The sequence below is a fragment of the Rhinoderma darwinii genome, chromosome 2 (genome assembly GCF_050947455.1).
Source record: "Rhinoderma darwinii isolate aRhiDar2 chromosome 2, aRhiDar2.hap1, whole genome shotgun sequence".
NCBI lineage: Eukaryota > Metazoa > Chordata > Amphibia > Anura > Rhinodermatidae > Rhinoderma > Rhinoderma darwinii.
In genome coordinates this window covers 370,017,568-370,089,656 of record NC_134688.1, presented here as the reverse complement: position 1 = coordinate 370,089,656, position 72,089 = coordinate 370,017,568, and the positions used below count along the sequence as shown (strand labels likewise).

General features: G+C 42.5%; 1 protein-coding gene across 1 annotated transcript; it reads left to right on the top strand.

Moving 5' to 3' along the window:
- Positions 1-36,229: 36,229 nt before the first annotated feature.
- ADORA3 (adenosine A3 receptor) lies at positions 36,230-50,042 on the top strand. Its single transcript, XM_075850735.1, has 2 exons — positions 36,230-36,774; positions 49,283-50,042. The coding sequence occupies exons 1-2, from the start codon at positions 36,425-36,427 to the stop codon at positions 49,914-49,916; spliced, it is 984 nt and encodes a 327-aa protein (XP_075706850.1). The 5' UTR covers positions 36,230-36,424; the 3' UTR covers positions 49,917-50,042.
- Positions 50,043-72,089: the final 22,047 nt, after the last annotated feature.

Below are 72,089 nucleotides of genomic sequence, written 5' to 3'. Positions count from 1 at the left end.
ATACACTTCTACCTCCGGTAGTTGTATGTTCTGCAGTCGCTGGGACTGTTAATCTGGCCGGGCTGCACTTTTCACAGGTACCTTTGCTGTTTTACCTATGTCACGCCGTGCGCACATCATGCCGGCTGCTACAAACCTAGTGGTGGCATTATTGTATCCAGGGACAAGCCAATTTACTGACACCTGGCTGCACATATCCTTGTTGTCAGGTCTGTCTTCTCTCGCTCTCTCAATTGGCTTACCCGATGATCCAATAAAGTTCCTACTACCAATGGGCCCATAATTGTGGGCGATGCCAAAAGCGTACCTAGAGTCAGTGTAAATGTCGGCCGTCTTACCTTCTGCCAGGTTACAAGCCTCAGCGAGCACCTCCAGCTCCGCTCCTTGAGATGAACAAGAAGGTGAGAGTGGTTTCTGGATGATTTACCTGGTGCTTCGTATCCCGGCTTGTACATACTGTATAATAAAATATCTCTTTATTACAAATTTACATTAAAAACCCATGTCACATATAGATAGAACATCTCAAAGGGGTGGCGTCTTCATTCTCTAAAATAAAACCAAATGTTATACACTTCTCCACACTCATCTGATAATCCAGAATACCTTGAGAATCTCACTTTTATCAGGTTCTGCAAATACTTGATTAATAAAAAAAAAACAAATAAAAAGAAAACATTCCTAAAAACTTTACATCAAATTAACAATGTCCAGACAATTTTTGTTTTGCCTTCCCCCTCATCTTAATCCATAAAGACTCGTGTGAGTGACGTCACCTCTGCCTCCTGTGTAAATTTGCTGGAGGGGGATGGTCTCTTACACAACCATCTACACAAACCTCAAAATGTAGGTTACTCTCATACACATTTAATCTGGATTACTCATTGGGGTCTCTTACACATTTTAGATCTCCTGAAACCAAATTAATTAACTCAAAACAAACCAAAATTGTACCTGATCAGTTCCTTCACCCTTCCCCCCTTTGTGGACTCTGCGAAAGTAATGTAGCAGAGTTCAAAACTACATCTCAACATAACAAAGTCTGGCACTCTATCTGTGCGGCACTAGTTTAACCCCCTGTAATGTGCAACAGCCTGAAACAAAAATGACTTTTTCCTGACGAAAATACATTTGATCTTTACAATGACATAACTCATGTGTGAAATCAAAAGCAAAACAATTGTAGTTTGTTATTCAATAAAACAGAAAATATTATATCTGATAACATTAATTACTGCAAACCAATAAACTGTATATATATATATATAGGGAACGGTGGGGGCACATACATTTTCAAAACCCCGTGTCTCACAGTATCTGTAGTTTAATACATCTGAATTAACATCAAAACACATGAAATCTGATCATATCAGAACACATAAATATCGTAACTTTTATCAACAACAGCGCATGCGCAAAAGAGAAGAAATTTATTTCGGTTTGTACACATTACTGATATATATATATATATCTCAGCAGTGCATATTGAAATCCCTTTGTCTCATCAGCCCTGCGGACTGCACCCAGTCAGCCCCCCCTCCTCCTCCTCCTCCTCCTCCTCCCAAACACAGCACACTTTAGAGGGGAGGGAGGGGGGGGGGGGGTCACAAACTCACAGCTTCTCACAATCTTAACACTTTCAATGCCGGCAAAACAACATACGTATCTGCAATCATTCATCACACCATTGTATAGGAATTATCTACGTTAATGTTTAACCATACAATCTGTCGGCCACCATCTCTATATTATGATGACGTGTTGCTTCATCTGTGAACTAGACTGGAACTTCTGTAAATAGAAAAAAAACACTACAAATGACAAAATTAACAAGGTGATTATTTCATACTGATTTGGTTGGGCCGGGCGTGGCCACATCAGGGGCAGGGGGGGGGCAGCCTCTCCCATTGGAAACACAGTGCGCAGCTGTGAAGGGGGGGTGGTTTCCCACCCACAATGAGGACACACTCAACATGAGGTACGGACGCCATTACCGGGCGTTGGCTGGTCCTGTTTTCTAATACATATAACATACAATACCTTTCTTATTCCTAACTTCCATTCACTTCACCAAATCATGAATAGGATCGGGTGATCCTGATGATTTGAATATGGACCGTAAACCATCCATTCTAACAGTCTATATTATACACGTAATTTATATAACAATTTTCGATCTGCAACTCTTGGTCTGGCAGGAAATAATATAATTTCACAGTCTCCAACGCTAAGTCTCGCCGAAATAGTATAAACTCTAGTCTGCAATGTATTTATCATTACATCTCGCTAGAATTATAAAAAATCTTTAATTAGACTCTCAAAAATATTCAATTAGACTCTCTGGCCTCGCTGGAAATATTAAAAATTCCACAGTCTGCAGCTCTCTGGTCATGTTATATAACTTTATTTATTTAGACTCTCTGGCCTCGCTGGAAATATTAAAAATTCCACAGTCTGCAGCTCTCTGGTCGTGTTATATAACTTTATTTATTTAGACTCTCTGGCCTCGCTGGAAATATTAAAAATTCCACAGTCTGCAGCTCTCTGGTCGTGTTATATAACTTTATCCAGTCCCTAATTACCCAGAGGATGGTTAGTCGGGCGCGACTAGGGTCTCACAGGTTTCCAACCTCACAGCGGAAAATATCACCTCTGTCGCCTGAGATAATCCAGGAAATCAACAAAAGGGTTCTACAGATCGCTACAAGACTGCCCACTAACACAGATAAGACGAAGATTTATAAAATCAATTCGCTTACCGTGTTATTGCGGAGGTGATCAAATTCCTTCAGTGGGCAACTTTGAGTCCTCTGTTTCACCCTGTGATTGTCGACTGTCCGGATTTTGATTTTTCCTCGAGTGAGGTCCCGGGTTTCGGCACCAAATGTCAGGTCCGCATTTCACACCGAATAACCACCTCTGTAAATTGAAAGCTGAAGGCATGCCTGGAGAGAAGTACACCACACAAATGTCTGAGGTACAGCTTCAATGTCAGCCAGGAGGGACTGAACTTTATTCAGAACAAAGAAACACACACAGAGAAGACACATGCCCCTCCCTATAGATGTGTGACTTGCTTGAATTCCATTGGCTCTTCTGCTGTAACTTTTGCTATACATTCTTCTGCACACTCCTCTTTGCATTCCAGGGGGCGGTGTCTTCCATAGGTGTGTCCGACATGAACAAAGAACTTGTTATATATATCAGTATATTACACAAAGAACTGAAATGTATATACATATATGTGAGGATAATATTTTTCAGACAATATACATGGTAATGATCCCTGACAATACGTGAATAGGTTTTAGGCTAATTTCTCCACATTCAACAACCAGGATTATAATAAAATAAGATTTTGTTACAGTGGTGAGTGCCGTGGTTTTTCAAGATTGAAATATACAAACAGTTTTTGTGCTATTTTCACCACAGAGCACTGCCTGGGCGTTTGCGCTGTACAGTCTTGGATGTATAATTTCACCACTAATGATCCATGGCAGGCAGTGTCAGTCTATCTTCTGCTTATACAGTTCTGTTAACCTGCAATGTTGATTAAGAGGAGGGCAAAAATGAAGCAAAATACAATTTTCCTCATCTTAGGGCAAAAAAAATTCCCAGCCCCAATGTCTCCCAGTAAACTATGAACATGATCCGCAATATGTTGAACTCGATTGCCAGGAAGCCAACACACTGTCCTATGATCACAGTCTTTGTGACAGTTTGCCCTATCTGTTCTCCTAATATTTGAATACTACCAGCACTTATCTGGCCTGCCCTGTACACTTATTCCCCTCTTTGCTGGAGCAAACATTCCCCTGGCAGTCAGCTAAAATGTCTTGCTGCAGCAGTGCTACCCCTGAACTGACATCCACTTATTTGACAACTTGGCAAACTTGTTGGAGTGTGCTGGACCAGTACTAGCCTCCTGACACTCTTCACTCTACCCTGCCTTCTGACTGTCACCCATCTAGCTTCCTAATGTGCCTGCTAAGTGAGCAGCAAACTCCTTTGCATGTTATCAATAAATATCAGTTTTGCAATTTGCTAATTTAGAGCCAAGATCTGGACTTCCTAATGAGCAACGTCCATGCATTTTGCACAGCACTATGCACCCTCAAACGGCTGTTCAAGTACTGCATACATTGTACAAGGTATTGTCAATCATGTCACACGTTGTTACTAATGGGGACATCACAAATACAGAAGCTTTAAAGCAAGGTAATTTATACAGGTGAAAGCAGACAAAAAGTGAATAGATACCAATAAACTCCTACTAAATTCCTAAATCTAAAGTCACTTCATCACTAGTCACACAAGAAATTTTCCCATCAGGGACATTTATGACATAACCACAGGATAATCCTCAGAAAAAGCGTGGTTGAACAGCAGCACACGTCTCCCAAATTTCAATCAAGGCTTGAAAAAGGCCCTCCACTTGTCACGGGTCGAAACGTTGCCATTTTTTACTGGATGTTTGACCAATAAAAGAACATATTGATTGAAATTTGAGAGAAGCGTGCTGCTGTTCAACCGCGCTTTTTCTGGGGATTACATTACGTCAGACTGGGTTTGTCTGATCTTACAGCGTGACACCGCTCCTGATATTGGGATTTGTGCTGCTTCAAATATTTAATTTTTTGGATAACCACAGGATAAGTCACAAATGTCAGATAGGTTCTATCTCTAGAACGGGGCCCCCTAAACGCGTTCTACTGCTCTGTGTTGCATTTGAAGTGTGTGATTTCTGACCACGAAGAAGAAATCAGAGTAGCTCGCATGCTACGCTGCCTCCGTAACTGCCGTTCACTAGTATGGAACTTATGGAAACTATTTTCTTTTTCCTGATCGGAAATCACATGCTTCAGCCGCAACACAGAGTGGGCGAATGGGGTTTAGGGGGCACTGTTCTACAGATAGGTGCGGGTCACAGAGGTGGGACCAGCATCTATCTGACATTTATGACATATCCAGTGGATATGTCATAAATGTCCCTGATGGGAAAACTCCTTGTGTGATTTGGGATGAAGTGACTTTAGATTCAAGGGGTTTAGTAGGAGATTATTGATATCTATTCACTTTTTGTCTCCTTTCACATATGTCATAAATGTCCCTGATTGAAAAGGCACTTCAACCTCTTCGCGCACCACGATGTACTATTGCGTAGTGGTGGGGGGAAGTGATGTTCAGAGCGGGCTCACCCGCTTTTCCCGCTCCGTACGCAGCGGGTGTCAGCTGTGTTTTATAGCTGACACCCGGGACTAACAGCCAGGAACAGCGATCGCGCTGTTCCTGGCTGTTTAACCCTTAGATGCTGTAATCAACACGATCGCAGCATCTAAGATCTTACAAACAGGGGGGCGCCTCCCTCTGACAGCTCATCGGGCCCCCTGCAAAGCGATCGGGGGGTTCCAATGTTTATCATAGCAGCCCAGGGGCCTAATGAAGGCCACCAGAGCTGCCTTTCTTCATCTCCTGTTAAGCCGTGTCTTTGGCACGGCTTAACAGCAGCCTGTAAAAATTACAATATATTGCAATACATTAGTATTGCAGTGTATTGTACCAGTGTATTGCAGTGTATTGTATTGTAATGATCGCTGATTCAAGTCCCCTAGGGGGGACTAATGAAATGTGTAAAAAAAAGTTCACTAAAGTTTTTAGTAGTGTAAAAACAAATAATTTAAAATTCAAATAACCCCCCTTTTCACATTTTCCCTCTGAAGTAATGTAAAAAATCTACAAAATTGGTATCGCTGCATCCGTAGAAGTCCAAACTGTTACATTATAGCATTATTTATTGCATACAGTGTATGCTGTAAAAATAAAAAAATAAAAAAATATAAACCTCCAGAATCGCTGTTTTTTGGTCACTTCATATGTCACAAAAAATGCCATAAAAAGTGATCAAAAAGTTTCATGTAGACCAAAATGGTACCAATAGATACTACAGCTCACCCTGCAAAAGAATAAGCCCTCGTACCGCACAATCGACAGAAAAATAAAAAAGTTATGGCTCTCAGAATATGGCGACAAAACACAAATTTAGTTTCTTCCTTGTAAGTAATAAAACATAAAAAAAACTTTATAAATTTGGTATCGCCGTAATCATATTGACTGGTTGAATAAAGTTAACATGCCATTTTTACCGTATGGTGAAAACCGTAGAAACGAAACCCCTCAAAATATTGAGGAATTTCTGTTTTTTTCCTATTCCACCCCACAAATAAATTTTTTCCAGTTTCCCAATACATTGTATGGTACAACAAATGGTACCATTAAAAACTACAACTCGTCCCGAAAAAAACAAGCCCTCATTTGGCTATATTGACAGAAAAATAAAAAAGTTATGGCTTTTGGAAGATGGGGAGGAAAAAATGAGAACGTAAATCCAAAAAATGTCTGGGTCCTGAAAGGGTTAAGACAAAACACCCTTTAGTTGAAAACACCCTTGCAAGCTCCCACTCTCGCTTTCTCAGTTTGTTTTTTAATAAAAAAATTTCCACTTATCTGCAGAAAATGCTACAAGTGATTCCTCAGGTCCCTTGTCTGCTTTTATTTCAGGAACTTACAGATGAAAATGTGTCATATGCTACCTTAAGATTTGTCAAAACATAACCAACATTGGTTGCCCAAACAGAGCCACGGATGGCAGCAATCTCGTGAGTTCCGATTCTGTGACCTCCAGCTAGCTACCCAATTTGACTTAATAGCTGCAGCAAGTACTGATGGCCCGAAAGAAAAGAATAGGAGCGCCAATGCACCTGACTAATATCTTGTGAGCCCATTACTTTCTCCTCTCCCAGAGCTTCTGCAACAATCTTCGGCCCCCGCTTCATATGATTACTCTCACTTTCACAAGCCAGGTCAAAGAAGTATTTATAAAATGCTCCATACAATGCTTTGATTCCCAGGGGCACTAAGCTTTGTGCCAAAACATCTACTAGTAAACACATGGCCACTTTGAGCCTCAGTCCTGCTAATCATGTCGACGATTTTATATTTCAAAATTCTTCTTACGTTAAATATATACAAGTTTTTTTTAACAATGGAGTCTAAAGGCAATGAATGGCTGATGGATGGCATTCATCGGAGGCATCAGTCAGAGGTATACTTTTTTTTTACATGTTTTGTTTTGTAATATGTCGGGTTTAGATACAAGTTAAGGAAGGACACATGTGGAAGGAATTATGTTATACCTGTCCTACACCACTAGAAAACTGTTTACAAGATAAGGTTTCCTAGCAAGGGTGAAACAAGCTCTCATGGAGCCCAAGGCGGTGGTCTCAGAACTCATCCCACCCCCCTTGTTCACTCAAATTTCGCATAATAACTGTTGGATGGAAAGCTATTCATTTAATTGTCCAGATATACACTTTTCCACACCATTTCCTATCGTTTTAATTTATGCAGGGCAATACTGATTGGTAAACAATTTAAAGGTAGAACATTCTTTTTTTTTGCCCCTTCCCAAGTGGCGCCCTAGGCAACCACCTTCTCCCCCTACCCCTCTTCCAGCCCCTGTTTCCTAGCAAGCTCCTTGCAAATGGCTCTACTCACATACTGCTGAATCCAAAGGATGGACCCAATCTCCTGTGCAAATAGCATTCCACAGAACCCCCTCAGAGACTCTAACTGGAGAAAGGGTTCTCAAGCTCCCTGACTATGTAAAGATACAAGTCAATTTGTCTCTACACTGTTGGAGGTCACATATTCCTTCAGGCTGACTGTTCTTCCCATTGTTTTTCTTAACTGCAATGGTAAAATTTGTGAAATTACTTTGGACCCTCTATGTGGTTGAACTGACCACTCGTACTATCTTGCCATCTGTCTCATACTTTTTAAAGAGGACATGTCACTAGGTCATATTAATTGAACTGGTTTACTGACCTGACTAGTGCTGATTCCAGCGCTGGTTTTTCTCTTGGACCCCCCCACCCCCGTTCCAGGGATATGGCACACTGTTGTGTTCAGTCCCTGTATGCTAACTTGCCGTAGTTAGCCATCAGGGTGCTCAAGCTGCCTTGTGCTGATTGGTCAGCATCAGAGGCAGGGAATCTAGCTCCACCGCATTGGCTAACTACAGCAAATTAGCATGTAGCCAATAGAACAGCGGGCCATATCTCTGGAACAGGGGTCCAGGAAAATAAAATGAGTGTAAACGAGTACCGATCAACATGATAGCTCATTGATCGGCGCTCATTTGCTCATTTTAGAAGGAGCTATTATGAGTAATGTTGGGGAACGAGCGCTCGATTGATCGCTCATCCACATGCATTTCCATCATGCCAGCAGCACGTCTTCCTGTTTACACAGGGAGGTATGCTGCCGACAATGATAATATTTTGTGTAGCATAAACAAGACGATCATCCAATGATTGAGCATTTGCTCGTTCAACGGCTGATCGTTACCCTGTTTACACACAGAAATTATTGGGAACAAAGGTTCATATGAATGCTCGTTTGCCCGATCATTGGACGGTGTAAAAGGGCCTTTAGTATTTGCCTCCCAACCCAGAATTATCCTGATCATCCTTAGGAATCCATTTGGTCTCCCCTACAAACTTTCTGTAGTGTGTAAATGGAAATCTTGGCAAAAACTTGCACTAGAGGAACAGGTGCTCTTAGCTCACTTCTTATCAGTTGTCAGTAATTTAATTAGACTAGTGGGTTGTATAGTTGTTTGCATAACAGAACACATTAACCTTCTCCAATAAAAATTATGGCTCCTGGCTTCGTCAGTTTGCACCACAAATGGAAAGCACTCACACGGTACTTTTAAGGCTGCATTACCGCCATCATGGCATGTGTAATATATTGTTTTCTTCTTTGTACTTTATTTGATGACAGATGTACTGTATTTTTGTTAGGATGAGATCCACTGAGGACATCCATTTTTACTTCTCATTTAATGACTGTAATCGACAGTTTGACTTTTTACTATCAATAAAATTTATTTTCATGGGATAAAAATTTATTTACCGGCTTTTTTTAATAACTTTATTCAACTTTATATAACAGTTTTTGTCCCACTAGGAGACTTTCAGTGATGCATTGGAATAATCATGTATTCAAATGCATTATTGCCTGAAAGTGAAAATCTGACAGGCACGATTTAGGCTATGCCTAATGTATGGCTTTATAGGCACTCATATTTGACCTGGGGTTTATCAATAGGCCCAAGTCTGCCATATATAACTGTCGGCCTCCTGCAATCACATCCATGGGGAACACAATTGGATGTGAAACGGAGCCGCCTCCTGTTTCTTCCATGCATTAAGCTGGCCATATACATTAGATGATTGCCAGCCAAACCCCCTGATTTAGGGTTAATGGCATTTAATGAAGAGCAGGCAGTATGTAAAGGATCTGCCAGACACAGCTTCTTTGTCAACGCCCGTGGGCAATCACTCTGCACCTGCTCCTATGTCTGTGAGACTGACTCCATCTTCCACCACTCAGGATGGCAGGCTTAGGAGTGGGAGAGCCTATCACAGCCTGGCCAGACGGAGCTAGTTCCCGCCCACTGTCTATTTATACCTGCCTTTCCTGTTCCTCCTTTGCCTGTGATTCTTCTATGCTTGTTTCCTGGCTTGCTGCTGCTGCTTGTACTACTCATCCTCTGCTTGTTATTGACCTTGGCTTTCTGACCACTCTCCTGCTCAGCGTTTTGTACCTCGCTCTCTCCTGGTTTGACTCGGCTCGTTCACTACTCTTGTTGCTCACGGTGTCTCCATGGGCAGCTGCCCCATTTCCCTAGCTTCTGTGTACCCTTGTCTGTTTTGTCTGTCTTGCACTTACTGAGCGTAGGGACCGTCGCCCAGTTGTACCCCGTCGCTTAGGACGGGTCGTTGCAAGTAGGCAGGGACTGAGTGGCGGGTAGATTAGGGCTCACCAGTCTGTCTCCCTACCCTGTCATTACATAATCACAGGCCCATATACCTAGTCTACCCTGGTCCCTGACACTTCGATGGACCCCCTTGAGACCCTGGCTCAGCAGATGCAGGGCCTCTCCCTACAGATCCAGGCCCTGGCTCAGAGGGACAATCTGCGTGATGCTTCCCTGGTAGTGCCCCCCACCTCACCTCTTGAACCCCACCTCAAGTTGCCTGACCGGTTCTCAGGGGACCGGAAGACTTTTTTCTCCTTTCGGGAGAGTTGTAGGCTCTATGTTCGCTTAAAGCCCCACTCCTCAGGTTCTGAGAGCCAGCGGGTGGGTATAATTATGTCCCGGCTCCAGGACGGGCCCCAAGAATGGGCCTTCTCCTTGGCTCCTGACGCCCCTGAACTTTCCTCCGTTGATCTTTTCTTTTCTGCTCTCGGGCTCATTTATGACGAGACTGACAAGACTGCCTTTGCCGAGAGTCAGCTGGTGACCTTACGTCAGGGTAAGAGACCTGTAGAGGAATATTGTTCTGACTTTAGGAAGTGGTGTGTAGCTTCTCGGTGGAATGACCCTGCCTTGAGGTGCCAGTTTAGATTGGGTCTGTCGAACACCCTGAGAGACCTGCTAGTTAGTTATCCCTCTTCTGACTCCCTAGATCAGGTTAAGGCTTTAGCGGTACGACTTGACCGACGTCTCAGGGAACGACGACTTGAAAGTTTTTGTGCTTTCTCCTCTGACTCATGATGGCTCCCAAGGTTCCGTTGCTTCATTCTTCCACGGAAAACTCGGATGAACCTATGCAACTCGGGGCCTCCGTGTCCCCCCAACAACGTAGAGAGTTCCGCAAGAAGAATGGTCTCTGCTTCTACTGTGGGGATGACAAGCATCAAGTGAACAACTGTCCTGGGCATAAGAATAAGCAGCCGGAAGAACTTCCGCGCCTAAGCGAACATCGGGGAGGTCACTTGGGCGCACAGGTATTTCCCGTAAAGATGAAACCTAATAAAATCTTGCTTCCCTTTCAGGTCTCTTTTGGTGGTAGGTCTGCTACCGGCAGTGCCTTCGTGGATTCAGGGTCTTCTGCTAATATTATGTCTGTGGAATTTGCTATGTCTCTAGCTATGCCATTGATTGATTTGCCTAAACCTGTCCCGGTAGTGGGTATCGACTCCACTCCTCTTGCTAATGGTTATTTTACACAGCATACCCCTGTTTTTGAACTCCTTGTTGGCTCCATGCATTTGGAGCAGTGCTCTGTACTGGTGATGCAGGGATTATCGTCCGATTTGGTTTTAGGCCTTCCCTGGTTGCAGTTGCATAGTCCCACGTTTAACTGGAATACTGGGGGATCTTACCAAATGCGGTAATGAATGCATGACGTCATGTTTTTCTGTTAATTCTATTTCTCTCCCTGAGGAGGTGAACACTCTACCTGAGTTTGTTCAGGACTTCGCTGATGTTTTCTCTAAAGAGGCCTCCGAAGTGTTACCTCCTCATAGAGAATACGATTGCGCAATCGATTTGGTACCAGGAGCTAAGCTCCCTAAGGGTAGGATATTCAATCTCTCTTGTCCCGAACGTGAAGCCATGAGAGAGCATATCCAGGAATGCATGGCCAAGGGTTACATTCGCCCCTCTACTTCTCCGGTAGGTGCTGGCTTCTTCTTCGTAGGGAAGAAGGATGGTGGTCTTAGGCCGTGCATCGACTACCGGAACTTGAATAAGGTCACTGTAAGGAACCAGTACCCCCTTCCTTTGATTCCTGATCCCTTCAATCAGGTTCAGGGGGCCCAATGGTTCTCTAAGTTTGATCTACGGGGGGCGTATAACCTTATCCGCATCAAAGAGGGGGATGAGTGGAAGACTGCATTTAACATGCCCGAAGGTCATTTCGAATACCTCGTAATGCCCTTTGGGTTGTGTAATGCTCCCGCGGTCATCCAGAATTTCATAAATGAGATTTTAAGAGACTATCTGGGGGTATTTCTTGTAGTGTACCTTGATGACATACTTGTGTTTTCCAAGGACTGGTCCTCCCACATTGAGCATGTCAGGAAGGTGCTCCAGGTCCTTCGGGAAAACAAACTCTTTGCTAAGACCGAAAAATGTGTGTTTGGGGTGCAAGAGATACCATTTTTGGGTCAAATCCTCACTCCTCATGAATTCCGCATGGACTCCGCCAAGGTCCAGGCTGTGGCGGAATGGGTCCAACCTGCCTCCCTGAAGGCGTTACAGTGCTTCCTGGGATTCGCTAATTATTACAGGAGATTTATTGCTAACTTCTCGGTCATCGCTAAGCCTCTTACGGATCTCACTCGCAAAGGTGCTGATCTCCTCCACTGGCCTCCTGAGGCTGTCCAGGCTTTTGAGGTCCTTAAGAAGTGCTTTATCTCTGCCCCAGTGCTGGTTCAGCCCAACTAAATGGAGCCATTCATCGTGGAGGTTGACGCCTCTGAGGTGGGAGTGGGTGCTGTCTTGTCGCAGGGTACCAGGTCCCTCACCCATCTCCGTCCCTGTGCCTACTTCTCCAGGAAGTTCTCGCCCACTGAGAGTAACTATGACATTGGCAACCGCGAACTCTTAGCCATTAAATGGGCATTTGAAGAGTGGTGCCACTTCCTGGAGGGGGCTAGGCACCAGGTAACGGTCCTTACTGACCACAAGAATCTGGTCTTCCTAGAATCTGCCCGGAGGCTAAACCCGAGACAAGCTCGATGGGCGTTGTTTTTTACTAGATTCAACTTTTTGGTCACCTATAGGGCTGGGTCTAAAAATATTAAAGCTGATGCACTGTCGCGTAGCTTCATGGCCAGCCCTCCTTCGGAGGAAGATCCTGCTTGTGTTTTGCCCCCAGGTATAATCATTTCCTCTGTTGATTCTGACTTCGTCTCCGAAATTGCGGCTGATCAATGTTCAGCTCCCGGGAACCTTCCTGAGAACATGCTGTTTGTTCCCCTGCAATTCCGGTTAAGGGTACTCAGGGAAAATCATGACTCTGCACTATCTGGCCATCCAGGCATCCTGGCTACTAAGCACCTCATTGCCAGAAACTATTGGTGGCCTGGGTTGCCTAAAGACGTTAAGGCCTACGTCGCCGCTTGTGAAATTTGTGCTAGGTCCAAGACTCCCAGGTCCCGACCAGCGGGCTTACTATGTTCTTTGCCCATTCCCTAGAGACCTTGGACCCATATCTCCATGGATTTTATCACCGATCTGCCTCCATCTCAAGGCAAGTCGGTGGTGTGGGTTGTAGTAGACCGCTTTAGTAAGATGTGCCACTTTGTGCCCCTCAAGAAACTACTCAATGCTAAGACGTTAGCTACTTGTTTGTCAAACACATCCTGTGTCTCCATGGGGTTCCTGTCAATATTGTTTCTGACAGAGGGGTACAATTTGTTTCATTGTTTTGGAGAGCCTTCTGTAAAAAGTTGGAGATTGATCTGTCCTTCTCCTCGGCCTTCCATCCTGAAACTAATGGCCAAACCGAGAGGACTAATCAGTCTCTAGAACAATATTTAAGGTGTTTTATCTCTGACTGTCAATATGATTGGGTCTCCTTCATTTCCCTCGCCAAATTTTCCCTTAATAACTGGGTCAGTAACTCGTCAGGGGTCTCCCCCTTTTTCTATAATTTTGGGTTTGATCCACGGTTCTCTTCTGTTTCACCTGGTGGTTCCAACAATCCCGAGGTAGATGTCGTTCATCGGGAACTGTGCACAGTCTGGGCCCAGGTTCAGAAGAACCTAGAGACGTCCCAGAGCATACAAAAGACTCAGGCAGATAGAAGACGTTCTGCTAACCCCTTGTTTCTGGTCGGGGATCTGGTGTGGCTGTCTTCTAAAAATTTGCGCCTTAAAGTCCCGTCCCAAAAATTTGCTCCCCGGTATATAGGGCCGTACAAGGTCATTGAGGTCCTTAACCATGTCTCCTTCCGACTGGAGTTACCCCCGTCTTTTCGAATACACGACGTGTTTCATGCCTCCCTCCTTAAATGCTGCTCCCTGTCCGTGGTTACCTCGAGGATACCTCCGGTCCCTGTTCTCACCCCTGAAGGGGTAGAATTCGAGGTGGCCAAGATTGTGGACAGCAGGATGGTCCAAGGCTCGCTCCAGTACCTGGTCCATTGGGGAGGATACGGGCCTGAGGAGAGGACTTGGGTACCCGCCCGAGATGTTCACGCTGGGGTATTGCTCAGAAGGTTCCATCTTCGGTTCCTCAATAAGCCAGGTCCACCTAGAAAGGGTCCAGTGGCCTCTCATAAAAGGGGTGTGCTGTAAAGGATCTGCCAGACACAGCTTCTGTGTCAACGCCCGTTGTTAATCAGTCTGCACCTGCTCCTAGGTCTGATAGAGTGACTCGATCTGCTACCACTCAGGCTGGTAGGCTGAGGAGTGGGAGAACCTATCACAGCCTGGCCAGACGGTTCTAGCTCCCGCCCTCGGTCTATTTATACCTTCATTTCCTGCTTGTCCACTGCCTGTGATTCTTTCCTGTTTCCTGGCTCTGCTGCTCCTGCTATTATTATTGACCTTGCTTCATTTTGACCCTGGCTTTAATGACTACGCTCCTGCTCTGCGTTTGGTACCTCGTACACTCCTTGTTTGACTCGGCTCGTTCACTACTCTTGTTGCTCATGGTGTTGCCGTGGGCAACTGCCCCATTTCCCTTAGCTTCTGTGTACCCTTGTCTGTCGTACACTTATTGAGCGTAGGGACCGTCGCCCAGTTGTACGCCGTTGCCTAGGACGGGCCGTGCAACTAGGCAGGGACTGAGTGGCGGGTAGATTAGGGATCACCTGTCTGTCTCCCTACCCCGTCATTACAGTATAGCCCTGAGACCCTGTGGACATGGGCACTCTAAGACAGACTTCACCTTCTCTGGATCCATCTTGAGTCCATGATCGGAGACCATGTAGCCCAGAAAGGGCAACGATTTCCTCTTGAACATGCACTACTCAAGTTTTTTTTTTTATACTATAATTTTTCATTGCTGTTGATTTATACAACGAAATATTCCATGCTACATAACAAAATAAAATAAGAAAATGTTCGAGTTAACCCCTTCCCGACATTGTCATATGGATACATCATGAAAAGCTAGTGTTTCCCCCATTTTGCCGTATCCATGCGACAAATGGATGACACGGGCTCAGAAGCTGAGTCTGTGTCATCATCCCCGGGTGTCAGCTCAATGTTACAGCTGACACCCTGGGGTAATGGCAGGGAATTAAGTTATTTTCGATCCTCGCCATTAACCCCTTAAATGCAGTGGTCAAAAGCGATCGCTGCATTTAAGTGGATTGCAGCTCAGCGGCACCCCAGCAATGAAATTGCCCGGGTGCCGGTGGCTGCAATGGCAACCGGAGGTCTAATAGTGGCTTCCTAATCTGCCTAGTATGGAAGCCATTCAGGCCCCGCCCAGAGGTCTGGCCTAAAAAGCCTCCATAGTCGCCTACAAGATGGCTCAGAAGCTGAGCCGGCATAATCAGCGGTAGATGTCATCTGTATGTCAGAGCTGACATCCACCTGTAATGGCAGGAACCAGAGCTAGCTCCGATCCCTGTCATTAACCCCTTAGATACAGGAATCGCAAGCTATCCTGCATTTTAGAGGTTGGTAGCAGATCGGCAACCCTGCAATTCGATTGCAGGGCAGCCGACTGCTGCTTTGGCAACAGAAGGCCTAACAATGACCTCCTGGTCTGCCATTACGGAAGCCGATAATGCTCCGTCCGGAGGCGGAGACTAATCGGCTTGCTGTCAGTGAACGACTGACAGATCTAATAAATTGCACTACATAGGTAGTGCAATGTATTAGAAAAAAAACTGACATTTGGACATTCAAGTTCCCTAGTAAAAAAAAAAAAAAGGGAAAATAAAGAAAGGGAAAAAATAAAAGTTGTAAAAATCAAATCAAAATTTCAAGTAATAAAATAAAACACAATTGCCCTTTTCCCCCTATCAGTCCTTTATTATTGAAAAAAATAAATAAACCGTACACATTTGGTATCGCAACAACCGTAACTGCCTGAACCATAAAAATATTATGTTATTTACTCGACGCGATGAATGGCGTAAAAAAAAAAAACAAACGCAATAAACTATGCCAAAATTTCTGTTTCTTGGACACTTTGTCCTACAAAAATTGGAATAAAAAGTGATAAAAAGGCGCATTTGTATCTAAAAATGGTACCTATATAAACTATAGCTCGTCTCACAAAAAAACAAGCCCTCATACAGCTCCGTTGACGAAAAAATTAAAACGTTATGGTTCTCACAACATGGCGACAGAAAAATATAATCTTTTTACAAAAGTCATTTTATTGTGCAAAAAGTTGTAAAACATAAAAAAGTGCTATAAATTTGGAATCGCAAGAATCGCACTGACCCGGAGATTAAAGATAACATGTAATTTATAAATGCGTGGTGAACACTGTATAGAAAAAAATAGAAAACTGAATTGCTGTTTTTTGGTCACCTTGCCTCCAAAAAACAGGATAAAAAGTGATCAAAAAGTCGCATGTACACCAAAATGGTACCAATAATAACTACAGCTCATCCTGCAAAAAAACTGTCCTCATACCACTACGTCTATGAAAAAATAAAATTAGTTAAGGCTCCAATAATCAGGAAAGAAAAATATGCAGTTGTGCAGATCAGAGGGGAACATTTCTTCTGTTTCAAGAGGCAATTTATCAAGGCCCTAAAATTAGGGAACCAGGAAGGGTAGGGCCCAAACATATCTGCTGGTAGCGAGGGCGCCCATATTGTACCAGGTCAACACTTTCCCAGAAAAATTCCCCAAACTGCAAATGTGCAGAGTGTGGACCAAAAGGGGAATAAGAAAGGACATCATTTATCAGTGTATCCGTATGGCAAAATAGTAAAAGGTGCTTATTAACACATCCCAGTAAAAAAGTGCAACGTTTAGACTCCGCAGGAGTCTTTGTCAAGCATAAATTTCTTGTGAACAAATGTGGGTTATATATACAAGTCCCTATACATCATTGTTACCAATAATATGGAAGCATTCCAAACACTCCCTTAAAACACATGTGAACGTGCTATTACATAATAAGAATCAAAGTAGTGAAAAAACATGTTGTATATTACTTACATGCTGTTGGATGATGCTGCTCAACCTCGTAGTGCCCCTCGGTCTCGGCGTCCCGGATGTGTTACTGCGCATTCGTCAGCACACACCGGAAGTCACTGTTCTGTTATAAGAACGTGGCGGCCATTTTACTTCTGCCCGAAGCCCTAACAACAGTGCCGCGATTGCACAGCAGAGGAAGATCAATAGACGGTAACCCAGCAACCATGTATGAATGTCTCTGAACTCAAGATCGTTCGCCGTATCTGGCAGCTAGTTTTAAAGTGGCAATTGGACCTCAGTGTACTTGCTATGTTTGTTTAATAGCTAATTATGTGTCATGAAGCATGTAATTCTAATCACTAATGACTATACCCATAAAACATAGTGGATGCACATATTGTACTATTATATCCGAGCTCGTGTCTAGCCAGGGTATAAACAATCTAACGTGATATAATTTTCAACCACTAGGTGGTAATCATTTCTCATTGACAGGAGGTCAAGAAATAAAATCAACCTCATGTCAATGTGTCAAGATAACTCATGTACCTATAGATTAGCCACTAAATGGTGATATACCTCCCATATAATGTATGGAGGATAGTCATAAGAAGATGACCTAAGAACCTTTTTAGATACATAGAAGAACATATAAAACCTACTTCTTCACAAAAACTGCCAATGACACAATATAATGTCCAATCTGTTAGTTATTAATTCTTAATAGTGCAATCTGTCGCCAAATTAGACCGTATCAGCATTGCTGTAGCATTAGGTGTGGGCCGTAGTCTACTTCATGATTGGTGGGTCAATACGAAGTGGCACTCCGACATCCCCAGCATGTGTGAATTTGGATTGAAAAAATGTACAATAATCAGTGAACATAAATACACATTAAAAACAAAAAACATAGGCAAACAGAATAGAATCTAGATGAAAGTACCGATTGCATACTCCAAATTTAAACCCTTCCGTTGTAGACTGTCTAATTGGTACCCTAAAAAAAATTGGTCTTGAAATATAGGCATATGATTAGCAACACCAGTCGGGATACATTACGTATCAGGAAAGATATAGAGACTGATTTGGATAGAATACCTTTTGTCTCTAATTTCAGCCCCATGAGTGGTCTATTCGCACAGGCTATTAGAAACTATCACGTTAGATTATTTATACTCTGGCTAGACACGAGCTCGGATATAATAGTACAATATGTGCATCCACTATGCTTTATGGGTATAGTCATTAGTGATTAGAATTACATGCTTTATGCCACATAATTAACTATTAAACAAACATAGCAAGTACACTGAGGTCCAATTGCCACTAAAAATAGCTGCCAGTAAGTAGAATGGCCGCCACGTTCTTATGACAGAACAGTGACTTCCGGTGTGTGCTGACACATGCGCAGTAACACATCCGGGACGTTGAGACTGAGGGGCACTACCAGGTTGAGCAGCGACATCCAACAGCATGTAAGTAATATATAACATGTTTTTTTCACTAATTTGATTCTTATTATGTAATAGCACGTTCACATGTGTTTTAAGGGAGTGTTTGTAATGCTTCCATATGATTGGTAACAATGATGTATAGGGACTTGTACATATAACCCACATTTGTTCACAAGTAATGTATGCTTGACAAAGACTCCTACGGAGTCGAAACGTACCACTTTATTACTGGGATGTGTTAATAAACACCTTTTACTATTTTGCCATACGGATGCTGTCCACAAGTTGTTTGGTACCAATCAAATGTCCGGTAGGGATCCCTGGACTAGGAATTTGCATCCTGCTGAAATTGAATGGATACAGTCTGATCAAGTGAGTGCTGTGGATATGTATTTTGCAATTTACCATTTATCAGTGTGACACTAGCCTGTGCAGAAAGGATTGCTTCACAGCGTAACACACATCTATGGATTATTTCATTGTTTTTTGTTTTTTTTTAATCAATAAATTTTTATCAAACATTTCATAAACGTTCTTGACTAAACATAGAATTATACGGTTGGATACAATGTCAGACAACAATACAAATATTAGATGTAAGTGAAAAAAAAGCTGAGAGTGCTCATATCTTGTACAATGAGTTATATGGCACCAATATTATAATAAATGATGGTGATTTGTACAATCCAAGTTCCGATTATATGTTACCGATGTACCTTCCAGTATATATCAGCATGAAAAACGTCAAGAGAACCATTAAACACATTAATCTCTGATATTTCTTGGACTAATGAGAAATTTAGTGATGCTAATGAACTATGAAATGACCGATTAAAAAGGAACAGAATTATGAGCACTACAAAGCCAATGGCCCCACATCGTCATGAACTTAGGGAAAATGTGATCTTTGTATGCGAACATTTTCTCGTGACAGCACGTAGTAGTGACATGAGCTATAATTTCTTGTAGGGGAGGTATTGTTGAACTCTTCCAATTCCTGGTAACAGCCAATTTAGTTGCTGTAAAAATATGCGCCGTTATGCTCCTAAACTTATACGGTAAAGAATTAATATCTAAGAAGAGTAGTGCCAGAGATGGGGATGGATCTATCCGAATCCCTATCAATTGTGAGATTAGGTTAAAGGACAAGCCAAAGATTCGTGAGTAATGGTCAACCCCATAGAATGTGAAGGAGAGTGCCTCTACTACCACAATCTCTCCAACACAAGTGTGATACACCTGGGAACATGTGTTGAAGTATATCTGGTGTATAATACCATCTAAGTACCGTTTTCATAGCAGATTCATAACGAAGGGAACATTTCAAATGTTTTGCAATGAAGGCGAGAGAAGTACACCATAATGATGAGGGGAATATTCGTATGAGCTCTCTCTCCCAGGCCAGAAACGGAGGTGATTTTTCAAATTTTGTTTTAGAGCCTAACAAGTCATAAATGAGCCATAGACCCTTCACTTGCGTAATAGGCTTAGACCAGAGTTGAAAGATGTCCACATTCGCTGTAACCTTAAAGGGATAATCATTTTGTAATAGAAGTCTAATGTGAAGATACTTGTAAAACTCCCTGTGTGGAATGCGAAATTTATCATGCAATGAGACAAACTGAAACAATTGGTGGTTATCCATGAAATCACTTGGATCACTCCCCCGTGTCTCCAATTGTTGAGAGCCAGGTCAGAGAGAAAGGGCTCTAAAGCCTCTAAAGGAACACAAGAAAGCAGAGAAAATTCTGAGTGTGTACAATTAGAGTGGAATTGTTTCCAGTTGTAAATAGATGCCGACAAGAAGTATGCTAGAGAGATTGCAGCTAAACGGGGGTTTAAACTTACTATCAGAAGAGCCTTTAAATTATGTGTGGGTGCCAACAATGATTCTATATGGACCCAATGTTGGGACATATCCCCTAGCCACCACTTATGCAGTTGAGAAACCTGTGTAGCCAAGTAGTAATGATGTATGTTGGGCAAACTCAAGCCCCCAAAGTTCTTCCCTTTATTTAATATTTTTTTTAGCAATATGTGGTCTACCTCTCTTCCAAACATATGAATTTAGCAATTTATTTACTGTATTAAAATAAAATAAAAGTATTTTTATCGGCAATGTTCTGATTAGGTACGGTAATTTAGGGAGAACCAACATTTTAAACACCACTATTCTGCATATCCATGAAACCTCATGGGTATCTAGGTGTGACAAGTGCTGTTCTATTACTGCCAACATTGGGAGATAGTGCACTTTGAATAAGTGAGAGACATTATTAGTAACGTTAATCCCCAAATATTTGATCTTGTTGCCAATCTAGAAAAAACGAGATTGCATGGATAGCATATCTATATGTGTGCAATTTAAAGGTGCGGCTTGGGACTTCCCCATATTGAATTTATAGTGCGATAGTGTACTGAACTCCTCTTTGAACTTTAAGGCTGCACCCAGAGAGGATTCTGGTTCCTCAAAAATCTTAATTATTTCGTCAGCTTATAGAGAGATACAATGGAAACGATCCCCTATTGGTATGCCATGTATTTCAGAGTGTTGTCTAACAGCCTGAGCCAATGTTTCGATAGAAAGAATGAAAATAAAAGGGGACAGGGGAGACCCCTGTCTTGACCCATTTGTTATTAGGAATTCATCTGAGAGAGTTCCTTTCACTAATCACCCTCGCAGAAGGAGAAGTGTAAAGGGCTTTAACTTTGTTCACAATGTGTCCCACAAATCCCATCTCCTCTAACACCGAGAAGACGAACGACCATTTGACTCGGTCGAATGCCTTCTCAGCAGCTAACGTGACCAGGACAGCTGGGGTTCCTCCCTCTACTAGGCGATCCAAAATATTTAGGACTCTTCTTGTGTTTTGTGGGCCTTGCCGCCCCCTGACAAATCCAACCTAGTCTTGTTGAACAAGTGATGGTATCATAGGGGCTAAACGGTTAGCTGAAACCTTAGTCGGAGCTGAATAGAAATATGGGATGAAAGTTCTGGGAACGTCTGGAGACTTTCGCGGTTTGGGCAGTGTCTATTACTGCATTAAGCATTTCCTTGGGGAAGGAACCCAATTTTATGGCTTGTTGTAAAGTGTCAAACAAATGAGGTAATAGGGAGTCCTCAAAGGTCTTATAGTAAATTCCAGAGAGGCCGTCAGGACCAGGTGCTTTATGTATCGGAAGTGAATGTATTATTGTGGAAATTTCTGCTTTGGTAAGTGGAAGATTTAGGTAAGTTAGTTGGTCAGGGGAGAGCCGTCGAAGATTTAATGTGTGCACGAAGGCTACAACATTCTGCTGGGGGTCTTGGGGGAGCGTAGGAGAAGGATTCAGATTATATAGGGAGTGATAATACTCTTTGAATTTATTAGCTATGTATCCAGGAGCAAACAACTTAGTGGAATGGGGGGAGTCAATAAGGAATGGTATTTTACTTTTAAGAGCTCAAGTTTTTCGTTTATCTGCCAGAAGTTTACTAGCCTTATTGTCCTGGGAATAATACTGAGCTTTATTAGATTGTAAGCGTTTCTCATATTTATTTAATGAACAATCTTTACTTTTATACTGAGATTTTGTAATTGTCTTGTGATATCCAAAGAAATGGGAGATTTATTAATAGATTCCAAGGTGTGGATCTGTGTCATTATCTCATCAAGTTGCCTTTTCCTCTCTTTCTTGGCTCTACATTCTCATTTTACAAATAGCCCCCTCATATATGCTTTGTGAGCATTCCAAAGAATAAAGAGGTCTTGAATAGAATTAACATTCAACAGGAAGTATTCATCTAACCCTTTCCTGAGTTCATCCCGATAATTGGGGTTAGATATAAGGAAGGAGTTATTACACCACAATGATGAAGGGGATTTCGGATATTCTTCATCTACACACGTTGATAGCTGAATGGTCCAACCATTTAATTAACTCTATAGTTGAGTTTTTAACACTCTGCAAAAGGGGCCTATTAACGAGAAATCGGTCTATGCGGGAATAAGACTTTTGAACCGGGGAGAAGTAAGAGTAGTCCCTTTCCGAGTCATGCTGAATCTGACAGATGTCATAAACATTCTCTCTGTGTAGGATAGGGGCTAAAAAATGGGATTGGGTCCGCCTTGATGCTGTATAATCTGTATGGCTGTCATGAACAGTATTAAAGTCCCCGCAAACAACCAGTCCTGCCCTTTTGATTTTGTTAAGTTTAAGGAACAACCTATTGAGAAATCGTATTTGATGGACATTTGGAGCATAAACCACCACTATGGTATACAGAACATTATTGATTTCCCCAAATTGGATGATAAATCTGCCACAAGGATCTATCACAGATGAAATCGGTATAAATGCTGCTATATTCTTGATAGCCAGAAGTACCCCTCGCTGTTTCTTACTATGATGTGATAAGATGACAGTGGGGAACTGAGGATGTTTTACTCTATGGGTATATTCATCTACAATATGTTTTTTTTTGTGTGCGCGAAATATATCACATTGCAGAGAAAGTGCTTCATTCCACATGAATGATGTTTTTTGAGGACTATTCAGACCCCTGACATTTGAGGAGGCAAATTTAAGCACCATGAGTAAACAGGTAAAACGCTATAATGTTGACATTCAACCTATATGACTGTCACGGCGCGGGGTGTGGACACACTGGGCAGTACCGCGTAGTGGGAAGGCAGCTGGCTAAACAGGTACAATACAATGTCTATAGTTAAGAAAGGGTACCTGAGGCAATGTAGACAGTAGCGGTGATTCAGGCTTAAAGGGAATGTGTTGCCAGCAAAACATGTTTTTTTTTTTAAATTAAACATTTAGTGTGTAGGTGATTAAACATTGTTCAAATTTTTTTTATTTTTTTCACGAGTCAGGAAATATTATAAATTAGATTCTAATTTATAATATTTCCCAGTGCTGGTCACTAGATGGAGCTATTCCCAAAATTGCAGCATTGCATGTGGTAAAGCAACCACATTGCTTTTTGCTGCAAAATTTGGAAAAAAGCACTCGCTCTAGTGAGCTCTGAGAATCCCCCCCTCCTTTATCCTGGCTAGTGCCGGGATAAACGAGGGGATTGAACGGTCTAACCTCCTACACTGTGTGTCGCCATTTTTTGAGCTAACACACAGTGTAGTAGGTTTACATACAGTAGTAAACACACACAAACACGAACATACATAGAAATCTCTTACCTGCTCCTGCCGCCGTGGCTCCCTCCGGCCCGTCCGCTCCGTCTGCTGTCGCTGGTCCAAGTGCACAAGTCCGGAAGCCGCGACCGGAAGTAGTAATCTTACTGTCCGGCCGCAACTTCCGGTCCACAGGAAAATGGCGCCGGACGGCGCGCATTTCAAATTGGACTGTGTGGGAGCAGCGCATGCGCAGTTCCCACACAGACGGCGTACACAGAAGTGGATGGGACGGGACCCGTTCGCAGTCCCTATGGGACTCTGGCTGCCGTATTCCATGTCTGTATGTGTCGTTAATCGACACATACAGAAATGGAAAAAAATATGGCAGCCCCCATAGGGAAGAAAAAGTGAAAAAATAGAAAAAAGTAACACACAAACACACAAATAAATAAAAACGTTTTTAATAAAACACTAACATTAAACTGACATGAAAATTTTTTTTGTGGTGACACTGTTCCTTTAAAGAGGCTCTGTCACCAGATTTTGCAACCCCTATCTGCTATAGCAGCAGATAGGCGCTGCAATGTAGATTACAGTAACGTTTTTATTTTTTAAAAACTAGCATTTTTGGCCAAGTTATGACCATTTTTGTATTTATGCAAATGAGGCTTGCAAAAGTACAACTGGGCGTGTTTACAGTAAAAGTCCAACTGGGCGTGTTGAAAAGTAAAAGTACAACTGGGCGTGTATTATGTGCGTACATCGGGGCGTTTTTACTTCTTTTACTAGCTGGGCGTTCTGACGAGAAGTATCATCCACTTCTCTTCAGAACGCCCAGCTTCTGGCAGATCACGCTGTGACGTCACTTCCCCAGGTCCTGCATCGTGTCAGACGAGCGTGGACACATCGGCACCAGAGGCTACAGATGATTCTGCAGCAGCATCGGCGTTTGCAGGTAAGTCGATGTAGCTACTTACCTGCAAACGCTGATGCTGCTGCAGAATCAACTGTAGCCTCTGGTGCCGATGTGTCCTCGCTCGTATGACACGATGCAGGACCTGGGGATGTGACGTCACAGCGTGATCTGCCAGAAGCTGGGCGTTCTGAAGAGAAGTGGATGATACTTCTCGTCAGAACGCCCAGCTAGTAAAAGAAGTAAAAACGCCCCGATGTACGCACATAATACACGCCCAGTTGTATTTTTACTTTTCAACACGCCCAGTTGTACTTTTGCAAGCCTCATTTGCATAAATACAAAAATGGTCGTAACTTGACAAAAAATGCTCGTTTTTTAAAAATAAAAACGTTACTGTAATCTACATTGCAGCGCCTATCTGCTGCAATAACAGATAGGGGTTGCAAAATCTGGTGACAGAGCCTCTTTAAGATGAGGCTCCTGCAGTAGACAAACACCCGGCGGGTGTGACACAATAGATGCAGCGGAAGACACAACTCGACTCCAACTCTAGACGGCACAGAGGCATGGTAGCACGGGCTACAGGGTACAGGAAGCAGGAACGGGTAACACTGGGAACTGGAAAATACTAGGAGACCATTTGCAAGGCAAACTTTAGGTAACACAACAACACTCAGGCAATGTCCAAGAGGGCAGAGCCCTTTTTATAGTCCAGCAGCATTCTGGGATAATTGCAGATTTTCTGCAACTGTTCGTGCACTGTACCTTTAAGGCTGTGGGTCCGGACCAGGAAGTGAGTGCCGGCGTCTCTCAGGAGGGAGATGCCCCCGAGAGCTCACATGGCCGCGGCCATCAGAGGGTAAGTCAGGAGGACGGTCCGCTGGCCATAGATGTTACAGTATCCCCCCTCTTATGCCCCCTCTTCATGGAGCCAGAGCGGGAGAGAAACTTCTTCATGAGGACAGGAGCATCGATGTTCTCATCTGGCTCCCAAAACATCTCTTCTGTAGCAAATCCCCTCCAAGCCACCAAATAAAACGTCCTTCCTCCCACTTTCTTGGAGGCCAGGATCTCCCTCACCTCGAAAGTACCTGACAATCCGCCAGCAACCACTGCGGAACTAGGAGTTCTGGAGTAGCGGTTGAGGACCACAAGCTTCAGTAGGGAGACATGGAAGGAGTTTGGGATCTTGAGGGTAGGAGGCAGCCGAAGCTTGTAAGAGACGGGATTAATTTGCAGCAGAATCTCGAAGGGTCCAAGGAACCTGGGAGCAAACTTGAAAGATGGCACCCTCAGCCGGATATTCTTGGAAGACAGCCAGACCTTGGTTCCTGGAAGAAACTGGGGAGGTTCACGTCTTCTAGTGTCTGCCTTTTTCTTCATGCGGTCGACCGCCAGCAAAATAGAAGATCGGGTCTGCTGCCAGATCTGTAGAAAGTCCATGAATACAGAGTCAGCTGCAGGCACCTGGGACATAGTGGAGACAGGAAGAGGTATTCGTGGATGTTGGCCGTAAACAATGAAGAATGGACTGGAGGTGGTGGACTCACTAGTATGGTTATAATAAGAGAACTCAGCCCAAGGAAGTAGCTGCACCCAGTCATCATGCTGCCTGGAGATAAAGTGCTGCAGATAGTTCTCCATAATCTGGTTAACCCTCTCAACTTGACCATTGGACTGGGGATGGTAGGCCGAGGATAAATTCAACTTTACACAGAGGAGACCGCAGAGTGCTCTCCAGAACTTTGAGGTGAACTGGGCCCCTAGATCTGAGACAAAATGCAGTGGCAAGTTGTGCAGATGGAAGATGTGTTGAACGAAGAGGAGATCGGCCAGTCGGGAAGCAGAAGGCAGGCAAGTCAGGGGAAAAAAATGGGCCATCTTGGAAAATCGATCCACCACAACCACCAAGACCACACTGCATCCAGTAGAGAGAAGCAGATCTGTGACAAAGTCCATTGCAATATGTCGCCAGGGAGTATCAGGCACAGGCAGTGGTTGGAGCAGGCCAGGTGGTCTGGAGTGGGCAACTTTATTTGCTGCGCATACCGTACAGGAGGAGACAAAGTCCATGACGTCTTTGGGCAGAGTGGGCCACCAGAACTGACGGGCAATTAGATCTCGGGTCTTACGGGCACCCGCGTGACCTGCCAGATTGGAACTCTGACCCCAGCGAAGGATTCTTCTTCTGTCTGCCAGACGTACAAAAGTCCTTCCCGGAGGAATATCTCTAACTTGCAGAGGGTTGACAGAGAAGATGCAGGAAGGGTCAATAATATTCTGTGGGGACTTCACAGTGTCCTCTGTCTCAAATGACCTAGACAAGGCATCGGCCCTCACATTTTTGTCGGCAGTTCGGTAGTGGAGCTCAAATTGGAACCGAGTGAAGAACAGCGACCACCTGGCTTGACGAGGATTCAACCATTGAGCCGTCTGAAGATAGGTCAGGTTCTTGAGGCCCGTGAAGACCAGGATTGGATGAGCTGTGCCTTCTAGTAGGTGTATCCACTCCTGCAGGGCCAGCTTGATGGCCAGTAACTCCCGATCCCCAATCAAGTAGTTGCGCTCAGCGGGAGATAAATGCTTAGAGTAGTAGCCACATACCACAGTCTTGCCTTTCGAACCTCTCTGGAACAAAAGTGCGCCACCTCTAACAAAAATATTAAGGATACATCAGGATGATGAAGAATAGAGGCTGACGTGATGGCCTTTTTTAAGCTTTTGAACGTGGCTTCTGGAGTCCACACCTTGGCATTCATGCCCTTTTTGGTGAGGGTAGAGATGGGAATCAAGAGAAGTTGGGAATGAACAGCCAGTAGAAGTTGGTGAATCCCAGGAAGCGTTGTATGGCCCTTAAGCATTGGGGGCGTGGCCATTCCAGGACAGCCTTTACCTTCTCAGGGTCCATTTTGAATCCCTGATCGGAGTTGATATAGCCCAGGAAGGGTAGAGACTTTCTTTCAAACACGCACTTCTCCCGCTTGGCATATAGATGATTCTCCCTTAATCTAAGCAAAACCTGGCGGACATGTCTTTGATGAGTTACTGGATCTGGGGAAAAAAAATCTAAATGCCATCGAGATACACCACAACACTGACATAGAGGAGATCACGAAAAATGTAATTGACAAATTCTTGAAACACCGAGGGGGCGTTACACAGGCCGAAGGGCATAACCAGGTATTCGTAGTACCCATCATGTGTATTAAAGGCAGTCTTCCACTCGTCACCCTGACGAATCCGGATTACATTGTAGGCCCCCGCAGGTCTAGTTTAGAAAAAAAATGTGCCCCCGTATGCGATCAAACAGTTCAGAGATCAAAGGCAATGGGTATCTGTTCTTTACCGTGATCTGGTTGAGACCCCGGTAGTCAATGCAGGGTCGGAGGGATCCATCTTTCTTCTTGACAAAGAAAAACCCGGCTACGGCCGGGGATGAGGATTTACGTATAAAGCCCCTCCAAAGATTCTCCTTAATGCACGCCGACATTGACTGGGTTTCAGTTAAAGAGAGAGGGTATACTCTACCGTGAGGAGGGGGACAAATCAGGAACCAAGTCGATAGGACAATCAGAGAATAACAAGGAGGCATCCTGCCAATGACTGATGCGGAGGAGACTGAGGCGGATGGATATCCCAGACAGCGTTTGAGACACTGGAGAACCTCTCCGCAGTTCCAATCCAGGATCGGGCATGTAGACGGAGCCAAGCCAAACCCAGCAGCTTGGGGTTGACGGCCTTGGGGAGGACAAACAGCTAGATGAGTTAAGAGTGAAGGGTTCCTACTTGAAGCTTCAATGGCTTGGTCACAGACAAAATTGGGTCAGGCAGCGGCAGTCCATCTACCGAGGCATCGATCAACGGCCTTTCCAGCAAAACAGTGGGCAAGTGAAGAAGATCCACAAGGTCATGGCAGATGAAATTCGCTGCAGAGCCAGAGTCCAGGTAGGCAGAGACCAGATGGTCACAGGAATGAAGAGTTTAGAGGAGAGCTCTCTATTAAATGCTGTATCAACCAGGGTTGTTTCTCCAACCAATCCTAGGAGTTGGGGATAGTTGGCTTCTGGGGACACAGACGCATGACATGGCCAGCGAGGCCGCAACATAGACAGAGTCCAGAGGTGCGCCTGCGCTGTTTCTCCTGAACTGACAGTTTAAGCCGATCCACCTGCATTGGGACCTTGTGTGGAGCAGTAGAAAAAGGCCAGAGGGGTTGCTGGAAGTTGGGCGCCAGTCTATTAAGCCGTCTCTCGTCAAACTTCTTGAGATCTTTCTCTGAGCCTTATGTCCACTCGAGTGGCAAATAGAATCAGGTCGTCCAAGGTAGATGGTAGATCCCGAGCAGCAAGTTCGTCCTTGATCTTGGATGATAGGCCATGCCAGAAGGAAGCTGCCAACGCCTCGTTGTTCCAGGACAGCTGAAGGAAATGCTCTGGCGTGCAGGGTGAAGTGGAAATAACATTGGTTAAGAAATCCCCTGCACGTACTTGCATCTCCATGGAAACGAGGTGGTAATGGCAGCGAGAACCGAGGATCAGAACTGGAGCTCCCAGGAGGTGTAGCAGGAGGATCAATCGGAGGAGCTTGAATAGGAGCAGAGAAGGAAGCAGCTAGCGCCCCTAGCTGCTGTGCCATGGAGTCGACTGCCACAAGAAGTTGATCCTGTCATGCTCGCAGATCCTGCAGGTCCGCCTGCATGGCTTGGGAGGGTGACAGGCCCTTGCCAGCGGGGTCCATGGCCTGAGTGTACTGTCACAGCGCGGAGTGTGGACCCACTGGGCCATACCTCATAGAGAGAAGGCAGCTGGCCAAACAGGTACAATACAATGTCAATAGTCCAGAAAGGGTACCTGTGGCAATGTAGACACTAGCGGTGATTCAGGCTTAAGATGTTTCTCTGGCAGTAGACAGACACCCGGCGGGTGTGACACAATAGATGCAGCGGAAGACACAACTCGACTCCAACTCTAGACGGCACAGAGGCACAGTAGCACGGAATACAGGGTACAGGCAGCAGGAACGGGTAACACTGGGAACTGGAAAACACTAGGAGACCATTTGCAAGACAAACTTTAGGTAACACAACAACGCTCAGGCAATGATCTAGAGGGCAGAGCCCTTTTTATAGTCCAGCAGCATTCTGGGCTAATTGCAGATTTTCTGCAACTAGGCGCGCACTGGCGCCTTAAGGCCGCGTGCGCGCCCTGCGGGAGACAGTGTACGGACCAGGAAGTAAGTGCCGGCGTCTCTCAAGAGGGAGATGCCGCCGAGAGCTCACACGTCCATGGCCACGGCCGTCAGAGGGTAAGTCAGGACAACTGTCCGCGGCCATAGACGTTACAATAACTATTTAACATAGGAATCTCCCATTATGCACATTTTAGCTAAGACGGAAGCCTCATATGGAGAAAAATACAATACGGTAGGTATATCATCACACTTTGTATATATCAAACTAAAACTCAGAACATTGCAATAAATCATGAATTTGACTGAGATAAAGATTTGCAAACATAAAACCAGGTAAAACATGGAAAACTATATGACCCATATGCTAGAGTCAAACAAACAAACTAGACAGAAGTGCCGTTTTATAAGCTGTAACAGGATAGTGGGACAAATACTCACGGTTTGTTTCCCAGAAACATGGCCGAGCTCCTTCGGAACTTACTATTCAATATGTCAGCTCTTCAGCGATTGTTCCTACTTCTTGGAGTTACCACCTGCCAGTCTTGTTCCACCCGCTGAGGTAGCTGTGAGTCCTCTTCTACAGGTTCAGGGAGCGGGAAATTCCACCCACGAAAGAGATTCCTCCCCTCTGCCAGTGATGTGATGGCATGCAAAGATCCGTTGTAGCGCACCAAAATCTTTACTGGAAATCCCCATCTGTATGCGATTTGTTAGTCTCGCAATGTAAAACTGATAGGGGCTAGGTGCTTGCGCATACGCAGTGTTGCCAAAGATAAATCAGCAAAAAGCTTGACCTATTGGTATGGTGCTGGTAGATCACTGTGTTTCCAAGTGGCAGTCATCAGGGCTTCTTTAGTATCATAAAAATGAATGCGGGTGAGTACATCCCTAGGCTAGGTGTCCGGAAGATGCATACGGCGTGGAACCCTATGTGCTCTATCGATAATAATTTCTGTGGGAGAACCTGTTGGTAGTAAAGCCATCATGAGGCCTTGAACATACTGTTTAAGGTCATTTTATTTTATATCCTCTGATATGCCGCGGAATTTCACATTGTTCTGTCTGGAACGGTCCTCTAGATCTGTGACTTTAGCTCTCAAGCTATCAATCTCTGTAGATAATCATTGTGGACATCCACAAGATGATTGTGGGAACTTGCAAAATCACCCATCTTGCTCTCCACATGGTGTATCCTAGACCACAATCCCTGCAGTGTTGAATTTATAGGTATCATTAAAGAAGTAATCTCCTTATGCATAGAAATATTAAACGCCATCAGCATTTTTTTCATCAGGGTACCCGATGCAGGATGATCAGTTGTAGGTATATCCATGAAGGATTTTGTTGCCAGAAAGGAAGGAATAATAGTGACAACGTCGTTGTTTACCTCCGCCTGTGTTTGGAGTTTAAGCCGTTGTTTTGCCGTACTCACTGATAGAAAAGATGATGCCGGTTGAGTTTTTTTTTGGCGACAAAATTCACCTCCATTCCCCCAGCAAGAGGGCTGTATCTCGAACCGGGGACAAAGGTAACAAGGACATCTCCCAAATTTCCAGAGTTGGTCAGGTGGTCATGCTGTCCAGGAGAAGAGCCAGCCGAGAGCGGAGACAGTAGATTTCCCGGGCCAGAAGTATGCGAGCGTGAGGTAGCACTAGAGTACGTGCCTTCTCCACAGCCTTTATCAAAGTAGAACTCCAATTTGCCCTGTTGTTTAAGGCTTCTCTTGCTTCTAGTCATAATTTGAAGGTAAATCCGCGTCTTCTGGGATCAAAACGGATCGTCAGGCGGCCTGCCGTCCAGGAGAAGAGCCAGCCGAGAGTGGAGACGGTGGATTTCCCGGGCTAGAAGTATGCAACCATGAGGTAGCGTTAGTGTCCGTACCTTCTCCATCACGGTCTTTATTAAAGTAGAACTCCAATTTGCCCTGTTGTTTAAGGCTTCTCTTGCCTCTAGTAATCGTTTGAAGGTAAATCCACGTCTTCAGGGATAAAAACAGATAAGTATGAAGAGCTATGTGGTATAAATAGCTAAGGTAGTGACGAAGCACAAAAATCAAGCTGCCATGTCTCCCGGCTGCCAAGCCACGCCCTTTTGCTTTTTTAACCTATTATTATACCACCTGACTATGCGCCTGATGTACTCTGCCCAGCTTACATATGCCCCTACATTATAAACTGAAATACCAGTAAAACTCTAAATAAAACTACTACCAAGCAAAATCCATGCTCCAAAAGCAAAATGGTGTTCCCTCTCTTCTGAGCCCTACTGTATGCCCAAACAGCTGTTTACATCCACATACACTACCGTTCAAAAGTTTGGGGTCACCCAGACAATTTTGTGTTTTCCATAAAAACTCACACTTATATTTATCAAATGAGTTGCAAAATGACTAGAAAAGTAGTCAAGACATTGACAAGGTTAGAAATAATGATTTTTATTTGAAATAATAATTTTCTCCTTCAAACTTTGCTTTCGTCAAAGAATACTCCATTTGCAGCAATTACAGCATTGCAGACCTTTGGCATTCATAGCTGTTAATTTGCTGAGGTAATCGGGAGAAAATTCACCCCATGCTTCCAAAAGCCCCTCCCACAAGTTGGATTGGCTTGATGGGCACTTCTTGAGTACCATACGGTCAAGCTGCTCCCACAACAGCTCTATGGGGTTGAGATCTGGTGACTGCGCTGGCCACTCCATTACAGATAGAATACCAGCTGCCTGCTTCTTCCCTAAATAGTTCTTGCATAATTGCTTTGGGTCATTGTCCTGTTGTAGGATGAAATTGGCTCCAATCAAGCGCTGCCCACAGGGTATGGCATGGCGTTGCAAAATGGAGTGATAGCCTTCCTTATTCAAAATCCCTTTTACCTTGTACAAATCTCCCACTTTACCAGCACCAAAGCAACCCCAGACCATCACATTACCTCCCCCATGCTTGACAGATGGCGTCAGGCACTCTTCCAGCATCTTTTCAGTTGTTCTGCGTCTCACAAATGTTCTTCTGTGTGATCCAAACACCTCAAACTTCAATTCGTCTGTCCATAACACTTTTTTCCAATCTTCCTCTGTCCAATGTCTGTGTGCTTTTGCCCATATTAATCTTTTCCTTTTATTAGCCAGTCTCAGATATGGCTTTTTCTTTGCCATTCTGCCCTGAAGGCCAGCATCCCGGAGTCGCCTCTTCACTGTAGACGTTGACACTGGCGTTTTGCGGGTACTATTTAATGAAGCTGCCAGTTGACGACCTGTGAGGCGTCTATTTCTCAAACTAGAGACTCTAATGTACTTGTCTTGTTGCTCAGTTGTGCAGCGGGGCCTCCCACTTCTCTTTCTACTCTGGTTAGAGCCTGTTTGTGCTGTCCTCTGAAGGGAGTAGTACACACCGTTGTAGGAAATCTTCAGTTTCTTGGCAATTTCTCGCATGGAATAGCCTTCATTTCTAAGAACAAGAATAGACTGTCGAGTTTCATATGAAAGCTCTCTTTTTCTAGCCATTTTGAGAGTTTAATCGAACCCACAAATGTAATGCTCCAGATTCTCAACTAGCTCAAAGGAAGGTCAGTTTTATAGCTCCTCTAAACAGCAAAACTGTTTACAGCGGTGCTAATATAATTGCACAAGGGTTTTCAAGGGTTTTCTAATCATCCATTAACCTTCTAACACAGTTAGCAAACACAATGTACCATTAGAACACTGGAGTGATGGTTGCTGGAAATGGGCCTCTATACACCTATGTAGATATTGCATTAAAAACCAGACGTTTGCAGCTAGAAAAGTCATTTAGCACATTAACAATGTATAGAGTGTATTTCTGATTAATTTAATGTTATCTTCATTGGAAAAACTGTGCTTTTCTTTCAAAAATAAGGAAATTTCTAAGTGACCCTAAACTTTTGAACGGTAGTGTATACATTTTTAATTTGCACCATCCGCAGCGCATTCATTTATGGAAAAGACCTGTGGCATGAAAATGCTCACTACACCCCTTAATAAATGCCTTGAGGGGTGTAGTTTCCAAATGGGGTCACTTCTCAGGGGTTTCTTTTTATTATTTCATATCTGAGTCTCTGCAATTGTGAACCAATACTTTGTAAATCGCCAAATTAGGCCTCAATTTTACATGGTACTGTTTCACTCCTGAGCCTGGTCGAATGTCCAGGCAAAACATTAGGGCTACATGTAGGGTGTTTCTAAAACTGGGAAACACCACATAATAATCAGAGAGCTGGGCACCACATATTGGCATATCTATGGAAAAAATCTTATTTTCACTCTGCAACATCGAGTGCACATTTCTACAAAACACCTGCAGGGTTAACATGCTTACTACACTCCTAGGTAAATGCATTGAGGGGTGTAGTTTCCAAAATGGGGTCACTTGTGGGGGGTTTCCACGGTTTTGGTCCCACAGGTGGCCAGAAACCAATCCAGCAAAATCTGCACTTCAAATGGCGCTCCTTCCTTTCTGAGCCCTGCCGTGTGCCCAAACAGCAGTTTATGACCACATATGGGGTATTGCCATACTCGGGAGAAATAGCTTTACAAATGTTGGGTTCTTTTTTTTCCTTTATTTGTTGAGAAAATGAAAAATTTTGCGCTAAAACTTTGTCTTATTGAAGAAAAAGGATTGTTTTTATTTTCACTGCCCAATTCTAATAAATTCTATGAAACATCTCTGTGGGGTCAAAATGCTCACTACACCGCTATATGAATTCCTCAAGGGGTGTAGTTTCCTAAATGGAGTCACTTTTTGGGCGGTTTCATTGTTTTGTCCTCTCAGGGGCTTTGCAAATGTGACATGGCCTCCGCAAATCATTCCTGCTAAATGTGATCTCCAAAAGCCAAATAACGCTCTTTTCCTTCTGAGCCCTGCCGTGTGTCCAAACAGCCGTCTATGACCACATGTGGGGTATTGTTTTACTCGGGAGAAATTGCTTTACAAATTTTACAGTGCATTTTCTCCTTCAGTCCTCGGGAAAATGAGAAAAAAAATTACCTAAACCTACATTTTCTTTGAAAAAATTTAGATAATTTCCTCAATGGGTGTAATTTCCAAAATGGGGTCACTTGTAGGAGGTTTACGCTGTGTTATCCCCTCAGGAGCTTTGCAAATTTGACATGGCCTCCGCAAACCATTCCTGCTAAATTTGAGCTCCAAAAGCCAAATAGCGCTCTTTCCCTTCTAAGGCCTGCCGTGTGTCCAAACAGCCGTTTATGACCACATATGGGGTATTGTTTTACTCGGAAGAAATTGCTTTACAAATTTTGCGGTGCTTTTTCTCCTTTAGTCCTTGTGGAAATGAGAAAAAAATCGCTAAACCTACATTTTCTTTGAAAAAATGTAGATTTTAATTTTCACGGCCTACTTCCAATAATTTCTGTAAAAACCCTGTCCGGTCAAAATGTTCACTATACCCCTAGATAATTTCCTTGAGATGTGTAGTTTCCCATATGGGGTCACTTTTGGGGGATTTCCACTGTTTTGGCACCGCAAGAGCCCTTCAAACCTGAAATTCACTAGGTGCTCCTTTGCTTCTGAGGCCGGTGCTTCAGTCCAGTAGCGCGCTAGGGCCACATATGGGATATTTCCTAAAACTGCAGAAACTTGGCAATATATATTGAGTTGCATTTCTCTGGTAAAACTTTCTCTGTTATAAAAAAAATTGGATTAAAAATTAATTTCTGCAAAAAGATATGAAATTTGTAAATTTCACCTCTACTTTGCTTTAATTCCTGTGTAAAACGTCTGAATGGTTAAGACAATTTCTAAATGCTGTTTTGAATACTTTGAGGGGTGAAGTTTTTAAAATGGGGTGACTTTTTTGGGGTTTCTAATATATAAGACCCTCAAAGCCACTTCACAACTGAATTGGCCCCTGAAAAATAGCCTTTTGAAATTTTCTTGAAAATGTGAGAAATTGCTGCTAAAGTTCAAAGCCTTGTAACGTCCTAGAAAAATGAAACGATGTTCAAAAAACTATGCCAATCTAAAGAAGACATATGGGGGATGTTAGTTAGCAACAATTTTGTGTGTTATAACTGCCTGTCTCACAAGCAGATACATTTAAATCGAGAAAAATGCAAATTTTTGCAATTTTTTGCTATATTTTGGTGTTTTTCACAATTAAATACTGAACCTATCGAGCAAATTTTGCCAGTAACATAAAGTCCAATGTGTCACGAGAAAACAATCTCCGAATCGCTTGGATAGGTAAAAGCATTCCGAAGTTATTACCACATAAAGTGGAACGTGTCAGATTTGAAAAATGAGGCTATGTCAGGAAGATCAAAAGTGGCCAAAGAGGGAAGGGGTTAAAAATTGTATTTACTTGAAAAGGGAAATACTGGTTCCTGTTAGAGCAACTTCTCTAAAGATGTAGAGGTATGAAAGAAAACTGAGATATTAAGTGCAATTTCCTTAAATAATTCCTAGTTCCTGCTGCAACTAGCTGCCCACATCTGATGCATGGCATCCTGAAGTTTCTTTACATTTCAAAACACAGTATCAACTTCCTAGGATAAAACAAGGATCAGCAGGATTTACCTAAGATTCTTTTCTATTTGGAGGAACTGCCACCACTTCAGGAATTTTTCTTTTCTATCTTTGAAACAAGAAAACAAACGGAACCAGATTTATTTTTGACAAGTTAGTGCAATGGAAGAATAAGCAGCGTCTCTACTCACCGAACCATTTAAATTTATTGCTTTCCCCTTTTTTGAATGTCTGCTTTGGAAACTGTTGAGTAACTGTTTACATATCACTAGACATGGCAAATGAAACAACAGATTTAGATCACTACAGCAAGGCATACATTGCCGTGGAGTCTGTGATTGGAATATCAGCTGTGTTGGGCAACATCATGGTCATCTGGGCAGTGAAACTAAACCCAAGCCTGCAGAATACAACTTTTTTCTTCATTGTGTCTCTTGCATTTGCAGACCTTGCTGTGGGCATCCTGGTTATGCCCCTGGCCATTGTAATTAGCCTGGGTAAACATTTACATTTTTACTCCTGTTTGTTTATGTGCTGTCTATTGATCATTCTGACAAATGCCTCCATCCTGTCCCTGCTTGCAATATCCATTGACAGATACTTGAGAGTTAAAATACCCACAAGGTAAGGTTTCTAACTTTTATAGCTTTTATATATTGTCAGTACCGTATATGCAGAAACTATATATGTATACAGTATATACAATTTGAATTAGATATATATTTGTTTTTATATGCATGCTACAATATCAATAGTGTATGGAGCTGAATAACTGTTTTCCTGAACCCCCCTCCCTCCAGATCTGTGCATGTCCAGATATCTGGACACTATCAGGATTTTAAAAAGTTGAGATTAGTCTTATTATTAAAATCAAACTTATTATTAATAACTTTTAATTTGCAGACCATTAATGGACAATATAAAATTTTATGGTCAGCATAGAACTCTGCAAGCTCATATATCTGGATCCAGTAGAATTTGCAGCTGCACGAACAAGAAGTAGCACTACATTTTGACAGCAATCATGGGATCACTAGGATTCTGTTATAAGGGAAAATCTGCTGGGTCAAAGACCCAGAGTAATTTAAAGGCTGGGATCCCATGTGGCGCAAACAGAGTTCAGTGCGGAAAGTCTGCAGCATTTACAGTAGCAGCAAAATAAATGAGATTTGAACAAATCTCATGCATGTACTGCAGAAAAAAATCTGCAGGAAAAACTTTCATAAATTGACCTGTGGTGCCAATTTTGAATCCATAGCTGTCAATTTATGCTGCATATTCGTTGCTCTTCTGTTTCAGGTTGAATTAAATGAAGATGTAAAAACAAATAGCCAAGTATGCGACTTTAGGGCGGAAACGCTGCAATTCCGCCACATTTTCATTCAAAATTAATAAAAAAGCTTATACTTACCCCTGGTCAATGTCATAGTGATGCGTTCCACTGTACTGAGTGCAGCCCGGCCTCCTGGGATGACATTTTATCCCATGTGATTGCTGCAATCACAGGCTGCAGCTGTCACATGGACTGCAGCGTCTTCCCAGAAGGCCGGGCTGCACTCAAAACAGACGGACACGTTGCCATAAAAATGGCCAGGAGTAAGTATGATATTTTTTGTTTCTTATCCACTGCTTACCGCAGCGGAGATTCCGACCGAAAACCTGCACCACAATTTGGTGTGGGTTTTTTTTAGGCAGAATTCCCTGCGGGTTCTTGGTCAAATAAGCTGCATAGTTTTACGTATCGTATCTGAACTGTGGGAACCCAGCCTAAGTGTTAACCCCTTCAGGACACAGCCTGTTTTGGACTTCAGGACACAGCCGATTTTTTCAAATCGGACATGTGTCACTTTATGTGGTAATAACTTTGGAATGTTTTTACCTATCCAAGTGATTCTGAGATTGTTTTCTCGTGACATATTGTACTTTGTGTTAGTGAAAAATTTGGTCAATAAATTCAGTATTTATTTGTGAAAAACACCAAAACTTATAGAAAATTTGCAAAAATTTGCATTTTTCTAAATTTATATGTATCTGCTTGTAAAACAGATAGTAATACTACACAAAATAGTGACTGGTTAACATTTCCCGTATGCCTACCTTATGTTTGCACCATTTTTTGAACGTCCTTTTATTTCTCTAGGACGTTACAAGGCTTAGAACTGTAGCAGCAATTTCTCACCTTTTCAAGAAAATTTCAAAAGGCTACTTTTTTCAGGGAACAGATCAGTCCTGAAGTGTCTTTAAAGGCCTTATAAATTAGAAAGTCCCCATAAATCACCCTATTTTAAAAACTGCACCTCTCAGAGTATTCAAAACAGCATTCAGAAAGCTTCTTAACCCTTTAGACGTTTCACAGGAATTAAAGCAAAGAAGAGGTGAAATTTACAAATTTCATTTTTTTTTCCAAAATTCATTTGTAATCCATTTGTTTTTGTACCACAGAAGGTCTTACCCAAGAAATTGAATTCTATATTTATTGCCCGCATTCTGCAGTTTTTAGAAATATCCCACATGTGGCTCTAGTGTACTAATGGACCGAAACACAGGCCTCAGAAGCAAATAAGCACCTAGTGGAATTTGGGGCCTTCTTTTCTTTTAGAATATATTTTAGGTACCATGTCAGGTTTGAAGAGGTCTTGTGGTGCCAAAACAGTGGAAACCCCCCAAAAGTGACCCCATTTTGGAAAACGACACCCCTTAAGGAATTAATCTAGGGGTATAGTTAGCATTTTGACCTGACAATTTTTTTGCTGAATTTATTGAAATTAGTCTGTGAAGATGAAAATCTACTTTTTTTCTGAAAAAAATGTAGATTTTTTTTAATTTTTACAAGGAATAAAGGAGAAAAGCACCACAACATTTGAAAAGCAATTTCTCCCGATTACGGAAATACACTATATGTGGTATTAAATTGCTGTTTGGACCCACGGCAGAGCTCAGAAGAGAAGGAGCACGATTTGGACCACAGATTTTGCTGGAATGGTTTTCAGGTGCCATGTCACGTTTGCAGAGCTCCTGAGGTACCAGTACAGTGGAAACTCCCAAGAAATGAACCCATTTTGGAAACTACACCCCTTAAGGAATTTATTTTATGGGTGTAGTGAGCATTTGGACTCCAAAGCTGTTTTATAGAAGTTAAGAACACTGGGCCGTGAAAATGCAAAATTGCACTTTCTCCAATAAAACGTTGTTTATCTACAATTTTTCATTTAACCTCTTCACGCGCTGTGCCGCAACTGCACGTCCTGCAGAGGGCTTGCTTCCCGCATCAGGACGTACAGTTGCGGAGTAGTTCCCAGCGCACACTGTCTTAACGGACAGTGTTCGGGAACCGGGAGGTCAGCTGTCCCGACAGACCATTGCCGCTGATTTAGGTAATTAACCCCATAAATGCGGCAACAGATTGCGTTCACCGCATTTAAGGGGTTTGAATAACATCAGCAGCCCCCACTAAGTGATTGTGGGTACGTCTAAATTTCCCCTAGTGGGACAAGTAAAAAAAGTTAAAAAAAAGTAATAAAAATGTTTTAAAAAAAGTGTAAAAATAAAAGTTATAAAAGTTATATAAACAAAAAATGCTTTTTTTTTCCTATAATAAAACGTTCATTATGGGAAAAAAATTAACACATTAAAAAAAGTACACATATTTGGTATCGCCGCCCAAACTATAAAACTATAATGTTATTTTTCCCGCACGATCAACACCCCAAAAAAATCAATAAAAAACTACACCAGAATCGCTATTTTTTGGTCACCACCCCTCAAAAGAAAGAGAATAAAAAGTGATCAAAAAGTCGCATGTACCCGAAAATAATACCGATAAAAACTACAACCTGTCCCGCAAAATAACAGCCCTTACACAGCTTTATTGTCTAAAAAATAAAAAAGTTACGGCTCTCAGAATATGGTGACACAGAAAATAAATTATTTTATAAAAAAGTGATTTTATTGCGCAAACGCTGCAAAACATAAAAAAACCTATATACATATTGTATCGTTGTAATCGTACCGACCTGCAAAATAAAGTAAAACTGTCATTTATAGCACACGGTGAATGCTGCAAAAAATAAACTAAAAAACATTGTCAGAATTGCTTGTTTCTGGTCACCCGGCTTGCAAAAAAATTGAATGAAAAGTGCTAAAAAAAAAATCGCATGTACCCCAAAATGGTACCAATCAAAACTACAGATTGTCCCGCAACAAATAAGCCCTCACAAAGCTCCGGTGGTTAAAAAATAAAACAGTTCTGGCTCTCAGAATATGGCGATGCAAAATGTGCAGAGGGTTCAAACAGCGGAGAAGATCGGGTGCCATTTATCAGTGCGACACCGGCCACATATCTATGAATTATTATTTATTTACCGCGTTATTATACCCTCTTATTATGCCATGATGTACTCCGCACAGATTACTCATGCACCCACATTATAAACTGAAATACCAGCAAAACCCCAAACAGAACTACTACCAAGCAAAATCTGCACTCCAAAAGCAAAATGGCGTCCTTCCCTTCTGAGCCCTGCAGCGTGCCCATACATCAGTTTGCTCCCACATATATGGCATCGCCATACCCAAGAGAACGCGCTTAATGTTTTATGAGGTATTTGCCTTCAGTGGCACAAACTGGGCATGACATATTATGCACTTAAATGGCATACCTGTGGAAAATTGCAATATTCACACCATCCGCTGTGCATTAACCCCTTTGCGCACTATGACTTAATAGCACGTCATAGTGCTGGGGTTGATGTATGGAGCGGGCTCACGTGCTGAGCCTGCTCCATATGCTGCGGGTGTCAGCTGTGTATTACAGCTGACACCCAGGACTAATGGACAGGAACAGTGATCGTGCGGTTACAGAAGCCTGTAAAAATAACAATATACTGCAATATAACAATATACTGCAATGATCGCAGGTTCAAGTCCCCTAAGGGAACTAATAAAATGTGTAGAAGAATTAAAGTTATTAGTAGTGAGAAAGAAAAAAACTTTTCTCATTTCTCTTCTAAAGTAATGTAAAAAAATAAACAAAATTGGTATTGCTACGTCCGTAAATGCCGAACTATTACAATATACCATTATTTAACTCGCACGGTGAACACCGTAAAAAACGTAAATAATTTAAACGGCCAAAATCGCTGTTTTATTTTGTCACTTTAGCTCTCAAAAAAAAAATTAAATACAACTTTTGGATCACTTTATATGTACCAAAAAATGGTACCAATAAAAACGACAGCTCGTCCTGCAAAAAATAAGACCTCCCACTGCTCAATCAACCGAAAAATAAAAAAGTCACGGCTCTCAGAATGTGGTGAAACAAAACAATTTTTATTTTAACAATTAGATTTTTCTTTGTAAAAGTAGTATAATATAAAAAGAACTATATAAATTTAGTATGACCGTAATTGTATTCAGCCGCAGAATAAAGTAAAGTTTTTGTTTTTACTACACGGCGAAAGCTGTAAAAACGAAAACCCCAAAAAGTGTAATCAGATTTTTTTCCTATATCAGCCCGCAAATATTTTTTTTCAGCTTCCCAGTACATTTTATGGCACTTTAAATGGTGTTAATAGAAACTACAACTCCTCCCGCAAGAAATAAGCCCTCACACCGCTCTATTGATGAAAAAAGAAAAAAGCTATGGCTCTAAGAACTTGGGGAGTGAAAAATGAAAATAAGAAAGCAAAAAATTGATCAGTCCTGAAAGGGTTAATTCATTTCTAATGAAAAAAATGTATGACCCCATGTGGGGTATTTCCGTACTCGGGAGAAATTGCTTTACAAAAATTGGTTGTTTTTTTTCTCCTTTATCCCTTGTGAAAATGAGAAAATTCAACATTTTAGTGGAAAAAAATTGTGATATTCATTTTTGCGGCCTAACTCTAATAAATTCTGCAAAAGACCCGTGGGGTCTAAATGCTCACTATACCCCTAGAAAAATTCCTTGAGGGGTATTTCCAAAATGGGGTAACTTTGAGGGTTTCCACTCTTTTGTTCCCTCCAGGGCGTTGATAACGCGACATGGCACCAAAAACCATTCCAGCAAAATCTGTGCTACAAATTCCAAATTACACTCCTTCCATGCTGAACCCTGCTGTGGGTCCAATCAGCAGTTTATTACCACATATGGGGTATTGCCGTAATCAAGAGACATTGCTTTACAAATGTTAGGGTGCGTTTTCTTCGTTATTCCTTGTAAATATTAAAAATTTCTATGTTTTTTCTGAAAAACAGTAAATTTTTATTTTTACAGACTTGTTCCAATATATTTAGCGAAAAACCTGTGTGGTCAAAATGTGAACTATACCCCTAGATAAATTCCTGGAGAGGTGTAGTTTCCAAAATGGGGTCTTTTTTGGGGGGTTTCCCCTGTTTTGGCGCCACAGGACCTCTTCAAACCTGACAAGGTGCCTAAAATATATGCTAAAAAAAAGGAGGCCCAAAATCCACTGAGTGATTCTCTGCTTCTGAGGCCTTTGCTTCAGTCCATTATCACACTAGAGCCACATGTGGAATTTTTCTAAAAACTGCAGAATCTGGGCAATAAAATATGGAGTTGCATTTCTCGGGTAAAACCTTCTGTGTTACAAAAAAAATGTATAAGAATTTAATTTCGGCAAAAAAAAATTAATTTTGTACGTTTCACCTCTACATTGCTTTAACTCCTGTGAAACGCCTAAAGGGTTAAAACACTTTGTGAATGCTGATTCGAATACCTTGAGGGGTGCAGTTTTCAAAATAAGGTGACTTCTGGGGATTTTCTAATATATAAGGCCCTCAAAGCCACTTCAGAACTGAACTGGTCCCTGAAAAAATGGCCTTTTGACATTTTCTTTAAAATATGAGAAATTGCTGCTAAAGTTCTAAGTCTTGTAACGTCCTAGAAAAATAAAAGAACGTTCAAAAAACGATGCAAAGTAGAAATTAGACATATGGGAAATGTAAACTAGTAACTATTTTGTGTGGTATTACTATCTGTTTTACAAGCAGATACGTTTAAATTTAGAAAAATGCTAATTTTTGCAAATGTTTTCTAAATGTTGGTGTTTTTCAGAAATAAATACCAAAATTATCGACCACATTTTTCACTAACATAAAGAACAACATGTCACAAGAAAACAATCTCAGAATCGCTTGAAAAGGTAAAAGCATTCCGATGTTATTACCACATAAAGTAACACATGTCAGATTTGAAAAAATCGGCTGTGTCCTGAAGGCCAAAAAAGGCTGTGTCCTGAAGGGGTTAAACAAGGGGTAATAAAAGAAAAAGCACGCCACAATTTGCTATGCAATTTCTCCTTATAGGGGCAATACCCCATATGTGGCCATTATCTGCAGCCTGGGCTCAGAAGGGAATTTTGTTTTTTGGAGCATGGATTTTGTGCAAATGGTTTTTGAGCACCATGTCTCATTTGCAGTACCCATGAAGTGTCAATACAATTGAAAGTCCCAAAAAGTCATCCTATTTTGGAAACTACACCCGTCATGGAATTCTTGCAGGTGTTTAGTGAGCATTTTAAACCCACTGGTCTTTTCCAGCATTTAATGTGCAGTGGATGGTGCAAAGTGAAAATTGCAAATTTCCCACCATTATGCCATTTCAGGGCCCAATATGCAATGCCCAGCTTGTGCCACTGAAGATATACATCTTGTGCTGAATAATATTCCATATATGATTTTTACACAGTTCCAGAAGGTTTTTAGGGCCTACTTTTTACTTGTATGAGTTTTAGGCAACACCTTATGTTTGCAGGGGCTCCAGAGGTTCCAGAACATAAAGGAAGTTCAAGAAATGCCTCATTTAATACAATTACACCCTTCAAAGCACTGTATTCATCTATGGGAATTTTTTGTTTTTTTTCTTTTCGAACGGGGGTGGTTCTATTGGAATATCAAATTAATTTTGAAAATAAATGCCCTGGGGTATTTAAAGAGGCTCTGTCACCAGATTTTGCAACCCTTATCTCCTATTGCAGCAGATCGGCGCTGCAATGTAGATAAGAGTAACGTTTTTGTTTTTTTAAAACGAGCATTTTTGGCCAAGTTATGACCATTTTTATATTTATGCAAATGAGGCTTTCTAAAGTACAACTGGGCGTGTTTAAAGTAAAAGTACAACTGGGCGTGTATTATGTGTGTACATCGGGGCGTTTTTACTTCTTTTACTAGCTGGGCGTTGTGAATTTGTGAATGGGAGTGTATGATGCTGACGAATCAGCATCATCCACTTCTCTTCGTCAACACCCAGCTTCTGGCAGTGCACAGACACAGTGTGTTCTCAAGAGATCACGCGGTGACATCACTCACTTCCTGCCCCAGGTCCTGCATCGTGTCGGACGAGCGAGGACACATCGGCACCAGAGGCTACAGTTGATTCTGCAGCAGCATCAGCGTTTGCAGGTAAGTAGCTACATCGACTTACCTGCAAACGCCGATGCTGCTGCAGAATCAAATGTAGCCTCTGGTGCCGATGTGTCCTCGCTCGTCCGACACGATGCAGGACCTGGGGCAGGAAGTGAGTGACGTCACAGCGTGATCTCTCGAGAACACGCTGTGTCTGTGCACTGCCAGAAGCTGGGTGTTGACGAAGAGAAGTGGATGATGCTGATTCGTCAGCATCATACACTCCCATTCACAAATTCACAACGCCCAGCTAGTAAAAGAAGTAAAAACGCCCAGATGTACGCACATAATACACGCCTAGTTGTACTTTTACTTTAAACACGCCCAGTTGTACTTTAGAAAGCCTCATTTGCATAAATATAAAAATGGTCATAACTTGGCCAAAAATGCTCGTTTTAAAAAAAATAAAACGTTACTCTTATCTACATTGCAGCGCCGATCTGCTGCAATATGAGATAGGGGTTGCAAAATCTGGTGACAGAGCCTCTTTAAGAAATGAATGGAATGGATGTGATGTCAACGAAGGAGTAAAAATTTGATTTAATGAATATCAACAGAGGTGTGATAAAAACTGAAGCATTCTCCGATGCAGAGACCTGGTTTAGAGGAACAGGTCATACAGTAGTGAGTGGTGTCTCTCCTAATCCCTCTGCTTGAGCAAACTCGACACCTTCTCTGGACTTTTTGTTTTTTTTCTTTGGGGGGGAAGTACTCCAGGGAAATGCTGGCCATGTATTATTCTAGAGAGCCCAGAAGTGCTGCTGCCTTCACTGCTGCCCTCTCCTTCCTGGTCTCCAAAAATCTGTTTTTTATAATTTTTTCCTGAAATCCCAGGAAAGTCTCCGTATTGCAAGCTGTTCTGTAGAGAATAAAGGTGTTATAGACTGCCACTTGGGTGAGTTATGCAGCTAATTTTTTATAACGAAATTTAGGTTTTCTTAGGGCACTGTAGGACTGCAATACCTGGTCGGAAAAATCCACCCCTCCCATAAATTGGTTATAGTCCTGGATGCACACACGCTTGATGGTCTGCTCTGTGGCTCCTCTGACTGGAACTGGGGTGGATCAATCACCATGGAGTGTGGTCAAAACAAAGATATCACACTTGTCTTAATATTTCACAAGCATTAAATTTTCTGAGCAACCAGCCCTACTTTCCCCACGGTGCAGTGTCTGTTCTATAAAGGACTTGGGGTGACCCTTTTGATTTAGCTGAATTGTGCCACATGCTAGTGTGCCCCTGGCAGCAAGGCACTTCAGGAGGGGGACACTGTTGTAATAATTGTCCAAATACAACTGGTATCCGTGGTCCAGTATGGGGTGGATCCCATACTATCCTCCCACTTATTCCCAGGACAGGGGGACAGTCTGGTGGCTCGATCTTCGAATCCTTCCCTTCATATACACGGCAGCACAGTGTATACCCAGACACACTTTCGCAGGCCTTATACAGCTTCACGCCATACCTAGCCATTTTGTTGGGCAGGTACTGGCGGAAGTGTAATCTGCCTTTAAAGTGGACTAGGGATTCGTCCACTGCTAGGCATTTTTGGGGGGTAAAGACATGGCTAAATTTTGTGTTGTAGTGGTCAACTACTGGCCTAACTATATAGAGTCGATCATAATTGGGGTCATTTGGGGGTGGGCACTCATCATTATTGTTATAGTGAAGGAATTTTAATATACTTTCAAAACGGGTCCCGGGCATGGCAAGAAAATAAAGAGGGGAATGATAAAGGATATCTCTGTTCCAATATGAACATATCGTGGGTTTTTTGGTAATGCCCATACTCAATAAAAGGCCCCAGAACTTGCGAATTTCAGTGGGGTTTGTGGGGGTCCATTTTTGGAGCCTGGTGTAATAAAAATTTGGATTGCGGGCAATGAATTGCTCCGCATAGATGCTTGATTGTGCCACCATCAAGTTCACAAGGTCATCAGTGAAGAACAGTTGGAAAAAATGTATTTCACTAAAACCTATCTACATTGATTCCTGGAGTCGCAGTAAATTCAGGCACCTGGGGTACAAAATTATCTGCGGGGATCCATGAGGAGTCAATTGTACTGGGCTGTGATTGTGCACTACTGACGCCTACCCTTGGACGCCTACGTGGCGGTTGATCAGTAGATGAGTCACTAGATGAAGAGGACAGTAAAATTGTCACTTCATCCCCACTGCCGGAATCAGATTCCTCAAAGAGCAAGGCATATGCCTCCTCGGCAGTATACAGCCGCTTAGTCGTTTTATTTTCTTCTGTAAAACTAATGTAAAACTTTTTTTGTTTTTTCGTATTATTTTTTTGTTTTTTTTGGCGTTTATTTTTATAAAATGCGAAAAATCCTATTTCCCAAACCTAAAGTAAAAACTCCCTGAGAAGTTAGTAACAAGTGTCACAGGTGTCAAAACGAACGTAAAACATTTTTTGTGTTTTTTTGTGTTTTCTTTTTTTTATAGAACAATAACTAATTCCCTAAACCCAATGTAATTATTTTTGCTATCTACAAAAACTCCCGGGTAAAAGTTGTCAAGCTCATGTGGATGGAGATCAGGTACAGAAGTTTGGTATGGGCCACAAATGTGTCTCAATTAGGCGCAGGATACAGGGGGGGGCAGCGATGAGGCAATGAAGGGGTGAATTTATTTTACACCCCACACACACACACATACGTCACTGGGCAGTGAATTACAGGGATCACAGATGATACTGGAGGCACATAGTGCTGATGAGGCTGATTGGTGCCAATCAGGCATAGGAGGGTGGCGATGAGGCGATGACAGGGTTAATTTTTAATTTTTTTTCCCTTTATACACTGGGCAATGACAGGTGTCTTGGTGAACAGGAGGCTGAATGAGACACAGGGGGCTGGATGAGTCACGTAGGCTGGTATAGGTGCCAATCAGGCACAAGACGCTTGTACGCAGTACAGGGGGGTGGTGATGGGGCAATAACGGGATTGATTTTTTTTTAAATTATATTTATTTTCCTTTATACGCTAGGCAGTGACAGGCATCTTTGTGCACAGGAGGCTGATTGAGGCACGGGAGGCTGGATGAGGCACTGTAGGATTGTATAGGTGCCAATCAGGCACAAGACACTGGTATGCAGCACGGGAGGGTGGTGATCGGACAATAACAGGATTGATTTTTTTAGTTTCTACGCTGGCCAGTGAAACGTTGACACAGAAGGCTAGATGCGGCACAGGAGGCTGGATGCGGCAGAGGAGGCTGCCAGTTTTATGATGGGGCACCAATGGTACTGTTCTGTGGCACAGATGGCTGGTGATATAGAGCACAGATCATCTATATAGGACACAGGCCACCTGTACCCTATATAGGGCACAGATCACCTATAAAGGACACAGGCCACCTGTACAGGACAAGTGTATAAGGCACAGTATACTGGTTTATGATGGATCCAGGGGTTCATTTATATACTTGAATATATTTTTCTTTACTATCTTCAATGGCTCCATCTCTGAGAGAAGTGAAGCGGTCAGAAACGAAGACTACGCTAAACTCCCCCTCCAACTGACATACTAAACTATGATAGGTCCATCTGCACTGATTGACCAATCACAGCGATCGCTGGCCGGTGACTGCTGTGATTGGTCCTCGGCCGGAATTCCTAGTTACTATGCTGTCACAGACAGCCGGCTTTATTAAACTCCCGCAGCACATCCCGGTGCGGTGACAATTTAAAGGGATCACGTAACTGTATGCGTGGTTGAGGGAACAGACCGCATCCCACGACGTACAGTTACGTGAAATTGCGGGAAGGGGTTAAAAATTATCAGAGTCTGACTGGCCCACAAGAGCGCCAAAGGTCTTCTGGTCAGCCCAAACACTGACACAATAATGGGCCCTAAAAGATGAAGTAGAAGACAATCCTAATTGGAGCCAATGATTTGCCATTATTGTCAGGTGCACCCCCTGAAGAAGCCATCCATGCGAAAAGCGCATTGGGGAGTACATTGTCTCTACTTATCAGGTGGACTACGACAAATTATGGGTAAGGTACACTCTTACCTATGATTACTTGTATTATCGAGTGATTTCTGCTACAGATACTTTTGTTTTATAGTTTATACAACTATAGTTTATGAACATATATATTATATTTCACTGATGCTGGTGGCCCATAATAAGACAAAGTGTATGGTCTACTTATCAGCACGGACTATTCAATATATGTCTTGCACCTTCCCCAATGTCCGCTCCATGGTATATTTATTAAACCATTGTGCTATATATATGACATTCCATGGATGTGGTATGGACATGACTATTAACAGCCACCTGATGTGATAACAATTTGTTTTTTTACTGGAGGCCACTTTTCTAGTCTGTGTTTTTATAGTAAGTACGTTGTATTGTACATTGTAAATTGTAGTACACTGTATTGTCAGTTTAATATGTTATTCAATAAGTATGGTATTTTTAGATACATGACAGTTTTGGACTCTTTTTCTTGTGCTTTGAAGTACCACATATATAAATGGATTTTTACATACAGACACAAAGATACCTCACACATGCCCACTTTTGCAAAAATATGCAAAAAGAATAATGAGAGCATTTTAAAGTAGGCAAAGGATTTGCTTACCTGGACACATATAGCCAAAGAATTTGTCTCAAAGAACTTGTGCAGCATTCATATACGTATTACAAAATAACAGGTAAAACGACAGTAATGATGTACAAACGATTAACAGCCGTTTCCTTTTACAGGTATAAATCTGTGATCACGCCTCGCAGAATTTGCATATCGATCTGGTGCGTCTGGATAGTGTCCCTCGTAGTGGGGTTGGTGCCAATGTTTGGATGGAATAATAGGTCTAAGTTAAAGGATGAAGAGAAAAGCTACATGAAGTGTGAATTCCTAAGTGTTATGAGCATGGATTACATGGTTTACTTCAATATTTTTGGATGGGTTTTTCTTCCCTTGCTGATTATGCTAGCTTTATATATTGAGATTTTCTACCTGATCCGGAAACATTTAGCAAAGGGTACATCAAATGCCAAAGGTAAAGGAATATTTTATGGCAAGGAGTACAAGACGGCAAAATCTCTATCTCTTGTTTTGTTGCTGTTTGCCCTTAGCTGGTTGCCATTGTCCATTCTTAATTGCCTTATCTTATTTAGCCCAGCTATAAAGTATTCCAGTGTGTTCCAACCAGCCATTTTTATTGCCATATTACTGTCTCATGCCAACTCTGCAATGAATCCGATCATCTATGCTTTCAAAATTAAAAAGTTTAAAGAAAGCTACATTCAGATAATAAAAGCATACATCTTACACAGAGTCATCTTGACTGACAGTTCAAGTGGTGACCATACGCTGGATGAAATATCTCAGGAATGATTGTGGAATATTTTGCATAATCTGAAACAGATACGGAAGATCCTAACAATATGGATAGAACTTGTAATAACTTTATTAAGTCACAGAACTGTTGGATACTGTACATAATGCCTGTTAGAAACAAAATCGAATGACATTATTTTTTAAAAATCCCAAATAAAGATTTTTTGTTACATGATTTCAAGCTATGCACATTTCAACACTGTATGTTATACTGCATATGCAACAATTACACATTATGATAACTTTATTGCTAAATAAATTGATACTAATAGGAAATTGTAATGGTAGAAAGGAACTATGAAATTATTTTAAAGGGTATGTACATTTATGCAACTATTTTTTGTTAATGGTCCAGTAAGGCTAAAATAAAAAAAATTAGCAACTTTGGAAATTATTTTGATAAGAAAATATCTTTCTGTTTTGTGTATACAGTCCATAAGAAGACCTGTGTTTGTGCTTACAGACTACAAAGAAACTCATATTACCTTTAAAGGGATTGTCCGAGATACCATCATATTTTCAAAAGCCCCTTTAATGCATGTAATTTATAAATGTAAATACATTTGTAATATACTTACATTTTCCAAAGTGGCCCCGTTTCCAGATCCTGCCATTGGGAACTTGACTGGTGACGTCGCTCTCTGCACTGGCTGTGCCGCTTTGTTGATCTTGAATTCTTTGCCGGGTATACGACAAATCACTTGTCACGTGGTGTATATCGGCTTGTTCTGCTTCACAGCCTGTAACGCGCATGCGCTGTCACTGCTGTTTCCGCGGTCCCTGCTGTTCTCGAGATAACAGCAGGGGCTGCGCATGCGCGTTACAACAGAACAAGCCGATATACACCACGTCACAAGTGACGTGTCGTATACCCGGCAAAGAATTCAAGATCAACAAAGCGGCAGAGCCAGAACAGAGAGTGACGTCACCAATCAAGTTCCCCACGGCAGGAACTGGAAACGGGGCCACTTTGGAAAATGTAAGTATATTACAAATGTATTTACATTTATAAATTACATGCATTAAAGGGGTTTTTGAAAATATGATGGTATCTCGGACAACCCCTTTAATCTGTCCCCTACTTCTTGCTAACCTAACAAATGATCTTTGGTAGTTTAAAGAATTAATACTTTGAAGCGTGACCTAACTGAAGGAAAAGTTTACTTTACTACTCTTCCATTATGTTAATGACCGCTGTACTTTCATAACACATTTTACAGGGGTTGATGTTCTGTTTTTCAGACATATTGGCATCTTCTACTAATATTAATACTGACACACTGTGTGAGTGGCGCACCAGTATCTCCCCCCGAAATGACATGAAACAGATTCATCAATAGGGCGCACACCTTGTTAATGTATCTTTCATAGGTTGCAAACTACACCAGGTTGAACGAGGCATTGTTTTCCAACAGTTTTTTTTAAAATAGAACAACTTTTTTATTAATTTGAGTCCTGCTCAGCATTTGACCTGAACACTATATTTTTCAACTAGCGTAAAATCATTTCTAAAACTACCCTATAGAGCTCCATATCCCCTGTCTGCAACAGGTGCTACACTGTTTTTATTTTTATATATATATATATATATATATATATATATATATATATATATATATATATAAACAAAGGATAAACTAGCAGCACCGTTCCTCATAATACGTACAGCCAGGGTGCAGACGTCTCGTTTGGATGCATGACCAGTGTCCCTGATACCAAGTAACTTCTCCAAGGGATATAGATCGATAATGAAGAAAGTCAAGCTTGATAAAGGTCCTATAGCAGGACGGAAACGTTGCAGCTTGCGCTGGCTTAATAAAGCACCATTTTTTTTCACTAACACGGAGTGCTGTGGGACTTTCTTCAATATATATATATATATATATATATATATATATATATATATATACATACAAAAAATAATGCTTGAAAATGCTTCCATGGAGGAAGTGAAACGTTGCCTTGTTGGGTGAATAAATTCACATTTTTTGCTATTTGAGTGCTGCTTGTGGGCTCTATTTTTTGTATATTCATGAGGAGCGCGTCACTCCTCTATTTGAAGCTAGCACCAGCCGTTTTTGGTTTTTTTACACTGTGCTGCTCCTACTATTTGCTTGACCTTATATATAAATATATGTAACCCAGTGTTAAAATATAATGCGTAATATATATATATATATATATATATATATATATATACACACAGGTCCATCTCAATAAATTAAAATATCATCAAAAAGTTTATTTATTTCAGTAATTTAATTCAAAAAGTGCAACTCATATTATATAGATTCATTACACACAGAGTGATCTATTTTCAGAATTTTTTTATTTTAATGTTGAAGATTATGGCTAACAGTCAGGCTGGGTTCACACGACCTATTTTCAGACGTAAACGAGGCGTATTATGCCTCGTTTTACGTCTGAAAATAGGGCTACAATACGTCGGCAAACATCTGCCCATTCATTTGAATGGGTTTGCCGACGTATTGTGCAGACGACCTGTAATTTACGCGTCGTCGTTTGACAGCTGTCAAACGACGACGCGTAAATTGACTGCCTCGGCAAAGAAGTGCAGGGCACTTCTTTGCAACGTAATTTGAGCCGTTCTTCATTGAACTCAATGAAGAGCAGCTCAAGATATACGAGCGTCACAGACGCCTCGTATATTACGAGGAGGAGCATTTACGGCTGAAACGACGCAGCTGTTTTCTTCTGAAAACAGGCTGTCATTTCAGCCGTAAAAGCCAGCTAGCGTGTGAACATACCCTTAATGAAAACCCCAAATTTTATCTCACAGAAAATTAGAATATTGGGTAAAAGTTCAAGATTGTAGACTCATGGTGTCACACTTTAATCAGCTAATCAACACAAAACACCTGCAATGGTTTCCTAAGCCTTTAAATGGTCCAACAGTTTAGCTTAGTAGGCTACACAATCATGGAGAAGACTGCTGACTTCACAGTTGTCCAGAAGACAGTCATTGACATCCTCCACAAGTAGGGTAAGCCAGAAAAGGACATTGTTAAAGAAGCTGGCTGTTCACATAGTGCTGTATCCAAGCATATTAATGGAAAGTGTGGTAGAAAAATGTGCGCAAGCAACAGGGATAATCGCAGCCTTGAAATGATTGTCAAGAATTCAAGAATCTGGGGGAGATTCACAAGGAGTGGACTGCGGCTGGAGTCAGTGCTTTAAAAGCCACCACACACAGACGTATCCAGGACATGGGTTACAACTGTCGCATTCCTTGTATCAAGCCACTCATGACCCAGAGACGTCAGAAGCGTCTTACCTGGGCTAATGAGAAAAAGGACTGGTCTGTTGCTCAATGGTCCAAAGACCTGTTTTCAGATAAAAGTAAATTTTGCATTTCTTTTGGAAATCAAGATCCCAGAGTCTGGAGGAAGAGTGGAGAGGCATCAATCCAAGTTACTTGTGGTCCAGTGTGAAGTTTCCACAGTCAGTGATGATTTGGGGAGCCATGTCATCTGCTGGTGTCGGTCCACTGTGTTATATCAAGTGCAGTGTCAGTGCAGCCGTCTACCAGGAAATTTTTGAGCACTTCATGCTTCCCTCTGCTGACCAGCTTTATGGAGATGCTGATATCATTTTCCAGCAGGGCTCGGCACCTGCCCACACTGCCAAAAGTACCAATACCTGGTATAATAACCACAGTATCACTGTGCTTGATTGGCCAGAAAAATCGACTGGCCTAAACCCCATAGAAAATCTATAGGGTATTGTCAAGAGGAAGATGAGAGACACCAGACCCAACCATGCAGACGAGCTAAAGGCCGCTATCAAAGCAACCTGGGCTTCCATAACACCTCAGCAGTGCCACAGGCTGATCGTCTCCATGCCACGCCGCATTGATGCGGTAATTCATGCAAAAGGATCCCCACCAAGTATTGAGTGCATATACTGTTCATACTTTTCAGTAGGCCTACATTTCGGTATTAAAAATCTTTTTTGAAATTGGGCTTGTATAATATTAAAATTTTCTGAGAGACTAAATTTTGCGTTTTCATTAATGGTTAGCCATAATCATCAACATTAAAAGAAAACAATGCTGGAAATAGATAACTCTGTGTGTAATGAATCTATAGAATATATGAGTTTCACTTTTTGAATTTAAAGGGAATGTGTCGCTAGAAATTTTTTTCAGTTAAACAATTAGTATATAAGTGATTACACATTGTTTTAATTTTTTACATTTTTTCACAAGTCAGGAAATATTATAAATTAGATTCTAATTTATAACATTTCCATGTGCTGGCCACTAGAGGGAGCAGTTCCCAAAATTGCCGCATGGTCACTGTGGTAAAGCAATCTCTTTGATGTATGCTACAAATTTGGGGTGGACAGACTCTCCTCTAGTGTCCTCACACAATCCCCCCTCCCTTCTTCTGGCTAGTGCCAGGAGAAGGAAGGGTTTGAATGTCTTCAAACCTCCTACACTGTGTGCCACCATTTTCTGAGCGACTGCACAGTGCTAGTGGGATTAGATACAGGGCTCAGCAGACACTATCGCACGAACATAATACACACGAACATACACAAACATAAATTACCTGCTCCTGCCGCCGCATCCGCTGGTCTACGCTCCTCTTCCTTGCGCCTTCGCTTCGTTGAACATATGGCCGGAAGCCGCGGCCGGAAGTCGTCATCTTATTGTCCGGCAGCGGCTTCCGGTCCACATGAAAATGACGCCGGATTTTGCTCTACGAACGAGCTTCGTTTTAGTCTGTGTGGGAGCGCCGCATGCGCCGTTCCCACACAGACGGCGCACACAACTCAGAATGGAACGGCTATTGTTCGCATTCTCTATGGGGTTGTATGTGCCGTATTCCATCTCTGTATGTGTCGTTAATCGACACATACAGAGATGAAAAAAAATGGCAGCCCCCATAGAGAAGTAAAAGTCAGAAGACATTAAAAAGTAAAACATGAGAACACAATTAAATACAATTTTTGAAAATATTATATTAAAAGCAATATGATAAAAAAAAAAAAATTCATGACACCTTCCCTTTAATTACTGAAATAAATTAATTTTTGATGATATTCTAATTCATTGAGAAGGACCAGTATATATACACACTGTATGTATATATATATATATATATATATATACATACATGTATATATATATATATATGTATATATATATATATATATATATATATACATATACATGTATGTATATATATATATATATATATATATATATATATATACATGTATATATATATATATATATATATATATATATATAAAACCGCAATCCAGAGAAAGAGAGGGAGCACTCCAGTATCCCAAAAAAAATGTATTCACCCAACATATAGGCAGCGATTCACCTTCCCATTGAAGGCATTTTCAAGCTGTGAATGTGTGTGCTTCAAGCATTTAAATAGTGTGCAAAAATACAAATTGGCAATGTATGATAATCAGGCATGATTAAGTTTAAAGTGCAAAGTGCAATACAATAATACAACATACAAGTACTGTAATTAATATAACAATCATGTGAAAAACATGTGAAACAATAGTATAATAACAATTGAGCATATATCGCAATAATCATAAAAAATACAAGCATGTGCAATAAAGTGTCAATCATTATGTTATGAGTCACAGCTGACACTCACCCCAAGTCGCTACGAACAACACACCTGTTTAAGTTTAAAAGTATTGAAGGTAATACAATGTTACCGTCATGACGATCTCGGCGTTCATTATAATCCACAGCGCACGCTCACATCCTCATTTCTGGATTCCACTGTTAACCAATCAGATAGTAGATTGGGCAACTCGTGGGCAAAAGGTCATCTGGTACAGTGCGTCACGCGCGCATGCGTACTAGTTAAATTGAAACCTCCATCACCATCTTGGAAAAGGTAAGTATCACCCTGAATGACTCCCCTTATACTGTAATAGAATAGATTCTAAAACATATGTTGCAACCGCAACTCAAGCGGATAAGGTAGAATTGGCAACTCTAGTTTATACATTACAGTAAGAGACAAAACAATGTATAATCATTTACGAAAGAAACACTCCATTTAGGTTCTCAGAACTAGACCCTATGGGTTCTTACGACCAATGGGGGTTCTAGTGTAATCATAATACATAATACCGGATGGGGAAACTAGTTTCACACAAGATATGGATGACGGATATGAGAACATGCATAAATGGGATTATTTACAGTAACATGATCGTCATGACATAGCAAATATTTTCAAATCAGTCGTATTAATCTAATCGACCAGTGAGTGCACAGCCAACTTCCGACAATAAACTGTGAAAAGAGTAAGTAAATATAAATACAGTGAAAATTACCCAATTTGACTCGATGCAATATGAAATAAATATATATCACATAAATATATCTCACATCCTGCCTATAACTAAAATCTGACAACTCGACATGGACTAGGGGATTTGAGCAAATGATCCTTACTGAAATATTTAGAGGCTATGTACGATCTCAACCTATAGTTATTTTGTTATAAACTCTACTTATTTCCTGAGCACATTCAATGGATAATCCACATTTAGACGATGTGGAGCCAATGTGTTCAGATGATGAATCCATTTCACTTCCCGTTGTTTTAAAAGAAGCTCTCTCCCCCCCCCCCCCCCCCCCCCCCCGTTTCAATGGCGGGACATGGTCTATGATCATAAGCCTGAGACTATCAACAGAATGACCTGCCTCCATAAAATGTCTGGCAACAGGTAACTCACTTTTGCTTGTACGTATACTTGACTTGTGGTTGTTAAGTCTTAGGCGGCATTCTGTGGTCGTCTCACCAACATAGATTAAATGACATGGACATACAAGAGCATAGATGACATATTCATGTCTACGTGTTAGCATAAATCTGATGTCAAATTTCTCTGAGGTAGCAGGATGTACAAAATTGTTACCCTTAATCATAAGGGGACAGTTATCACATGACAAGTACGAGCTGTGACCCATAACATAATGATTGACACTTTATTGCACATGCATGTATTTTTTATGATTATTGCGATATATGCTCAATTGTTATTATACTATTGTTTCACATGTTTTTCACATGATTTTCAAGCTGTGAATGTGTGTGCTTCAAGCATTTAAATAGTGTGCAAAAATACAAATTGGCAATGTATGATAATCAGGCATGATTAAGTTTAAAGTGCAAAGTGCAATACAATAATACAACATACAAGTACTGTAATTAATAAAATTTTATTCACCCAACATATAGGCAACGATTCAGTTTCCCATTGAAGGCATTTGCCTTCAATGGGAAGGTGAATCGTTGCCTATATGTTGGGTGAATACAATTTTTGGGATTTTTATTATACTGGAGTGCTGCCTCTCTTTCTCTGGATTGTGGTTGTGTGTACTTGGGGTCTCACGTCAAGTTTCCCCTGAGGATAGCAACATCATTGCATGCTACGGTGCAGCTCCTATGTTCTGTTTGTTCCTATATATATATATATATATATATATATATATATATATATATATATATATATACATATATATATATATATATATATATATATATATATATATATATACATATATATATATATATATATAGCCACATGACAAGAATCACACAAGTGGGGGTCTCTATCTTTTTAACCTGCTCCTAGATCCCCTGCTTTGTTCAGACGGTTTTGTACGTCTTAAATATTTTACTATTTCAGCTTTCTTTTGCTACCACAGGAATTGCTTTTAGTTTCATGTATGTAACCTGCTATATTGCGGTTTTGGAAACTTTCTCCTTTTCTTAATATACATTATAAGTTGAAACTGCTGCCAGAATGTGATTTTATTTCATGCTATAGATTCCATCTCTGTAGAAACAAGTACCATATTTAAGATAAGACCACATGTAGTATCAGCCGGGAGGATGACATGCGGTTTTACTTCATAAGGGCACGGTTTTCAAAATAATTGTTAATCACGGTGTGGTTTTGCACAGCAACTCTGCACGTTCATTAACAATCAATTTCAAAACCGTGCTGATTTGCAGTGAAACCGTCTACCAGAGCCTGGTGCCTACTATGTGTGGACTTGCCCTAAAAGGAGACATGTGAACTCACCTGGTTTAACCGGGAGTTATCCGTTTTTTACCCTCCCTCACCCAGTCACTCGTTTAAATATGATTTCACCCAGAATTCAGACAATTCTCCCAGGTTCTGCTCTAGTTATAGTCGGTTCATTTCAGACTGCACCATGTGTGTTCAGTAGTGGGGGAGTTACTAGTGTACTGTGTACTAGTTTATAACATATACTACATTACAGCTTGTTCACTGAGAATACACTGACACAGTAATACGTAGGGTGTACATATGTAACTAATGGCAGCCAGGTTCTATCACCCCCAAACCCTGGGATCCCTGCACCAGCACCTCAGCATCTGACCGCCGTGTTTTTCTGGCGTGAACTGCGTAAGCTGCTGTTACGATTAGTAGGATCTATTACGAAGGTGCCTTGCAGAATAAGCCCGTGCATAATTAGCGGGTGTCCGGGGACTGGTAGCCTGCGGTGTAGCAATAGTATGACTAGGTTAGGGGTTGTGTGACGTCAGTACAGGCTTAAAAAAGAGGAAGTGCTGCCCGAGACAAAGAGACTACACATACTGGAGTGCGCAGCACAATACATAAAGGGAGAAAAGGAATTAACACGAGCTAACATTGTAATTGGGGGTCAAGTATTATTAGATTACGTCTCCTCTCAGCTGTGACACACAGGGCCACCATCAGGGCGGTATTAGGGGTACTTCTGTAAGGGGCCCGGCCAGTGGCGTAACTACAGTAAGGGGCCCGCGGCACGGGCCCCCACCATGGCCGGAGGCTCCGCTAGCTGCCGCCATGGCTGCTACAGCTCGACGCCACTGAACACTACGGCAGAGCAGGGAGGTATCTCCCCGCTCTGCCATTAAACAAAAGACATGTATCCCCTATCCACAGGATAGGGAATACATGTGTGATCGCTGGCATTGATAAGGAGAACGGGGGACTGAAAGTCCCCTGAAGTTCTCCATCACAAACCTCGGACTTCCGGGGTCTGTGTCGGCAGCTCCGTAGAAATGAATGGAGCGCCGGTCGCGCTTCTGCGCATGCGTGATCAGCACTCCTTTCATTTTTATTGAGCTGCGCAGACGCCGGAAGTCAGAGGTTAGTTATGGAGAACTTTGGGGGACTTTCAGTCCCCCGTTCTCCCTATCGCTGCCAGCGATCACACATGTATCCCCTATCCTGTGGATAGGGGATACATGTCTTTTGTAGGACACACTGTAGGTCAGATTTTTTTGGGGGGGTTGGGGCTGCATGGCGTTACCTACAGGGGGGCTGCATAGCGTTACCTACAGAGGGGGCTGTATAGCGTTACCTACATGGGGGGGCTGTATAGCGTTACCTACAGGGGGGCTGTATAGCGTTACCTACAGGGGGGCTGTATAGCGTTACCTACAGGGGGGGCTGTATAGCGTTACCTACAGGGGGCTGTATGGCGTTAGCGCCATAAAGCCCCCACTATAGAGAACGCCATACAGAGTCCCCCCTGTAGATAACGCCATACAGCCCCCTTTGCAGATAACGCTATACAGCCCCCCGTAGGTATCGCTATACAGCCCCCCTATAGGTAACGCTATACAGCCCCCCCTGTGGGTAACGCTATACAGCCCCCCCTGTGGGTAACGCTATACAGCCCCCCTGTGGGTAACGCTATACAGCCCCCCTGTAGATAACGCCATACACCCCCCCCCGTAGAGAACGCCATACAGCCCCCCCTGTAGAGAACTCCATACCGCCCCCTCTGTAGAGAACTCCATACAGCCCCCTCTGTAGATAACGCCATACAGCCCCTCTGTAGAGAACGCCATACAGCCCTCTCTGTAGATAACGCCATACAGCCCCCCTGTAGAGAACGCCATACAGCCCCCTCTGTAGATAACGCAATACAGCCCCCACTGTAGAGAACGCCATACAGCCCCCCTTGTAGAGAACGCCATACAGCCCCCTCTGTAGAGAACGCCATACAGCCCCCTCTGTAGAGAACGCCATACAGCCCCCTCTGTAGAGAACGCCATACAGCCCCCTCTGTAGAGAACGCCATACAAACCCCCTTGTAGAGAACGCCATACAGCCCCCCTGTAGAGAACGCCATACAGGCCCCCCTGTAGAGAACTCCATACAACCCTCCCTGTAGAGAACGCCATACAGCCCCCACTGTAGAGAACGCCATACAGCCCCCCCTGTAGAGAACGCCATACAGCCCCCACTGTAGAGAACGTAGATATCTACAGAGGGGGCTGTATGGCGTTATCTACAGAGGGGGCTGTATGGCGTTATCTAGAGGGGGTCTGTATGGCGTTATCTACAGAGGGGGCTGTATGGCGTTCTCTACAGGGGGGCTGTATGGAGTTCTCTACAGAGGGGGCTGTATGGCGTTCTCTACAAGGGGGCTGTATGAAGTTCACTATAGAGGGGGCTGTATGGCGTTAAAGTTGTATATAAGAAAGTTTGTTACAATGTATCTGTCAATCATCTGTGAGCTAAACGCAGCAACAGCACAAACCCCTCTCCTATGCTGGACTCCAGGCAAATGGCACTTATCTACACTGATACATTGTAACAAGACCATCAGCTGTGAAAGTAATAAGCCAGGACAGGTTTTAATGTTCTCATTCACAGACAGCAGGCAGAGATCTTGAAAATCATGAGGAACTGAAGCAGGAAGACAGAAAGCTGCAGAATGTCATTATACAGTAGGCTGGGGTGCTGCACCACTCGCAAGGAATTTATACGTGTAAGGCTATGTACACACAGAGTATTTCGACGAGTTTTTTGACGCGGAAACCGCGTCGCAAAACTCGTCAAAAACGGCCCGAAAATGCCTCCCATTGATTTCAATGGGAGGCGTCGGCGTCTTTTTCCCGCGAGCAGTAAAAGGGGGGCCCAGAAAATTTAGCTGTATGGGGCCCTGAAATTCCTGATGGCGGCCCTGGTGACACACGTTTAAAATATATGAGGAATATGTCACACATAAGAATGATTTGCTGCTCCTGCACTTTTATGACACTTGCTTAAGTTTGAAAATCTTCACACGGCGTGCACCAGACTACCACATCCCTTATGCACAGGGTAGTAGGAGTACGACTGGTCATGTTGCATAAGGTGGCACATGACAGCTCTTTTTTTGCAAAAAAATTTTCTCATTTTCTCATTTCACAGTGTTAACCTTCCTGCTGCAGCCTTGATCATGCAAATGAGAACCTGAATTGTGTAGAGACAACAACCATTGCAACACAACACCCATCCTCATCCTCTCACCACAGACAAGAAGTGATAATCTTTCAGACAGATCATTTGGCACTAAGACAGCGCTCCCCTAGCATTTTACAGATATGTGTGTTGCACAGGAAACCCTAATGGCGAATTTATACAACTGTTTAGTAAACAAAAGAAAGTAGGAACATAAATAACTTTCTTACCAAACTATAAAGGGTTAAGGATTGATTACATTTCACCACTGATAAAGCATTAGTTGTAGGAAAAAAATAGTGTTCAGCATGAAGGTCATATGTATAAAGATACCCCAACATTTTTTTCGGAACAAAAATTTTTTGGGTGTTGGGAAAAGTGGTCATGCCCTTCTAGTAACAGTATGCAACTGATTTACCAAACAATGGCGACAAACAATGGCAGATGCTTTAGACTGGCAAACTGCTCAGCAGTGTGCCAGTTTTAGATGTGCGCCAATGTTTTTTTCCTTGTGGTCATTGTCTTTCCCAGACAAACAATGGATTACTTCATAATTTAGTCACAGTGAGTTAAGAGTTTAATCTTGAGTTGTGCTCAAATGACTATTGAGACATTGGGTTGCAGAATTCACCATTTCTAAGATGGGCCGTATTTACGGCTCCTGCTGCCCTTGGCACTAATTCTGAATACGCCCTTATTAAAGGTCCATTTACTTTATACAACTATCATCAAGATCAGTATTTTTGAAGAGTATTGTTAGCCGAGGAGGAGTATGTAATTTGCAGTAATTCAAACTAACAATATGTAGCGATACCTAGTTTTAAAAATTCGCTATTTATGCAAGGAAACATTACTATAAATGATAACATTGCTTTTATTCATAAATAGCGAGTTTAGGTAATTCTAAACCTATTTTGCATCCTAGACTGAACATAAGTGTGGGACACTACCTTTCTTGAAGCACGAAACCTATGACTCAAGGATTAGGGCAGAAGGCAATGTAGTCAAAGCAAAAATTGTTAAAATAGTAAAACTGGAACGGTAGAACAAGTCAAATAAGGTGTGTACCCCGCCTGTCGTCTCCAAATATCCATTTAATTTGGACTTCACAAATCGGTGGTTTAGGGGGCACGGTATAGCCGTGCTTAATATAAGCAGTACTATACAGCACCTCCCCAAAACACAAAAAACAGTCCAAACATAATGAATGTGTAGCAGTGTCAGGTGGGATTTGCACAGATCCTATTCCAGTCAAGCTGGTTTCACATATCGCAATCCAAGTTTATATTTCTGTCTGGAGCTGTGGCAAAACCACACACTACCTCCTGGGAGGACTCTGAGCTGGGCACAACCACAACAGAAAACCACCATATCGTGACTGAATAATACCACCATACCGTGACTGTAAAACACCACCATATTGTGACTGGAAAACACCACCATACCGTGACTGGAAAACACCACCATACTGAGACTGAAAAAGTCTTCCATAACGTGACAGGAAAACACCACCATACCTTGACTGGACAACACCACCATATTATGACTGAATAACACAAATATGCCATGACGGGATAACACCATCATACAGTGACTGGATACTACCACCATACAGAGACTGAAAAACGCCACCATATAGTGACTGAATAACACTGCCCTACCATGACTGGGTAACACCACCATACAGTAACTGGATAATAACACTATACTGTGACTGGAAAACACCACTATACGACGACTGGATAACATCACCATACCGTGACTGGACACTGCCACCATACTGTGGCTGGATAACAGCCCCATAGCCTGACTGAAAAACACCACTATACCATGACTGGATAACACCACCATACCGTGACTGGAAAATACCACCATATCGTGACTGGATAACACCACCATACTATGATTGGATAATACCCCAATACAGGGACAAAATAAACCACCATACCGTAACTGATAACAACATCAGAACAGAAAAAGTTGTGTGCGACCTTGCGGACATTGCAAAAAGTCTGATAGGGAATCATTGAAGTTGAAGCGCATATTCTAATTCCAAAAATTCTAGTCTAATAGTGATGTCTACCTCCCCACACAAGCAAACTCATTCTAAGCCCCCTACGCATTGCATTTAGGATGTATTCACATGTTGCATTCATGTTACATTTTGCTTAGATTTTCACAAAATTAAACGCAGCAAAAACGTCAATATGACTGCAACATGTGAATGTCACGATCCTGGGGTATGTGGACCCACTAGACCACTCCGCCGTAGCGGAATGGCAGCTGGCCAAACTACAGTCTATGCAAAGTGTCTTTAGCACAAGAGTACCTGTAAAAGTCCAGACAGACACGAGGTGTAGCAGATGCTTTGGCACTGATGATTCGTGCCACAGATGATGCTTGATGGGGCAGTTGGCACCAGACGTGGCAGATGACACCGGATGTGGTAGATGATACCAGAAATGGCAGATGATACCAGGTGTGGCAGATAATACCAGACATGGCAAATGACACCAGACGTGGCAGATGATACACACACAAAATCAACAATAGGTTAAGGCTCAGGAACAAACACAACTTGATACAGGAAGCAGGATACCGGAATACTGGGAGCAGGATTCAACTAAGGGATCATTTGCTATACGAACATGGGTAGACAACAACAACGCTAAGGCAATGGGAGGAAGGGCAGAGCCCTTTTTATAGTCAAGGGTGATCTTGGAATTGGTTAGGGAACTTTTACCTGGTGCGTGTGCTGGCCCTACGAGAGGCTGCAGGGCAGTACGGCTGTGTGTGCTGCCGTCTCCGGGGAGGGAGATGCCTGCATGCAGTCAGAGGTCTGCGGCCACCGAAAGGTGAGAGAAGGCAGCGGTTAGCGGCCGTTACAGTACACCCCCCTTTACACACCCTTCTTTTCTTATCGGCATGTGCTTTCATGCGGTTCTTTGCCTGAAGTATTCCGGATTTGGTCTGCTGCCAGATGTGAAGAAAAGTCCCGAATTAAGAATTGGCTGCAGGCACTTGAGACATAGAAGGCACTGGAAGAGGAACTAGTGGATGCTGACTGTATACAATATAAAATGGAGAGGAAGCGGTAGACTCACTTGTATGGTTGTTGCAGGAGAATTCCGCCCAAGGCAGAAGCTGTACCCAATTTTCAAGTTGGACAGAGACATAATGACGGAGATAATTGTCTAGTATTTGGTTGATCCTCTCCACTTGACTGTTAGACTGTGGGTTGATAGGCAGAAGAAAAGTCCAGCTTCGCATCTAAAAGATCACACAGGGCTCAGAAACAATATGAAGAGGTAGTCCATGTAGACAAAAGATGTGTTGGATGAACGGGCCGTTAACGGAATAAAATGTGCCATCTTGGAGAAACGGTCTACCACTACCCAGATAGTAGTACATCCAGCAGAAAGGGAAAGGTCAGTGACAAAGTCCATGGAAATGTGTTGCCAGGGAGCATCAGGCACCGGTAGAGGTTGGAGCAGACCAGCAGGTTTAGAATGAGAAGATTTATTTAGTGCACAATTAGCACAGGAGGAAACAAAGTCCAAGACATCTCTAGGTAGTGAGAGCCACCAATAATGACAAGCAATAAAGTCCCGAGTCTTGCAGGCACCAGAATGTCCGGCCAGTTTAGAATTATGCCCCCAGCGGAGAATTATTTTTCTGTCAACAGGACGGACAAAGATCTTTCCAGGAGGAATGTCCTTAATCTGCAGAGGATTTACAGTAATAATCCCAGAAGGATCAATAATGTGTTGAGGTTTTTCTTCTGAGTCGTCAGTTTCAAGTGACCGAGATAGGGCATAGGCTTTAAAGCAGGGCGGAAGTGAAGAAGAAAACTAAACCTGCCAAAGAACAGTGACCATCTAGCTTGATGAGGATTTAGTCGCTGGGCAGACTGCAGATATGTGAGATTTTTGTGGTCGGTGTAGATCATGATGGGGTGAGCAGACCCCTTAAGCTGGTGTCTCCATTCTTCCAAGGCCAATTTTACAGCAATTCTTGATCCCCAATGGAATTGATGCACTCAGCAGGAGAGAAGAGTTTGGAGAATAATCCCAAGAAACTGCCTTTCCCTTACAATTCTTTTGAAACAGGAGTGCTCCAGCTTAGTAACATCAGGATGACAAAGAACAGAAGAAGACGTGAAGGTGCTTTTGAGGTTGGTGAATGCTGACTCTGCCTCAGGAGTCCAGTCCTTAGCGTTCACTCCCTTTCTGGTGAGAGCTGAAATGGGAGCAGTAAGGAACGAGAAATTTGAGATGAACTGGCGATAGAAATTAGCGAATCCAAGAAATCTTTGTATAGCTCGGAGCCCCTGAGGATGTGGCCACTCCAAGTCGGCCTTCACCTTATCCGGGTCCTTTTGAAGACCACGATCGGAGACAATATAGCCCAGGAAGGGCAAGGACCTCTTTTCAAATACGCACTTTTCCAGTTTCGCTTATAATTTATTCCCCCTTAGCTGCAACTACCTCGTCAGAACGGGTGAGTAGATCAAGATGCCATCCAGATATACCACTACACAGAATACCTGGAACACTGCTAGAGTGTTACACAGTCCAAATGGCATGACAAGATACTCGTAGTGACCGTCTCTAGTGTTAAATGCGGTTTTCCATTTGTCACCCATGCGTATACGAATCAAGTTATAGGCCCCACGTAAATCCATCTTAGTGAACACCTTAGCTCCACTAATCCTGATGAAGAGCTCAGAGATAAGCGGCAAGGGTTACTTATTTTTTAACATAACTATGTTCAATCCACGGTAATCAATGCACGGCTGGAATGACCTATCAGTTTTTTCCACGAAGAAGAATCCAGCTCCGGCTGGTGAAGTAGACTTCCTGATGAATCCCCTTACCAAGTTCTCCTTGACATACTGCGACATGGCCTGGGTTTCAGGCAAGGAAATTGGGTAGACCCATCCATGAGGGAGTGAGGCTTCAGTAAGCAACTCTATAAGAAGTCATATGGACGATGAGGAGGAAGGAATCCTGCCTCCTTCTTGCTGAAGACATCAGCGTAGCATACTGTGGAGGCAATCCAGAGAGTGACTGAGGCAGTGGGGAAAGAACGGGACGAATCTGAGGCAGGCAGCGGTGCACACTGGAGGACCTCTACAGAGTTCCAATCAAGAACTGGAGCATGTTGGTGAAGCCATGCAATCCCAACAGGAGGGGGTTAATAGCTTTGGACAAGACATAGAAAGCAATCAGCTCTGAATGAAGGACACCTACATTTAGTCTAAGTGGTTAGGTGATAAATAGGATAGAGTCAGGCAGAGGTTGGCCATCTACAGATACGACCGCCAGAGGTTTCTCTAGAAGAACTGTGGTCAAATGGAGACTATCAACTAAGTCCTGCTAGATAAAATTTGCAGCCGCTCCGTTATCCAAGTAAGCAGGCACACAGTGTGATCTCTTACTGGTGACAACTGACACAGGAATAGACAGTTTTGGAGAGAATTTAGCGGGAGATTGACCTAGGTTTGCCTCTCCAATCAAACCTAAGTGCTGGGGTTTCCAGGCTTTTGAGGGCATTGGCGCATGAAATGTTCCTTGTGGCCACAGAACAGACACAATCCAGTTGATCATCTGCTTTGCCGTTCCTGGTCGGACAATCGGAGTCTATCCACCTGCATAGGCTCTTCCGGAGGTGTGGAAGAACTGGGTAGTAGCTGCCTTTGAAATTTTACTGCAAGTCGGCAAGATTTCCTCTCCCGATGGACTTCCAGAGTGCGCTCTTGGATCCGCATATCGATCTGGGTTGCCAGAAGTATTAAGGCATCCAGGGTAACCAGAAGTTCTCGAGCTGCTAGTTCATCTTTAATACGAGGTGCAAGACCCTGCCAAAAAGTTGCCACCATGGCCTCATTTATCCAAGCCAGCTCCGCTGCCAGCATGCGGAAGGAGATGGTGTACTCCCCTATAGTTGACTCCCCTTTGAGGGTCAGCAGTGAGGCAGCTGCAGAAGATGTTCGACCCAGTTACTCGAAAACTGTACGAAAAGTCTCTAACAACAGTGGTAGATCAGAGAATTCCGGGCCCTCTCTTTCCAAGATTGGGTTCGCCCCATGCCAGGGCTATGCCAGCGAGGAGAGAAATAATAAACGCTACCTTGGCCTCATCAGAGGGAAAGAGATGGGGACGTAAGCTAAAGTGGATCGTACATTGATTTATAAAGCCTCTACAGGCCCTAGGATCCCCGTCGTAGCGAGGCGGTAGAGGCAGCAAAATTGTAGACCCAGGGCAGGCAGGAGGAGTAACAGGCAGTGGAACTGCGGAAGCATCCAGAGGAGGTGCAGTAGGATGATACAAACGGGTAATTATCAAATTGACTGCCTGTGGGAGCTGATCCTGGCATGCCCGGACGTCACGCATGTCCGTTTGCATCAGCTGAATCGCTGTGTTAGGTTGGCCAGCGGGATCCATGGCCTGAGCGTACTGTCACGATCCTGGGGTATGTGGACATACTAGGGCGCTCCGTCATTGCGGAGTGGCAGCTAGCCAAACTACAGTCTATGCAAAAGCCTTTAGCACAAGAGTACCTGTAAGAGTCCAGACAAACACGAGGTGTAGCAGATGCTTTGGCAAAGATGGTTCGTGGCACAGATGATGCTCGATGTGGCAGATGGCACCAGACGTGGCAGATGACACCAGACATGGCAGATAAAACACACCCGACTCCAACAATAGGCTAAGGCTCAGGTACAAACACAGCAACAGGATACAGGAAGCAGGATACGGGAACACTGGGAGCAGGATACAACTAAGGGACCATTTGAATACAAACATGGGTAGACAACAACAACAATCAGGCAAGGGGAGGCAGGGCAGAGCCCTTTTTATAGTTCAGGGTGATCTGGGGATTGGTTAGGGAACTTTTACCTGGTGTGCGCGCTGGCCCTTTAAGGCCGGGGACGAGCGTGCGCACCCTAGGAAAGGCTGCAGGGCAGTACAACCATGTGTGCTGGCATCTCCGGAGAGGGAGATGCCTGCATGCGGTCAGTGGGCTGCGGTCACGGCCGCCGGAATGTGAGAGAAGGCACCACTCCCGACAGCAGCAGTTACAGTGAATATACTCTTAAAGTTGCTCTCCCACACAAAATTATCTCTAAAGAACGTTTCTCCCCCACACATAACATTTGCAGCCAAGTCCCCCTCCACACCCCAACAAAATTGAATGATACAGAATCACCACACATATAGCATTGATAACCAAGTCTACCCTCCCCCACAAAATCGATTTATTCATCCTCTTACACATATCATTTATATTCAGTTTGACAATAAAAATGTCTCCCTTTCTTTGGCGCTTCCTTGAAGGTATATATAATAAACATAGCACTGCATCTATGAAGTCAGCATAGATGGTGGGTTGTTGCAAAATCACCTTATTTTATGATGATCGTGGCTATACTGTCCATTCCAGCAAATATTAACCACTTTCTGTGGCCTCAGTCTTTTTACTTCATATGACACTCACAGAAAGTGGTTAATACTGTATCTATATTTGCTGGAAAGGACAGTATAGCCACGTTAAAAGAAAACAAAAACATTTTACAAAAAAAAACCTTTTCCCATTTTTCCTCTAAAGTAATGTAAAAAATAAAAAAATAAACAAAATTGGTATCGCTGCGTCTGTCAAAGTCCAAACTATTACAATATATCATTATTTAACTCGGACGGTGAACGCCGTAAAAAGAACAAAAATATAAAATGCCAGAATCACTGTTTTTTTGGTAAACTTTGTGACAACATTTTTTTAAATAAAAAGTGATCAAAAAATTGGTACCAATAAAAATCACAACAAATAAGCCCTCACACCACTCAATCAACGAAAAAATAAAAAAGCTATGGCTTACAGAATTTTGCAACTATATAAATTTGATACCGCCATAATCGTATTGACCAGCAGAATAAAGTCAATTTGTCGTTTTTAAAGCACAGTGAAAGATGTAAGAATGAAACCCAAAAGAAAATGGTGGAATCACAGTTTTTTCCAATTCCACCCCACATAGAATATTTTTTTCAGTTTCCCAGTACATTATATGGTACTTTAAATGGAGCCATTAGAAACTACAACTCCTCCCGCAAAAAAATAAGCCCTCACACCACTCCATTGATGGAAACATAAAAAAGTTATGACTCATAGAAGGTGGGGAGTGAAAAACAAAAATAAAAAATGGCATGTACTTCATGGGGTTAAATGTCCTTATTTACCTATATACTGCAATAAAAATAAAAAAAAATAAAAAACACATGGGAAACAAGCCTTAGGCATTTTACACTCAATAGTATTTTTCTATGGTTTTTGATTATTTTTTTTCCCAAAATCATACTTTTGGTCACGTACAGTGAAGGAAATAAGTATTTGATCCCTTGCTGATTTTGTAAGTTTGCCCACTGTCAAAGTCATGAACAGTCTAGAATTTTTAGGCTAGGTTGATTTTACCAGTGAGAGATAGATTATATAAAAAAAATAAAAAAAAATCACATTGTCAAAATTATATATATTTATTTGCATTGTGCACAGAGAAATAAGTATTTGATCCCTTTGGCAAACAAGACTTAATACTTGGTGGCAAAACCCTTGTTGGCAAGCACAGCAGTCAGACATTTTTAGTAGTTGATGATGAGGTTTGCACACATGTTAGATGGAATTTTGGCCCACTCCTCTTTGCAGATCATCTGTAAATCATTAAGATTTCGAGGCTGTCGCTTGGCAACTCAGATCTTCAGCTCCCTCCATAAGTTTTCGATGGGATTAAGGTCTGGAGACTGGCTAGGCCACTCCATGACCTTAATGTGCTTCTTTTTGAGCCACTCCTTTGTTGCCTTGGCTGTATGTTTCGGGTAATTGTTGTGCTGGAAGACCCAGCCACGAGCCATTTTTAATGTCCTGGTGGAGGGAAGGAGGTTGTCACTCAGGATTTGACGGTACATGGCTCCATCCATTCTCCCATTGATGCGGTGAAGTAGTCCTGTTCCCTTAGCAGAGAAACACCCCCAAAACATAATGTTTCCACCTCCATGCTTGACAGTGGGGATGGTGTTGTTTGGGTCATAGGCAGCATTTCTCTTCCTCCAAAAACGGCGAGTTGAGTTAATGCCAAAGAGCTCAATTTTAGTCTCATCTGACCACAGCACCTTCTCCCAATCACTCTCAAAATCATCCAGATGTTCATTTGCAAACTTCAGACGGGCCTGTACATGTGCCTTCTTGAGCAGGGGGACCTTGCGGGCACTGCAGGATTTTAATCCATTACGGCGTAATGTGCTACCAATGGTTTTCTTGGTGACTGTGGTCCCAGCTGCCTTGAGATCATTAACAAGTTCCCCCCGTGTAGTTTTCGGCTGAGCTCTCACCTTCCTCAGGATCAAGGATACCCCACGAGGTGAGATTTTGCATGGAGCCCCAGATCAATGTCGATTGACAGTCATTTTGTATGTCTTCCATTTTCTTACTATTGCACCAACAGTTGTCTCCTTCTCACCCAGCGTCTTACTTATGGTTTTGTAGCCCATTCCAGCCTTGTGCAGGTCTATGATCTTGTCCCTGACATCCTTAGAAAGCTCTTTGGTCTTGCCCATGTTGTAGAGGTTAGAGAGACTGATTAATTGAGTCTGTGGACAGGAGTCTGTTATACAGGTGACCATGTAAGAGCTGTCTATAATGCAGGCACCAAGTTGATTTGGAGCGTGTAACTGGTCTGGAGGCGGCTGAACTCTTAATGATTGGTAGGGGATCAAATACTTATTTCTCTGTGCACAATGCAAATAAATATAGATCATTTTGACTATGTGATTTTCTTTTTTTTTTATATATATAATCTATCTCTCACTGGTAAAATTAACCTAGCCTAAAAATTCTAGACTGTTCATGACTTTGACAGTGGGCAAACTTACAAAATCAGCAAGGGATCAAATACTTATTTCCTCCACTGTATGTCTCCAGTAGGTGAGTATTCCTGAAAGAATATGTTTCCACTTTTTTTGTAAAGAAAACATTTCCAAAAAGCAGAGAGGAAAAACATGTTGTGAAAATGGTCTAAATTCCCACTTGGTCAAAGGGTGATGGATCAATCTGCAATCAGTTACAGTGAAACAATACATATTGCAGAAAAACACAGCAGAACAGTATGGCAAAACATACTACAGAGCCGTAGACACTCCATGTGCCAAGGGCGTTGCTAGGCTCTCAAAGCACCTGAGTCACCTTGAGAGACTGGTTAACCGCAGGAGGAGGCGGGGGTTGGTGATGCTGCTAACGTAAGGGTTAAATACTAAGTAGTGACGCACGAAGCTTGGTTTGCAAATTTCCCTTTTGCAAATTCCCTTCCTTTAGCTCCACACCTAAATAATTTTCCTCATCATAAGTACAAATAGAATACCTCTAAATATAAGTAATACCACGTTAACATGACCAATTATTTCCACCATATGCCAGAGGGGTAAATACAGTGCTCAAGCGTTGTCAGAGGATAAACAATAATTAAATACAATGACTCATAGGTGACATCTACTTTAATACTAGTTGTTCCCTTTACCTCCATGGCAGCCACAATGTCTGTTATGCCAGCCACAATGCCTCAGTACAGCCACAATATCCCCATGACATGACAATATGGCCAGAACAGCCACAATGTCCCTCATGCCATCCAGAATGCCCTCATGACAGCCACAATGATGTCAATTACTTCTGTGCCAGTCACAATGCTTCTCATGTCAGCCATAATGCTGCCTATCACAGTGACAATGCCTTCTTGTTAGCCACAATGTTTCCATGACAGTCACAATGCTTAATACCAACCACAATGACCCCAACGGCTGCCACCATTACCCCCATGTTAGCCACAACCCCCTATAACAGCCTCTATGACTA

Bases quoted from the DNA above. Each gene is read 5' to 3' on its own strand.
- ADORA3 (XM_075850735.1), top strand. From the start codon at position 36,425: ATGGCAAATGAAACAACAGATTTAGATCACTACAGCAAGGCATACATT. The intron at 36,775-49,282 runs GTAAGGTTTCTA...TTCCTTTTACAG, and splicing joins AGAGTTAAAATACCCACAAG to GTATAAATCTGTGATCACGC.